General features: G+C 35.9%; 1 protein-coding gene and 1 long non-coding RNA gene across 2 annotated transcripts; one reads left to right on the plus strand and one right to left on the minus strand.

Annotated features, from left to right (window-relative positions):
• Window positions 1–28980: 28980 nt before the first annotated feature.
• Window positions 28981–51802, plus strand: LOC144578072 (uncharacterized). Its single transcript, XR_013523148.1, has 4 exons — window positions 28981–29067; window positions 46938–46954; window positions 48544–48658; window positions 49326–51802. It is a non-coding gene; the product is annotated as an uncharacterized LOC144578072 (long non-coding RNA).
• LOC100401661 (tubulin alpha chain) lies at window positions 43228–43902 on the minus strand. Its single transcript, XM_035265199.3, has one exon. The coding sequence runs from the start codon at window positions 43804–43806 to the stop codon at window positions 43360–43362; it is 447 nt and encodes a 148-aa protein (XP_035121090.2). The 5' UTR covers window positions 43807–43902; the 3' UTR covers window positions 43228–43359.
• Window positions 51803–72089: the final 20287 nt, after the last annotated feature.

The following is a 72089-nucleotide window of genomic DNA, read 5'->3' on the forward strand; positions in this document are numbered from 1 at the left end:
AATAGTGGGAGACTTTAACACTCCACTGTCAATATTAGACAGATCAACCAGACAGAAAATTAACAAGGATATCCAGGACTTGAACTCAGACCTGGAACAAGCAAACCTGATAGATATTTACAGAACTCTCCACCCCAAATCCACAGAATATACATTCTTCTCAGCACCACATCACACCTACTCTAAAACTGACCACATAATTGGAAGTAAATCACTACTCAGCAAATGCAAAACAACGGAAATCATAACAAACAGTCTCTCAGACCACAGTGCAATGAAGTTAGAACTCAGAATTCAGAAACTAACTCAGAACTGCACAGCTTCATGGAAACTGTACAACTGGCTCTTGAATGTTGACTGGATAAACAATGAAATGAATGCAGAAATAAAGAAGTTCTTCAAAACCAACAAGAATGAAGACACAACATACCAGAATCTCTGGGACACATATAAAGCAGTCTCCAGAGGAAAATATATAGCAATAAGTGCCCACATAAGAAAAGTGGAGAGATCCAAAATTGACACCCTATCATCAAAATTGAAAGAGTGAGAGAAGCAAGATCAAAAAAAACTCAAAACCTATCAGAAGACAAGAAATAACTAAGATCAGAGAAGAACTGAAGGAGATAGAGACACAAAAAAACCTTCAAAAATCAATAAATCCAGGAGCTAGTTTTTTGAAAAGATCAACAAAATAGACAGACCACTAGCCAGATTTTTAAAAAAGAAAAGAGAATAACCAAATAGATGCAATAAAAAACGATATAGGGGAAATCATCACAGATCCCAAAGAAATTCAAACCATCATAAGAGAATATTACAAACAACTCTATGCACATAAACTAGTAAACCTGGAAGAAATGGATAAATTCCTGGAAACTTGCATCCTCCCAAGCCTAAACCAGAAAGAAGTCGAAACCATGAATAGTCCAATAACAAGATCTGAAGTCGAGATAGCAATTAAGAGCCTACCACACACAAAAAAAGCCCATGTCCAGATGGGTTCACAGCCGAATTCTACCAAACACACAAATAGGAATAGTTACCATACCTCCTGAAACTATTGCAAATAATCCAAATAGAGGGAATCCTTTCCAAATCATTTTATGAAACCAACATCATCCTGATACCAAAACCCGGCAGAGACCCAACAAGAATAGAAAACTTCTGGCCAATATCCCTGATGAACATAGACGCAAAAATCTTCAATAAAATACTGGCAAGCCAATTGCAACAGCACATCAAAAACTTACCCATCATGATCAAGTAGGATTTATCCCGGGGATGCAAGGCTGGTTCAACATATGCAAGTCTATAAACGTAATTCACCACAGAAACAGAACCAAAAACATAAACCACATGATTATATCAATTGATGCAGAGAAAGCCTTTGATAAAATTCAACAGCGTTCATGCTAAAAAACCTTCAATAAACTCGGTATTGACGGAACGTATCTCAAAATAATAAAAGCTATTTATGACAATCCAACAGCTAATATCATACTGAATGGGCAATAACTGGAAGCATTCCCTTTGAAATCTGGCACTAGACAAGGATGCCCTCTCTCACCAATTCTATTCAATATAGTACTGAAAGTTCTAGCCAGAGCAATCAGGCAAGAAAAAGAAATAAAAGATATTGAAATAGGAAAGGGGAAGCCAAATTGTCTCTATTTGCAGATGATATGATAGTATATCTAGAAGACCCCATCATCTCAGCCCAAAATCTCCTGAAACTGATAAGCAACTTCAGCAAAGTCTCAGGATATAAAATCAATGTGCAAAAATCACAAGCATTCCTCTACACCAATAACAGACTTAAAAAGAGCCAAATCAAGGACGAACTGCCATTTACAATTGCTACAAAGAGAATAAAATACCTAGGAATACAACTAACAAGGAATATAAAGGACCTCTTCAAGGAGAACTACAAACCACTTCTCACCAAAATAAGAGAGGACACAAACAGATGAAGCAACATCCCATGTTCATGGTTAGGAAGAATCAATATCGTGAAAATGGCTATACTGCCCAAAGTAATTTACAGATTCAACACAAGCCCATCAAACTACCAATGACCTTCTTCACAGAACTGGAAAAAACCACCTTAAACTTCATATGGAACCAAAAGAATGCCCACATAGCCAAGTCAATTCTAAGCAAAAAGAACCCAGTAGGGGGCATCACATTACCAGTCTTCAAACTATACTAAAATGCTACAGTAACCAAAACAGCATGGTACTGGTACCAAAACAGAGATATAGACCAATGAAACAGAACAGAGGCATCAGAGGAAACATAACATATCTATAACAATACAATCTTTGATAAACCTGACAAAAATAAGCAACGAGAAAAGGATTCCCTGTTTAATAAATGGTGTTGGGAAAACTGGCTAGCCATGTGCAGAAAGCAGAAACTGAACCCCTTCCTGACACCTTACACTAAATTTAACTCCAGATAAATTTAAAACTTAAACACAAGACCTAACACCATAAGAACCCTAAAAAAAAATCTAGGCAAAACCATTAAGGACATAGGAGTAGGCAAGGTCTTCATGAACAAAACACCAAAAGCATTGGCAACAAAAGCCAAAATAGACAAGTGGGACCTAATCAAACTCCACAGCTTCTGCACGGCAAAAGAAACAGTCACTAGAGTGAATCAGCAACCAACAGAATGGGAAAAATTTTTGCAGTTTACCCATCTGACAAAGGGCTGATATCCAGAATTCACAAAAAAACTCAAATAGATTTACAAGAACAAAACAAGACCATTCAAAAATGGGCAAAGGATATGAACAGACACTTTACGAAAGAAGACATATATGAGGCCAAGAAACATATGAAAAAATGCTCATCATCACTGGTCATTAGAGAAATGCAAATCAAAACTACATTGAGATACCACCTCACACCTGTTAGAATGGTGATCATTAAAAAATCTGGAGACAACAGATGCTGGAGAGGATGTAAAGAAATAGGAACACTTTTACACTGCTGGTGGGAGTGTAAATTAGTTCAACCATTGTGGAAGACAGAGTGGCGAGTCCTCAAGGACCTAGAAATAGAAATTCCATTTGACCCAGCAATCCCATTACTGGGTATATATCCAAAGGACTATAAATCGTTCTACCGTAAGGACACATGCACAAGAATGTTCATTGCAGCACTGTTTACAATAGCAAAAACCTGGAATCAACCCAAATGCCCATCAATGATAGACCAGACAGGGAAAATGTGGCACATATACACCATGGAATATTATGTAGCAATCAAAAACGATGAGTTCATGTCCTTTGTAGGAATATGGATGCACCTGGAGAACATCATTCTCAGTAAACTGACACAAGAACAGAAAATGAAATACCATATGTTCTCACTCATAGGTGGGTGTTGAACAATGAGAACACATGGACACGGAGGGGAGCACTACACACTGGGTTCTGTTGGGGGGAATAGTGGAGGGACAGCAGGGGGTGGGGAATTGGGGAGAGATAGCATGCGGAGAAATGCCAGATATAGGTGAAGGGGAGGAAGGCAGCAAATCACACTGCCATGTGTGTACCTATGCAACTATCTTGCATGTTCTTCACATGTACCCAAAAATGTAAAATGTCACAAAAAAAAGGAAAAAAAAAATAGCTATTAAATAAAAGAAAAGAAAAAAAAAAAACGCACAAAGGATTACAAGTGTTGGTGAGGATGTGGAGAAACGGAAATACTTGTTAGTGTGGGTAGAAATGTAAATTAGTATAGTCATTAGGAAAAACAATATGGAAGTTATTCAAAATATTCAAAATAGAACTACCATATTATTTAGCAATTCCACTTCAGATAATATACACAAAAAATGAAACCAGCATGGTAAAGGAACAACAGTACCCCAGTGTTCATTGCAGAACTATTTACAATCACCAAGATGTGTAACAAATCTAAATCTCCCTCAATGAATGCATTAATTAAAAAAATGTTTGTGTGAGAGAGAGACACACAGACCCACAAGTGAATACTATTCATCCATTAAAAAATGAAATCCTGTCATTTGAAGCAACATGGATGAATCTGGATAACATTATATAGGAGTATGTAGGTAAAATAAGAAAGACAAATACCACATAATCTCACTTAAGAGGAATCTAAAATAGTGGAATGCACAGAGGTGAAGAGTATAATGATAGTTATCAGAAACTAGGGCTGAGAGAGATCTTGGGGAGATATTGGTCAAAGCATACAAAATTAAAATTAGATGGGAGGAATAAGTTTGAAATATTTATAATACAACAAGGTGACTAAAAACAATGTATTGTATTCTTTAAAATTGCTGAGTATATGACTTTTAAATGCTTTTAACACAAAAATGCTAAGTACATATAATATGTCAGTGAGCTTGATTTAATCATTCCACAGTGTATACATATGTCAGCAAATCACACTATAAATCATAAATACACACAAATTTAATCTGTTAATAAATGTAAGACCTATTATAAAATAATAAAAACAGGTTTAATTTAATATGTTAATAAATGTAAGACCTATGATAAAAAAATAAAAACCTGAGGCAATGGCAGCAGCGGCCACGGGCTAGCAGGGCCCCAGGTGCCAGGGGTCAGCAACAGCCTATGAATTGGAGAGAGATCCAAGATGGCTGATCACTAACAGCTCAGGATTGTAGCTCCCAGTGAAAGCTCAGAGAACGAGAGGACGCCACACTTTCAGGTGAATTTTCATCGCTCACGGACCAGCAGATTTCTAGTGGAGGAGCCCCACAGGTCGCTAGCGTGACTCTTGTGGCCAGAGCAGCATTTTTGCCTGCACCTTGGCGCGGCAGCTCTTCATGCAGAGTAAACGGGACTGGTTCCCTTACTGACCGGTGTTTGGAGCTCTGGGAAGGCAGAGAAGCTTGTTGCGGACTCAAGAAAAATGCCAGACCAAATATTCATGGGCAGAAGAGCACCATCAGTCTTATCGCTGCTATTTTGGCCAGCGCAGTGGGTTGCTTGAATCCCAGCACTGGGAATCAATAAATTGGATGTCTACTCAGAAACCTAATTAGAAAGGGGGTAATTGTAAAGATGACAGACGGATAAATTTATAATAAAGGAAAAAAACCACCCTAAGAAGGCTGAGCATACCCAAAATCACAACCCCTCTCCCTCTACAGGGGATTGCAGTTCCTCATCAGCAACGGAACAAGCTCTGATGGAAAAGGACTGTGTTCCATTATCTGAAGTAGGCTTCAGAAGGTGGATGATAAGAAACTTCTGGGAATTAAAAGAACTTGTTCTAACCCAATGTAAAGTAACTAAGAACTTTGAAAAAAGGTTTGACAAAATGCTGAAAAGAATAGACAATATAGAGAGGAATATAAATGAACTAATGGAGTTGAAAAATACAACATGATAACTTAGTGAAATATGCACAAGTTTAAATAGCAGAATGGATCAAGCAGAAGAAAGGATATCAGAGGTCGAAGACCTACTTAATGAAATAAAATGACAAGACAAGAATAGAGAAAAAAGGATGAAAAGGAATGAGCAAAGTCTCCAAGAAATATGGGACTATGTGAAAAGACCCAATCTACGTTTGATTGGTGTACCTGAATGTGATGGAGAGAATGAATCCAAGCTGGAAAATACTTTTCAGGATATTATCCAGGAAAATTTTCCCAATCTAGCAAAGCAGGACACTATTCAACCCCAGGTAATACAGAGAACACCACAAAGATATTCCTCAAGAAGAGCAACCCCAAGGCACATAATCGTTAGATTCATCAGGATCGAAACAAAGGAGAAAATACTAAGGGCAGCCAGAGAGAAAGGCCAGGTTACTTATAAAGGGAAGCCTATTAGACTTACAGCAGATCTATCAGCGGAAACCCTACAAGCCAGAAGAGAGTGGGGGCCAATATTCAACATACTTAAAGAACAGAACTTTCAGCCCAGAATTTCATATGCTGCCAAACTAAGCTTCACAATTGAAGGAGAAATAAAATCTTTTATGAACAAGCAAGTACTCAGAGATTTTATTACCACCAGGCCTGCTTTACAAGAACTTCTGAAAGAAGCATTATACATAGAAAGGAACAACCAGTATGAGGCTTTCTAAAAATATACCAAAAAGTAAAAAGCATCAACATAATGAAGAATTTACATCAATGAATGGATAAAATAGCCAGTTAACATCAAATGGCAGTAACCCTAAATTTAAAACAACTAAATCCCCCAATCAAAAGATACAGCCAAAACCTAACGGTATATCCCAAGATACACAAAGACTCAAAACAAAGGGTTGGAGAAAAATTTACCAACCAAATGGAGAGCAAAAATAAACAAATAAACAAAAAGCAGAAGTTGCAATTCTCACATTTGATAAAATAGATTTCAAAGCAACAAAGATACAGTGGTAAAAGGATCAATGCAACAATAAGAGATCTTAATACCCAGATACATAAGACCCATAATGAGATTTAGACTCAATGAGACAGAAAATTAATAAGGATATCCAGGACTTCAACTCAGATCCGGAACAAGTAAACTCAATAAATATTTATAGAGTTCTCCATTTTAAATACACAAAATATTGATTGGCCATTATTAATACCCAATTTTAGAATGAAGCAATATTCCTGTTCTCTCTCCCTCTATTTCTTCCTCTTTGTTCCTCTCCTTCTCTCCTTTTTTTACTTTTCAACATCCTAGTTCCTCACCTCTACTCAATACATTCCTCTGAATACCTGATTCCTTGTGATTCTCCCATCCCACTGAAACCTCCAAAATAAATAAAAACAATTTTAAACAAGTAAGCAAACGAAAAGCAGTTCTGGGTTGTTGTGCAAACTGCTCTGCTGCTAGACCATGTGACCCAGTATTAGTCAATGGTACTTGAATTTTCAGTGGCAGATGCGGTTTGGAGCTTTTGGCAGGCCCCTGTTGGTAATTCACAGTATAGGCCCCTAGAATTTTGAAGCAAAACATTGCCATCCTCCCCATAAAGCACTTCTCCTTCTGAGAAACAACTCTTGGCATTTTTCAGGGTCTTCATAGAAATTTAAAGCCTAAATATGGGCCAAAAAATTGCATTGTCATGAGTATCCCTCCTTATTTGTTATGAATATGTTTGTATCTATATCTATATAGACGAAGTGATTAATCAAATATAGTTTTTCTTCTCATTATCATCTTTTTATGCAACAAAGATATACGGACATTATAATAGCATTTAAGTATTATTAATTTTACAGCACTTTGGGAGGCCAAGGCAGGTGGATCACCAGGTCAAGAGATCAAGACCATCCCGGTCAACATGGTGAAACCCATCTCTACTAAAAATACAAAAAATTAGCTGGGCGTGGTGGCGTGTGCCTGTAATCCTGGCTACTCGGGAGGCTGAGGCAGGAGAATTGCCTGAACCCAGGAGGCGGAGGTTGCAGTGAGCCGAGATCGCGCCATTGCACTCCAGCCTGGGTAACAAGAGCGAAACGTCTCAAAAAAAAAAAAAGTATTATTAATTTTATATCACAGTATTTAAATTAGAGGATATAAACAAGAAGAGAAAACACAACTCAAGGACTTTACCTCCACTTCTGGGGAAGAGATTAGCCTGCTTTGGGTTGTATTCAGGTTAACTGTAGCATGTTTGGTGGAATTATGAACTTGTTATTGCTTCATTGGGAATTATACATTGTTTAAGGATATCGATAAGAAGTTGACAAGGGGTAGACTTGTAATGGTTAATTTTATGTGTCAATTTAAATGGACCATGTGGAGCACAGGTATTTGTTTAAACATTATTCTCAATGCCTTTGTGATCCTTTTTCTGGATGAGATTAACACTTTTATTGGTAGTCTGAGGAAAGCAGATTGCCTTCTTTAAAGTGGTTGGGCCACATCCAATCTGTTGGAGGTCTGAATAGAAAAAACGTATAAATAAAAGTGGAGTAAAGGTATATGTACTCTCTCTGCCTGACAGTCATCCAGCTGGGACATCAATCTCCTCTTATCTTTGCACTTAGATTCAGACTGAAGTATACGCTATAGGCTCTCCTGGTTCTTACGTCGTCAGACTATGCTTGAAACCTACGTCATCAGTTTTTCCTGCGTCTTAGGCCTTTGGATTGAGACTGGATGTATACATTTCCTCTCCACGTCTTTAACTTGTTGACTGCAGGTCATAGGACTTCTCAGTCTCCACAACTATGAAAGCCAATTCCTTCCTGTATATATACATGCAAACACTCACACACAAATGCATGTATCTACATATGTGTGACCCTAGAGAACAAAATGTATATATATCTAGATAGATAGATAGATATAGATATATATCTACACACACACACACACAAACACACACATTCACATACAAATTTCAAAAGATGTTGAAAACGCACTTGTCAAAATTAAACACATCTCTTGATAATAAAAAACTTTAGGCAACTTTACACAAAGGAACATTCTTCAATGCAATTAAGTATATCTATCAACAACAGTTAACATTACATTTTGTGTGAAATACTAAACTTAACATAATTTGACCAGAAATAAGACAAATATATCTTTCCCACAACTTTATTCAAGGCACTGCATGGAATTCAGTAGAATAAAAAGAAATAAACATCAAATTATAGAGAGATCTGGAAAACAAAACTAAAACTGTTCATTTAAAAACAACATGGTTATTCAGAAAATTCTAATTACTCTAAAAATAACTACTAAAACTAAACAGCAAATTTAGCAAGCTCACAGAAGACAGTCTTTATACAAAACTCTAATGCATTTCCCTGTATTTAGATTGAAAAACTAGAAAATAAAAAAATGTATTTTAAATAGTAACAACAAAATAAGATACCAAAGAGTATATACACCAATAGTTATGTGAGATCTATATATCAAAGTCTTAAATAAATGGAGAATTATGTCATAGATTAGTAGAGAAATATGCATAGATTGTTAGGAGCTAATTTTCTATAAATTGATACACAAATTTAATGCAATCACAATCACAATCTGAAGAGTTATTTTGATAAAAATTGACATCTGTTTGTAAAATGCAAATATATGTGCAAAGGGCTCAAAAAAATAATTTTGAAAGAGAACAAGGATGGAAGATAACTCTACATGAGTTCATGACTTAACAAGAGTGTTAGTAATAAAGAGAATGTACTTCAATTATTAGCAGAAATAATTCAATTAATGGGACAGAAAAGAGATAAGAAATGTAACAACACTAATGCAAGGCCACTTAATAGGTCAAGCAAAGGCTTTGCAGCAAAATATACTGAATATTAGTACACATAAATATGCATCTCAGTCTCTAATACATACTAATTACAAAAACTTTTAAAGTTATACAGCCTGTAGTGTAAAGACAATATTTGCACATATTTGAAGTAGAAAAACCTACTTAGACAGCTCACATAAAACTTCGAAGATAAAAAATTTAAAAATTGATATATTTCCTTAAAATGATAATATTCTCATAAAATTTATCATTTAGAAACAGAAAATAAAATTCACAGACTGGGAGAAAATATTTGTGATTTATGGTTTTGTTTTAGATGGAGTCTCGCTCTGTTGCCCAGGCTGGAGTACAGTGGCACAATCATGGCTCACTGCAACCACAGCCTTCTGGATTCAAACAATATCCCTGCCTCAGCCTCCCAAGTTGTTGAGATTACAGGCATTGCACCACAGCACCCAGTTAATTTGTTATATTTTTAGTAGAGATGAGGTTTCACCATCTTGGTCAGGCTGGTGTCAAGCTGCTGACCTCAAATGATCTGCCCGTCTCAGCCTCCAGAAGTTCTAGGATTACAGGCGTAAGCACTACACTTGGCCGTTTGTGATGTATCTCTAACTCAGGATTTTATTTAGAATAAAAGAACAACTCCTCCACACAAATTATTAAAGGAAAGAATCCATATAAATTTGCAAATCACCTGAATAGATATATCACTAAGAAAGATGCACTATGCCTCATTAGTTATTAGATTTGCTCTTCATCATTAGTCATTTTGGAAATTCAAATTAAAACTACTACAATGAGATGCTGCTATACACACTCTGGCTAAAATTGAAAAGCCTGACTACAGTAAATATTAATGAGGATGTGGAAAAGTTAAAATTCTCATAAAATTTTGTTGAAAATGAAAGATGATGCAATAACTCAACAAATCTGTTTGGTAACTATTTTTTAAAGTTAAGCATACACCTAACCTATGATCCAGCAATTTCACTTTGTCCAACAGAAACAAAAATACCAAAAATGGGTTTTTGTAAGAATATTTATAGTAGCTTTATTTATAAGAGCCTGAAATGGAAATAACCCACAGATTTATGAACATGACAATAGTAAATTATACTATCATATATTCATGTAATGAGAAACTACTCATCAACAAAATGGAATGAGATGCTGAGTCATCCATGAACCATATGAACTATTTGAACAGTGTTACACTGGGGGAAAGAAACCAGGCACTAATAGGGAACTGCAAGATGACTTGTATGAAGTTTATATTTAGGTAAGAACAGGCATATCTAGTCTACATAGATGGAAATCAAAACCCGATTTCCTACAATGAAAAAAAAATTTATTCTAAGAGAAAATTTATTCCAAAATTGCAAAACAGACCACTCTGGGATGATGGAAATGTTCTATTTATTGGTTTAAGTGATGAATACATGGTGTATACACTCACAAAAACTAACATAAGAATCAAGCATTTCATTGCATTTAGTATTTGCTTGAAAGAAACAAAACTAGTAAAACAATAAATTAGATACAATAATTACACAATTTTAGTAATGAGGAGACTGAGACAATGAGAAGTTAAACAACTTGTTCGAGATTATTCAACTTTATATGGTAGAGCCAGTGTCAAAGCCAAGTAATTCTTCATAGAAGTATTAAACTCACAGAATTTAATAGAATTCCTGAGGCAGAGATCATTAGAGTTTTTGCACACTTCTTTTTTAGCCATTTTTGTGTAAAGAAGTACTCAGCTCAATTTCTACCAAAATATAGTTTGGTTGTCTATAAATTTGGATGGTTTATAATTTAATATCTGAATCAAGATATATTTGAAAGTGAAAAGGCATTCTATTAATCATTTCCAGGTCAACAGTTATAAATGTGGATTGTCCTCTGCAAAACAGAATATATGGCCATTCTACAAATGAAGAATGTTTTTATTTTAAAAATATGTGCATGAGTGCACATGGATGTGCACACAGTATGCCATCCTCAGAGATACAAGGGATTAAAGTTCTAGAAACACAACAGTTCGATTCATCATCCTTGAAACAAAGTGAGGCGACTGATTTCTTATATAGCTTACAAATGTTAGATTCTCAAGAAAGTCTGGTGCTGCTCTTAAAGACAAAATATTAGGTTTTTGGGGTGACACCTTGTCCCAACTATTAAAAAACCAAAAAACTTACTGACTCACCACTACATAAGAAGACTTGAGCTCATCTCTGAAATTCCAAAGAAACAATAATTTCCATTCTCTTTCATTTTGTGATAACTATTTCTAAAGTCATTAAGTTATAACAAGCACAAATATGACAAATAAAACATTTAGCATTTAGCATACTCTATGGCTGAATTGTGCCTCCTGTATTTGTACATTAAATTGCTTACGCCAAGATTTCAGAATGTGTTGACATTTGGAGTTAAAGCCTTTACAGAAGTAATTAAATTTAAATGAGTTAATTAAGGTGAGCACTATTCCAGTGTAACTGATGTCCTTAAGAAAAGAGAAAATTTGGTCACAAACATGTACAGAGAGAAGACAATGTGAAGACAAAGGATGAAGATGAACTTCTACAATTTAAGGAGGGGATCCTGAAACATGCACATTTCACATAGTCCTCAGAAGGAATCAATCGCGTTGACACCTTGATCTCTGACTTCCAGTCTCAGAAATGTGAGAAAATTAATTTTTGTTGCATAAGCATTTTAGTGTGTGGTACTTTTTATAGCAGCCCTAAAAGACTAATATACAATACAAAGTGTATTCTAACAGTAATTTAATTTCCTTGTTTGTATTTTGTTTTCAGATATTTATCATTTAATATTTTAATTCTTAACCCAGTGAACCTATACATGAATATATACATACATTTTCCAAAGTATATAGACAAAAATAAAATTAAAAATATTATATTTCCTTTTATCAGAGTCTCATAGAAAAACATGTTTTCATGCAAATATTCTTCTAGAGAAAGGTTCTTCTAGCATAAATACATGTGCCAAAATGATAATTACAATAAAAATTATGAAGCTGGTGATATTAATGATAGCCGATTCTTAACTGTTTTTGGTAATATAGGCAGTATTTTAAATGTACACATGCACTATCTCATTTAATCTTCAAAAAGTACAATTATTTTAATTTTTCTATGCATTAAATTTCATATTTAATATTATAAATGAAGATTTAAGACACGGAAAGATAAAGAAACTTTCCCGATGTTACAAAGATAGTATTTGAGTTGAGGAAGTCAAGATTCACATAGTATCTCTTCTAGCTCTTTGGAAGTGCTATGCATATGTATTTATGTGTGTATATACATAAAATTTAAAGTATATATGTGTATACCTCTTAAAATATATATAAATGTAATTATCTTACAGAGAATTATTTTATATCATGCTTTGATTTTACCTCATAAAAAATTTCCATATCAGCACATTTAGTTTTACCTTACTTAAAAATATAACTGCATAATGTTTCATAATTTACATGTATCACATGTCATTTAAACTTTCTACAAATAGTGGTCATTCAGCTTTATTTAAGCTTTTTGTTCACGAGTGTTACAATCAATGCTGTAAAAAACAACAAACAATTTATCTCTTTTTTCATTCTTTATTGACTTCCTTTGCAGAATGTATGAATACCGTAAAATTTCTGGGTTAAGAGTATGCTCATAGAAGATTTGGATAGGTACTGCCAGATCTCATTTCAAAATCTTAAGGCAATTTAAAATCCCTTCCCAGCACATGATAGTGTCTTTTCCCAAGGTGAAGACTTTTACACATTGCACTTGGATCATGTATTTTTTTCTACACAGAATGGATTTAAATGGTTATTGGGATTTCATAAGTGTCAATTTTTTAGAAGTACTGTACATTAAATTACACAGAACACCAGGGGTCTTGTTGATTACTTATAGTAACCCTATTATCAGAAGCTTGTGCTGTAATTATTGTAATGTTAATTGCATGTCTTCCTTTCTTGATTATCTTAAGAGAATTCTAGCCCACATCCCCTTTCATCATAAGGCAAGTCAGCTCCAATATAACCTATAATTAAATCAAATTTATAATTGTGTCTCTTTTCAAGTAATATTATATTCTTTTGTGTGGATTATTTTAATATGGATATGGTCTTCATTTTCTCCAGGAATTAGATTTTGGCAGCATGTTCTAATATCTTGACCCATTGTGCATTTATTCTTTGATTTAATCTTCTCTGTATTCATAACCTTGATCCCAATTACTTCTTTCAGGATTCTTTCTTATTTCCAAGGCACACTTTGAATTCTGTTGGCCTCATTACCATAATATCCCTTTGAAATTCAAAGTATTATTTTGTTTGGACGTGCATATTTGAATACACGTATGTGATTTTTTTCTCAAGCGCTATAGAATTTTCATGAAAATAAGGCAAATTTAACTATAAATGCAAATCTAAAGAATTTTCAATTTATATTATTTTAATTGAAAAATCATAATTTTATCACATGTAGTACAGTATGATGATTTGATATATCATCACATACATGAATTGATTAAATCAAGCTAAATAACATAATCAGCACCTCACTTCTTGGCATTTTTTGTGTTAATGCATTTGAAATTTATCTCTCAGTTATTGTGAAACATACAATACATTGTTATTGACTATAGACACTGTGTTGTGCATTTAGTTTCAACACTTCTTCTTAGAGCTGAAACATCATACCCTTTGACCATTCTGTCATTACTCACCCATCTTCATTTTTGGTCAACATCATTTCATGCTTTTCTTCTGTGGATTCAACTTTTTAAGATTCCATGTACAAGAGAGATCATGCAGTACTTGCTATTCTGTGCTTAGGCAATTTTACTTAGCAGAATGTTTTCTAGATTTATCTATGTTATCCCAAATGACAGATATTTCTTCTTTCTTAAGACTGAATAGTATTCCATTGTATATATACATTATATTTTCTTTATCCATTTATCTGCTGATGGACCTTGACTAAGATGGACAAACTGCATTTAAATTGTATTCAAGTTAATGTACAAAAATACAGATAACAATACTTTTGGAACAGGTCTCCACATTAACAATTATTGTTTTACATTCTAAGTGATAAAACTAGGCATATCCATTGCTCTGTGTAATCATTTTGTATTATTTCCAACAGATTGAAGATCAAGGATAGTAGGGTTGTGATTAATGGGATACTGCAGTCCCTATTTATTTAAGTGAAGATTTAATGACTACCTATTATGTGGAAAGCCCTGTGCAAAGTTTGTGAGTACATCTGTAATCTATGGCTTTCTTATATTTCTTTGAGTAAGACTCTTACCACCAGATTATGTGCACAGTGAATAAATCTAATTCTGAATGATAAATATAAAATGCACCAGTAAAATTAAAGAAGAAATTTTCATACAGTAAAGATATATCAAAAAATCAAAAGTAATGACTTTAATATTATGGACTGTTCATCAGAACACTATTCTCTTTCAAAAATAACCTTATTTTAATACAATTCATTTCCTATTCAGGAGAACAACCCAATAATTCATGTCATACTCATTTATTGGAATATTCTATAAATGCACAACAGATACTGTTCTTCACATTAAGAATTCAATGATAATAATTTCGTGGACTCATGATAATGTGGGAGAGATAAACAACAAAATTTTAAATAAATATAATGCCAAGTGGTGACATATTTTATGGAGAGAAAGTATTTAAGGGATAGGGATGAAGAAATATGAGGCTTGCAACTTTTCAAAAAATAATCAGGGATGTTCTTCTTGACAAGCTTACATTTGAAGACAGATTTAAAGGTTGTATAGCTGCCCATCTTGCGGATTTCTTTCCCAAGAAAGAGGGTTACTACCTGTGAGAAGGATTAATATAAAGACTCTGAGGCACAAATTCCCTTTGTGAATCAATGAACAAGGAAGCCAATCTATCCAGGGCAAAATGAGCCAGATGGAGAGTGGCAGAAGATAAATTCAGAGAAGTGGTGAGTAGGAAGATCATGTAGAAGTTTGCTGCTGGACAGAGTCTGCTGACTTCCATATTTGTGCCCTGTATAATACCCTCATTTTGAGTTTGGGTAGAACCTGTAATTTAATTTTCACTCTTAGAAGATGGCAAAATAGAGATGACACTCTGATGTTTACAGTTCCATTGTGTGTGTGTGTGTGTGTGCGTGTGTGTGTGTGTGTGCATGTGTATAATTTTGCTAGCATACACTAAAAATTCACCATCTTCACTCTTGGCTTTAAACAGATAAACATGTTCATAGAAACCCTATGGAGAGAGTCATGTGTCAAGGAACTGCAAGTGACCTCCAGGAGCACAGTGATAGGTTTATGACAGACAGAAAAAAAAAAGAGACTTCTTTTCTACACTCAAAAACAAAGCAGAGATGCATTCTGTCAAGAGCTTGGGGGAGCTTGGAAGCAGAGTTTTCCCCAGTCAAGCCTCTGATCAGACTACAGCCCTGGTCAGCACTAGGGTTTCAGCCTGACAAATCCTGAAGTGAAGAACCCAGATAATTTGTGTCTAAATGGTCTGAACACATGGTTCATGGGAATTTTGAGATAATAAACGTGTCATTTTAAACCTACTAAATTTATGCAGATATAGGTAACTAATGAAAGATTTGGGGTAGTTGTAAGGAATTTGTCCGTGCTTTACTCAGAGTATAATGGGAAGCATTAGAGGCTTTTGAGCACAGAAGTATTAAGATGTGACTTAAGTTTTGAAAGGATTACCTAGCTGGTGTGTTGCAAACAGACAGTGGAAGTGTGGTTAAGGGTGGGGATAGGGGTAGGTGGTTAAAGATATAATAATAATCTAAGCAAGAGCTTTTGATGATCTATGCTTGTGTGGTAGCAAAGGAGGCGATTATGGGAAGTGACAGGGTTATCAACTGTATTTTGAAAATACAGTCTTAGATGAGTTTTTTGGTATTTTTTTGTTTTTTTCTGTTTGTTTTGTTTTTTTTTGAGACAAGTCTCACTGTCATCCAGACAGAGTGCAGGGGCACAATCATAGCTCACTGTAGACTCAACCTCCTGGGTTCAAGTGATTTTCCCACCTCAGCCTACTAGGTAGCTGGGATTACAGGCATGCACCACTACGCCCAACTAATTTTTGTATTTTTTGTAGAGTTGGAGTTTCTTTGTGTTGCCTAGGCTAGTCTCAAACTCCTGGGCTCAAGTGATCCACTTCCCAAAGTGCTGTGATTGTAGGCATTAGCCACCATGCCCAGCCAGATGAATAATTTTGAGAAGAGTCAGAAATGCCTCCATGGTGTTTAACCTGAGCAACTGAATAATTAAAGTTTCCACTGGAAAAGATAATCCTGAAAGATTATTTCATTGTTAACTACCTGAAAGTGGATAGCATGAAGTTCATGAATAAACAACTTCATTCATGTCACAGTCATTTTATAATTGATAATGCTGAGTGCCTTAGTGTGCAAATGCTCCATGGTATGATTGAACTGTTCAGGTGCAGTTAGCCCCTTTTGTTACTGCTTTCCTAACACCCGACCTCTGTAACCTAAATACCCAGGATTCTTTATCTAGTGCTTTCTAGTCATGTACCTAGTGCTAAATAAATCTGCTTCCAAGCCCCTCAAGCTGTCTACAGAAAGCATCTCTAGTGTAGCACACATTGATAAAGTGTGCCAAAAAGGTAAGTAACATCATAACTGTTACTCAATATCTACCAAGATGCTATTTGATTAAAATAATCTCCCAGATCTCTTAACACCTGTTGGCTTAAGACACCTGTTTTTCAGACTGTCCAAAAACAAACAAAAAAAAAACAATTTATGTTAGAGTTAATATGCATTTTTATATTTTATGGAAATAATACAGTGATAATTTACTAGAGGTTTAATACCAAAAGAATAAGGTAAATTTCCTTTATATATGAGTGCCTTGTGATTGCTTACATCTTTCTGAAAACTTTTAAAATTATACTTATATTAAAACATTTCATTTATTTATCTTAAAGATGTTATCATTGTGGGAGATATTTTATTTAATTTTTACTTTTTATGTTTAAATTTTGGGGCTATATTACAGGTATATATACTTAAGAATTACATGATATATTTCGATAAAGGCATGCAATGCATAATAATCACAACACGGTAAATGGGGCGTCCATCAGCTCAAGCACTTTTCCTTTGTGTTACAAACAATCCAATTATAGTCTTTATATATTTTTAAATGTACCATTAAATTATTTTTGACTATAACCTTGTTGTGATAGTACATACAAGGTCTTATTCATTCTTTCTAACTATTGTTTTTGTACCCATTAACCATCCTAACCTCCTCTCACCCCCGACATACCATCTCAGTATCTGGTAGTCATCTTTTAACTCACTACTTCTATGAGTTAAGTAATTTTAACTTTTACCTCCCACAAATAAGTGAGAACATGTGAAGTTTTTCTTTCTGTGCCTGCTTCTTTAGCTTAACATAATGTTCCCCAGTTTCATCCACATTGCTGCAAATGACAGGATCTCATTCTTTTCATGGCTATACAGTACACCATTCTATATATGCAGCACATTTTCTTTATCTATTTATCTGTTGATGGACATTTAGGTTGCTTCCACATCTTGGCTATGGTGAACAGTGCTGCAGTAAACATGGGAGTGCAGATATCTCTTTGATAGACCAATTCCTTTCTTTGGGGTATATCCCTATGAATGGGATTGCTGAATATTACAGAAGTTCTATTTTTCCTTTTTTAAGGAACCTCCAAGCTGTTCTCCATGGTGTTTGTATTATACATTCCCACCAACAATGAATAAGGATTTCTTTTCTCCATAACTTTGAAGCATTTGTTATTGTCTGATTTTTAAATAAAACCCCGTTTTAACTGGGATGAGATGGTATTTCACTGTGGTTATGATTTGCACATTTCTCTAATAATCAATAATGGTAAGCATTTTTACATATAAATCTTGCAATCTGTATGTCTTCTTTTGAGAAATTTCTACCAAGATTTTTTGCCCACTTTTAGTTGAATTATTAAATTGTTTCCTCATGAGTTGTTTGAGCTTCCTGTATATTTTGGTTATTAACACATGGTCAGATAGGGAATTTGCAAATATTTTTTTGTATTCTATGGTTGTCTCTTCAATTTGTTGATTTTTTTCCTTAGCTATGCAGAAATATTATAACTTGATAGGATCTCATTTGTTCATCTTTGCTTCGGTTGCCTGTGTTTGTGGAATATTACTCAAGAAATCTTCGCCCAGTCTAATGTCCTGGAGATTTCACCAAAGTTTTCTGTTACTAGTTTCATAATTTGAAGTGTTAGACTTATGTCTTCAATAAATCTTGATTTAATTTTTCTATATATAAGTCCTAACTTCATTCTTCATTCATGAATATACATTCATGAATATTCAGTTTTCCTGCACCATTTATTAAAGATACTTTCCTTTCCCCAATCATATTATAGGCAACTTTTTAAAACATAAGTTTACTATTGATGTATGGATTTACCTCTGAATTTTCTATTCTGCTCCACTGATGTGAGTCTGTCTTTATGCCAGTATCATGCCTTTTTGGTTATTATTACTATTGCTCTGTATTATAATTTATTACTATTTTTTTAAATTTTTTATTGCATTTTAGGTTTGGGGGTACATGTGCAGAACATGCAAGACAGTTGCATAGGTACACACATGGCAGTGTGTTTTGCTTCCTTTCTCCCCTTCACCCACATTTGGCATTTTTCCCCAGGCTATCTTTCCCCAGCTCCCCCCCACCTCTGGCCCTCCCCTTTTCCCCCCAATAGACCCCAGTGATTAGTACTCCCCTCCCTGTGTCCATGTGTTCTCATTTTCATCACCCTCCTATAAGTGAGAATATGCGGTATTTCATTTTCTGTTCTTGTGTCAGTTTGCTGAGAATGATGTTCTCCAGATTCATCCACGTCCCTACAAATGACACAAACTCATCATTTCTGATTGCTTCATAATATTCCATGGTGTATATGTGCCACATTTTCTCAATCCAGTCTATCACCAATGGGCATTTGGGTTGGATCCAGGTCTTTGCTATTGTAAACAGTGCTGCAGTGAACATTCGTGTGCATGTGTCCTTATAGTAGAACCATTTATAGTCCTTTGGATATATACCCAGTAATGGGATTGCTGGAACAAATGGAATTTCTATTTCTAAGACCTTGAGGAATCGCCACACTGTCTTCCACAATGGTTGAACTAATTTACACTCCCATCAACAGTGTAAAAGTGTTCCTTTTTCTCCACATCCTCTCCAGCATCTGTTGTCTCCAGATTTTTTTTTTTAATTTTTTATTGGATTATAGGTTTTGGGGTACATGAGAAGAGCATGCAAGACAGTTGCGTAGGTACACACATGGCAGTGTGCTTTGCTTTTCTTCTCCCCTTCACCCACATTTGGCATTTCTCCCCAGGCTATCCCTCCCCACCTCTCCCTCCCACTGGCCCTCCCCGTTTCCCCCCAATAGACCCCACTGTTTAGTACTCCCCTTTCTGTGTCCATGTGTTCTCATTTTTCATCACCCACCTATGAGTGAGAATATGCAGTGTTTCATTTTCTGTTCTTGTGTCAGTTTGCTGAGGATGATGTTTTCCAGATTCATCCATGTCCCTAAAAACGACACAAACTCATCATTTCTGATTGCTGCATAATATTCCATGGTGTATATGTGCCACATTTTTCCAATCCAGTCTATTATCAATGGGCATTTGGGTTGATTCCAGGTCTTTGCTATTGTAAACAGTGCTGCAATGAGCGCCATTCTAACTGGCGTGAGAGTGTATCTCAATGTGGTTTTGATTTGGATCTCTCTAATGACCGGTGATGATGAGCATTTTTTCATATGATTGTTGGCCTTATATATGTCTTCTTTTGTAAAGTGTCTCTTCATATTCTTTGCCCATTTTTGAATGGGCTTGTCTGTTTTTTTTCTGCAAATCTGTTTGAGTTCTTGGTAAATTCTGGATATCAGCCCTTTGACAGAGGGTAAACTGCAAAAATTTTTTCCCATTCTGTTGGTTGTCGATTCACTCTAGTGACTGTTTCTTTTGCCGTGCAGAAGCTGTGGAGTTTGATTAGGTCCCATTTGGCTATTTAGGCCTTTGTTGCCAATGTTTTGGTGTTTTCTTCATGAAATCCTTGACTCCTATGACCTGGATGGTTTTGCCTAGATTTTCTTCTAGGGTTTTTATAGTGCCAGGTCTTATGTTTAAGTCTTTAATCCATCTGTAGTTAATTTTAGTGTAAGGTGTCAGGAAGGGGTCCAGTTTCTGCTTTCTGCACATGGCTAGCCAGTTTTCCCAACACCATTTATTAAACAGGGAATCCTTTCCCTATTGCTTGTTTTTGTCAGGTTTATCAAAGATTGTATGGTTGTAGATATGTTGTGTTGCCCCCGATGCCTCTGTTCTATTCCATTGGTCTATATCTCTGTTTTGGTACCAGTACCATGCTGTTTTCATTACTGTAGCCTTGTAGTATAGTTTGAAATCCGGTTGTGTGATGCCCCCCTCTGTGTTCTTTTTGCTTAGAATTGACTTGGCTATGCAGGCTCTCTTTTGGTTCCATATGAAGTTCATGGTGGTTTTTTCCAGTTCTGTGAAGAAAGTCAGGGGTAGCTTGATGGGAATAGCATTGATTCTGTAAATTACTTTGGGCAGTATAGCCATTTTCACAATATTAATTCTTCCTAACCATGAACATGAAATATTTCTCCATCTGTTTGTGTCCTCTCTTATTTTGTTGAGCAGTGGTTTGTAGTTTTCCTTGAAGAGGTCCCTTACGTTCCTTGTGAGTTGTATACCTAGGTATTTTATTCTTTTTGTAGCAATTGTGAATGGCAGTTTGTTCTTGATTTGGCTTTCTTTAAGTCTGTTATTGGTGTAGAGGAATGCTTGTGATTTTTGCACATTGATTTTATATCCTGAGATTTTGCTGAAGTTGCTTATCAGTTTCAGGAGTTTTTGGGCTGAGGCAATGGGGTCTTCTAGGTATACTATCATGTCGTCTGCAAATAGAGACAATTTGGCTTCCACCTTTCCTATTTGAATACCCTTTATTTCTTTTTCTTGCCTGATTGCTCTGGCTAGAACTTCCAGTACTATATTGAATAGGAGTGGTGAAAGAGGGCATCCTTGTCTAGTGCCTGATTTCAAAGGGAATGCTTCCAGTTTTTGCCCATTCAGTATGATATTGGCTGTTGGTTTGTCATAAATAGCTTTTATTACTTTGAGATACATTCCATCGATACCGAGTTTATTGAGGGTTTTTAGCATAAATGGCTGTTGAATTTTGTCAAATGCCTTCTCTGCGTCAATTGAGATCATCATGTGGTTTTTGGTTTTGGTTCTGTTTATGTGGTGAATTACATTTATAGACTTGTGTATGTTGAACCAGCCTTGCATCCCCGGTATGAATCCTACTTGATCATGATGGATAAGTTTTTTGATTTGCTGTTGCAATCTGCTTGCCAATATTTTATTGAAGATTTTTGCATCTATGTTCATCATGGATATTGGCCTTAAGTTTTCTTTTCTTGTTGGGTCTTTGCCAGGTTTTGGTAACAGGATTATGTTGGTCTCATAAAATGATTTGGGAAGGATTCCCTCTTTTTGGATTATTTGGAATAGTTTCAGAAGGAATGGTACCAGCTCCTCTTTGTGTGTCTGGTAGAATTCGGCTGTGAACCCATCTGGACCTGGGCTTTTTTGTGTGGTAGGCTCTTAATTGCTGCCTCGACTTCAGCCCTTGTTATTGGTCTAATCATAGTTTCAGCTTCCTCCTGGTTTAGGCTTGGGAGGACACAGGAATCCAGGAATTTATCCATTTCTTCCAGGTGTACTAGTTTATGTGCATAGAGTTGTTTGTAATATTCTCCGATGATGGTTTGAATTTCTGTGGAATCTGTGGTGATTTCCCCTTTATCATTTTTTATTGCATCTATTTGGTTGTTTTCTCTTTTCTTTTTTATCAATCTGGCTATTGGTCTGTCTATTTTGTTGATCTTTTTAAATAACCAGCTCTTAGATTTATTTATTTTCTGAAGGGTTTTCGTGTCTCTATCTCCTTCAGTTCTGCTCTGATCTTAGTTATTTCTTGTCTTCTGCTAGGTTTTGAGTTTTTTTGATCTTGCTCCTCTAGCTCTTTCCATTTTGACGATAGTGTGTCAATTTTGAATCTCTCCATTCTCCTCATATGGGCACTTATTGCTATATATTTTCCTCTAGAGACTGTTTTAAATGTGTCCCAGAGATTCTGGCATGTTGTGTCTTCATTCTCATTGGTTTCAAAGAACTTCTTTATTTCTGTCTTCATTTCATCCAGTCAATATTCAAGAGCCAGTTGTTCAGATTCCATGAAGCTGTGTGGTTCTGAGTTGGTTTCTAAATTCTGAGTTCTAACTTGATTGCACTATGGTCTGAGAGACTGTTTGTTATGATTTCAGCTGTTTTGCATTTGCTAAGGACTGCTTTACTTCCAATTTTGTGGTCAATTTTAGAGTAGGTCTGATGTGGTGCTGAGAAGAATGTATATTCTGTGGATTTGGGGTGGAGAGTTCTGTAAATGTCTATCAGGTTTGCTTGTTCCCGGTCTGAGTTCAAACCCTGGATATCCTTGTTGATTTTCTGTCTGGTTGATCTGTCTAATATTGACAGTGGAGTGTTAAAGTCTCCCACTATTATTGTGTGGGAGTCTAAGTCTCTTTGTAAGTCATTAAGAACTTGCCTTATGTATCTGAGTGCTCCTGTATTGGGTCCATATATGTTTAGGATTGTTAGCTCTTCTTGCTGTATCGATCCTTTTACCATTATGTAATGACCTTCTTTGTCTCTTTTGGTCTTTGTTGCTTTAAAGTCTATTTTATCAGAGATGAGAATTGCAACTCCTGCTTTTTTTTTGCTCTCCATTTGCTTGGTAAATCTTCCTCCATCCTTTTACTTTGAGCCTTTGTGTATCCTTGCATGTGAGATGGGTTTCCTGGGTACAGCACACTGATGGGTTTTGTTTTTTTATCCAGTTTGCCAGTCTGTGTCTTTTGATTGGTGCATTTAGTCCACTTATATTAATGGTTAATATTGTTATGTGTGAATTTGATACTGCCAATTTGATGCTAGCTGGCTGTTTTGCCTGTTAGTTGATGTATATTCTTCATTATGTTGATACTCTTTAGCATTTAGTGTGATTTTGGAATGGCTGGTACTGGTTGTTCCTTTCTATGTGTAGTGCCTCTTTCAGGAGCTGTTGTAAAGCAGGCCTGGTGGTGACAGAATCTCTGAGTACTTGCTTCTTCACAAAGGATTTTATTATTCCTTCACTTACAAAGCTCACTTTGGCTGGATATGAAATTCTTGGTTGAAAGTTCTTTTCTTTAAAAATGTTGAATATTGGCCCCCACTCTCTTCTAGCTTGTAGAGTTTCTGCCGAGAGATCTGCTGTGAGTCTGATGGGCTTCCTTTTGTGGGTGACCCGACCTTTTTCTCTGGCTGCCCTTAGTATTTTCTCCTTTATTTCAACCCTGTTAAATTTGACGATTATGCGCCTTTGGGTTGCTCTTCTTGCGGAATATCTTTGTGGTGTTCTCTGTATTTCCTGTATTTGAGAGTTGGCCTGCCTTGCTAGGTGGGGGAAATTTTCCTGGATAATATCCTGAAGAGTATTTTCCAGCTTGGATTCATTCTCTTCGTCCCCTTCTGGTACACCTATCAAACGTATGTTAAGTCCCTTCACATAGTCCCACATTTCTTCTTTGTTCATTCCTTCTTGCTTTTTTTTCTCTCATCTTGGTTTCTTGTTTTATTTCATTGAGTTGATCTTTGACTTCTGATATTCTTTCTTCTGCTTGGTCAATTCGGCTCTTGAAACTTGTGCATGCTTTGTGAAGCTCTCATATTGTGTTTTTCAGCTCCTTCAATTCATTCATATTCCTCTCTAAGTTATCCAGTCTTGTTATTATTTCCTCGAATCTTTTTTCAAATCTTTTTTCAAGGTTCTTAGTCTTTGCATTGATTTAGAACAGGTTCTTTTAGCTCACAGAAGTTTCTCATTACGCACCTTCTGAAGTCTAATTCCATCATTTCGTCACAGTCATTCTCCGTCCAGCTTTGTTCCATTGCTGGTGAGAAGGTTTGGTCCTTTGTAGGAGGTGAGGTGTTCTGGTTTCGGGTGTTTTCCTCCTTTTTGCGCTGCTTTCTTCCCATCTTTGTGGATTTATCCACCTGTCGTCTGAGTAGTTGCTGACTTTTTGATTGGGTCTCTGAGTGGACACCCAGATTGTTGATGATGAGGTATTTCTGTTACTTGGTTTTCCTTCTACCAGTCTAGCCCCTCTGCTGTATGATGGCTGAGGTCCACTCCAGGCCCTGCTTGTCTGGGGTGCACCTGTAGCAGCTGCACAACAGTGAGGGATGCTACCAGTTTCTTCTTCTGCTATCTTTGTCCCAGAATGATGCCTGCCTAATATCAGTCTGATCAATCCTTTTTGAGGTGACTCTGGATATACAGGGGTCACGGAGCTGCTTGACGAGACAGTCTGTAATTTATAGGAGCTCAAGTGCTGAGCTGTGTGCTCCGTTGTTCATTCAGGGCTGTTAGGCAGGTGCGTTTAATTCTGCTACAGCACAACTCTTAGAACCCCTTTTTTTTCCTCAGATGCTCTGTCTCGGGGTGGGGGGCTTTCTTTATGAGTGTTCGTGGCACTATCCTGCCCAGCTAGGAGGCAGTCTAGTCACTATTTGCCTGCCGAGGCTCTGCCCTGCTTATGTGGTGTGGGCCTTGTTGCTGCGGCTCTGCCCTGCAGCCGCAGGCTCCGAGGCAGGCCCCGCCCTGCTGCCACCAGCTCCGCCCTGCAGCAGATTCTCTCTGTTTTGGTGTGTTGCCTCGGCAACAGCAAGCTGCGTCAGCAATGGGACTGTACCTCTATAGGGGCGGATATCCTCGGTAATGGCAAACGCTCCTTTCCCATCGAGCTGCATTGTCCTGGGTTCAACTGTGCTGGCAGTAAAATTCTTCACCCAGAGCATTTCGAGTTGCTGTTTTGTTTGTCCCTGTTGGGGTGAAACCCGCCTAGCCCGCTCGCCTGGCTCCCTGCCTCAGAGCGCCTTTTTTTTTTTTTTTTAGGTTGAACAGATGGCTCTCTCTTAGGTGTTTCAGTCGCCCGCTGTTAGAGCACCAGGATCTGTGTGATTTCTCATGCAGCTAGCCACTGCGCTGGCTCAAATGCCACTTCCCAGGAATCTCCTGGTCTGGCTCACTGTCCAAGTCCCATTTAATCAGATGGATATGCTAATCTGCCCTCCCAAATCTCAGATTGCCAGTTTAGCAGGGCACCCGGGCCTGTGTGTTTTGTGCGGAATGTTGGGGAGTGCCTGTGCTGTGGCACCAGCCGAAACGGCCGCAACGGCCGAACCGGCTGCGCTTGCGTCCCGTGTCTTTCCTACACCTGGGACCTTCCCTGTTCTGTGGGCAACAAAGGTCCGTCTGGAAATGCGGCTTTGACTCACCCTCTGAGCATTCACTGAGAGCTGCAATCCTGAGTTGTTCTTACTGCGCCATCTTGAAAAACCCTTTTACCTTCGTATTATAATTTAAAGTCAGGCAACATGATTCCTACAGTTTTGTTCTTTTTGCTCAGGATAGCTTTGGCTATTCTATTTACGGTTTCATATAAATTTTGGAATTTTTTTCTCTTTCTGTGAATAATGCCATTGGTACTGTATTCAGGATTGCATTAAATCTGTATATTGCTTTAGGAAGCATGGACGTTTTAACAATATTGATTCTTCCAATCAATGAACATAGAATAACTTTCCTTTTTGTGTGTCTTGTCTTTGGTTTTGCTAGTAGGGTAATACTGGATTAGCAGAATGCATTTCAAAGTATTCCTCCGTCCCCGTTTTTTAGAGTAGTTTGAGTAAGATTTGTATTATATCTTCCTTAAATATTTGGTAAAATTCAGCAGTGGAGTCACTGAGTCCTGGGCTTTTCTTTGCCTGGAGGCTCTGTGTTAGAACTACAATAATGTTACTTTTTATTTGTCAATCAATTGTGTGATTTCATCATGGTTCAATCTTGGCAGGCTGTGTGTGCCTGGGACTTTATAGATTTTTTTTCTAGACTTTTCAATGTATTGGCATACAGTTGCTTTTAGAAACCACTAGTACTTCTTGAGATTTCAATAATAACAATTGTAATATCTTTTCTTTAACCTCTCATTTTATTTGTTCTCTCTTTTTTGTTCCCTAGTTTGGCTAAAGCTTTGTCAGTTTTGTTTATCATTTTTTAAAAACAGCTTTTTGTTTCATTTATCTTTTATATTGTTTTCCTTATTTCAAATCTATTTCTGCTTTCATCTTATTTCTTTTTATTTACTAATTGTAGATTTAGTTCGCTCTTGCTTTTCTTGTTCTTTAAAATGTTTCGTAAGGTTGTTCATTTGAAGTTTTTTCGTTGTTGGCACTTACAAGCTTCTTTCTTGGTAGCTTTCTGTAGAGCAGCTCATATGTTTTGCTATATTGTTTCCATTATTATTAGTGCCAAGAAAATGTTTCCATTTTTTTCTTAATTTCTGTATTCTCCCACCAGTCATTCAGAAGCATATTGTTTACTTTTCATGAGTTTTTACAGTTTGCAAAATGCCCCTTATTTTTTATTTTGTAGTTTTATTCCATTGTGGTCAGAGATGTTTAATATTGTTTCAATTTTTAAATTTTTTAAGATTCCTCTTGTGATTTAACATAAGATCTATACTTGAGAATGATCCATGTGCTGACAAAAAGAATGTGTATTCTGTAGCCATTGAATAAAATGTTATGTGATTATCTATGAGATCCACTTGGTCTATATTGCAAATTTAATTTAATGGTTTTGTTGTTGATTTCTTTGTGGGAGATCTGTCTAATGCTGAAAGTGGGGTGTTGAACTCTCCAGCTAATATTGTATTTAAGTTAATCTCTTTAATTCTAATAATATCTGCTTTATATATGTAGGTGGTCCAGTTTGGGGTACATATGCACTTATAATTGTCATATCCTCTTGCTGAGTTGACCCCTTTATCATTATATAGTGACCTTCTTTGTCTCTTTTTATACGTATTGTCTTGAAATCTATTTGTCTAATATAAGCAGACCTATTCCTGCTCTTCTTTGGTTTTCAATTGCATGGAACCTCTTTTTCCATCTCTTTATTTTCAGTCTGTTTGTGTCTCTATAGGTGATGTGTGTTTTTTGTAAGTAACAAGACATTGGGTCTTGTTTCCTAAATTCATTCAGCCACTCCATGTCTTTTGACTGGAAAGTTTAATTCATTTACATTCAGTGCTATTATTGATAAATAAGGACTTACTCCTGCCATTCTGTTATTTTGTTTTTGTTTGCTTTGTGTACTTCTCTTTCTTTTTCTCTTCCTTTCCATCTTCCTTTTAGTAAAGAAAATTTTCTCTGGTGTAGTCTTTAATTTCTTGCTTTTTATTTTTTGTTTATTCAATATATGTTTTGATTTGACATTACCATGAGGCTTGCCTATACTCATCACTAATTATTTTATGCTGACAACAACTTAACGCTGTTTGCATAAACAAACAAATGAAAATAAAGCTAATATAATCTATGACATACTTTTATTTCTCTGCCTTTAAACCTGGTGTTGATTCAATTTATTTGACCATGTTTTGAAAAGTTGCTGTAATTACTGTTTTTGATTGGTTTATTTTTTAGGCTTTCTACTTTAGATAAGAATAATTTACACCCTACAGTTACAGTGTTATAATATTCTGTGTTTGTGTACTTACCATTATCAGTGAGTTTTCTACCTTTAGATACATATCATCTGCTGTGGGCATCAGATGTAAAATCTTATAAAATTCTGAATTTCTTCACAACAGCTGTTTGAATTCTCTGTCTCAATGGTCACACATCTTTTTCTGCAGAATTGATATCTGGTTCCTTATTTAGCTCATTTGGTGAGTTCATGTTTTCTGGATAGTCTTGATACTTAGGAATTTTCATCTGTGTCTGGGTGATGGAGAGTTAGCTATTTATTACAGTTTTCACCATCTGGACTTATTTGTAACTGCCGACATTGAAAGGCTACTTTCAAAGTATTAGAAATGACTCAGGTATTGTGATTTAAGCCATATCTGCTGTAGGTGTCACCGCAAGCCCAGCAACATTGTGGTTTTTTCAGATTGCTAGAGGTGCCATCTTGATGGTTTTGGATAAGATCTGAAAAACTCTGGTTTACCAGGCAGAGACTCCTGTTCTCAACCTCTACTTTTGCCCAAAGAAACACTTTCTTTTCCTCTGTGCTGAGCCACCTTGAGCTGGGAGTGGGGTAACACAAGTTAACTTGTCACCACCACTGTGACTGCACTGGGTCAGACCTAAAGCCAGCAGAGCTCTGGGTCTTGCTCAACGCCCACTGCCACCACTACTTAGCAAATTCTTATGTTTTCTAAGGCTTTGGACCCTGACAGAAAAGCCAGCCAGACTTGTATACTTTCTTAAAGGGTGGCAAGTTTCACCAGGCCCCAGCTGGGTCCAGAGGTACAGTTTGCAAGAGAGGGTCTGGGGTCAAAAACCTTACAATTCAGCCTGGTATTCTAGTAGTGCAAAAGAATGATGATAGAATTGATATTCATACCACGAGATGTAGTCCTTCTTACTCTCCTCTTTCCACAGGCAGAAGAGCCTCATTCCATGGTCATCACCACCATAGGCCACAGAAAACACTGCAAGGCTACCACCCATGTTCCCTTAAGCCAAAGGTCAGCATGTGGTAAATATCTGCCTAGCCTGAGACTCCCGATTCAGAGCAGTGGGCTCCTCTGTAGCCCAGGGAAGGCCCAGATTTTCCATCCATGAGCCAAGATCTGGAATCAAGGATTCCAAGAGCCCAGCTGGTGCTAAACCCCTTTGTCACCACAGCTGATGTCTCATGCCCCTCAGGTCCACTGACTCTGAGCCTACTTCAACACCAGGACTCACCTGGAAGTTGTAATCCTTGTTTCCTAGACTGCCTTTCAAGTTTATTTGGAGGTCTAGAGCACTTAAGCCTGCAGTACCAAGGCTTGTCTAAACTCAAGTTCCAGCTACTGGAATTGTTGACCTCTACCTGGCTAGCACTAGTTAAAATACTCTTTCCATGGGCAGACATCAGTTGAGTCTAGCCTGAGTTTGATTTCTGCCATGACAGAGCAGCACTGAGTTTCAATGAAATACAATTGCTGCTCTTTTCCTCTCCTAAATATGTAGGTTCTCACTGCAATGTGGTTGCTGGTAGAGAATAGTGGAGGAGTGCTGTTATTTATTCAAGGCTGTCTTTTCTACCGTCTTTAATGCCTCTTTAATTGATATGAAGTTATGAAGTTAAAACTTGGTACTGTGAGTGCTCTCCTAATTTTGGGGTTTTATAAAAGTGCTTTGTTTGGATTTGTAAATAAATTGGTGTCCTGTGGGGGACACAAACAGTGGAACTTTGTATTTGACTACCCTGGTTCACTCTTCTCTCTGGAGATATTTTTTATAAAGTTTTGTAACAAAATAGAGCAGTAAACAGCTATATGGATACTTGTTACTCTTTACTTCTAACATGAAAAATAATCATTTTAACCATTGAGAATATAAAAAATTTTGTGGGAAATTAGACATTATTACTCAGGTAGCTAATTGATATAAAAATTAGTGTAGTTGTCCCCTGTCTACCATAAATACTACCACTTAATGATGTCTAAGAAAATGATAACTTTTATATATATCAGATTTAAATTTTACAGAAAATTTACACCTTAAAGGAGTAAAAGTTGTCATAATTATGTTAATGTTATTGTTACTTTAGTATACTTACCAAGATATTAAATTCATCACCAAAAGTAATATATTTAAAAATTTTTTTAAATTTTATTTTGTTTTTGCAAAAAAGATAATTTGCTTTTTCAGCATAATATATTTTGTAGAAGATCCTACTACCAAAAGTAAATATACCTGATATGGTTTGGCTGTGTCTCCACCCAAATCTCATCTTGAATTGTGGTTCCTATAATCTCCACATATCAGGGGCAACACCAAGTAGAAATAACTGAAACATGGGGACAGTTTTGCCTATACTGTTCTAGTGAAAGTGAGTTCCCACAAGATCTGATGGTTTTACTAGGGGTTCACCCTTCACTTTTTCTCATTCTCTCTCCTGCCACTCTGTGAAAAGGTGCCTTCCACCATGATTGTAAGTTTCCTGGGGCCTCACCGGCCACATGAGTCCATTAAACCTCTTTTTTATTTTTATTTTTGGTAAATTACCAAGTCTTACATATTTCTTCATAGCAGCATGAGAACGAACTAATAAAGTAAATTGGTACCCGGTAGGTGGACACTGTTGTAAAGGTACCCGAAAATGTGGAAGCAACTTTGGAACTCTGTAACAGGCAGAGGTTGGAACAATTTGAAGAATTCAGAGGAGGACAAGAATATGCAAGAAAGTTTGAAACTTCCTAGAGACAAGTTCAATGGCTTTGACCAAAATGCTGACAGTGATATGGATAATAAAGTCAAGAATGAGGCAGTCTCAGATGAAAATGAGGAACTTGTTGGGAAGTGGAATAAAGGTGACTCTCGATATGTTTTAGCAAAGAGACTCATGGCATTTGATTCCTGCCCTAAATGTCTGCGGAACTTTGAACTTGAAAGAGATGATTTAGGGTATCTGATGGTGAAAATTTCTAAGAAGCAAAACATTCAAGTGCTAAACTGAGTGCTCAGTTTTATGTATTCACAAAGAAACGGTTTGAAATTGGAACTTATGCTTAAAAGGGAAGCAGAACATAAACATCTGGAAAATTTGCAGTCTGACAATGCAATAGAAAAACCATTTTCTGAGAGGAAATTCAAGCCTGCTTCAAAAATTTGCATAAGTAATGAGAAGACAAATGTTAATTGCCAAGACAATGTGGCAAGTGTCCCCAGGACATGTTAGAGATTTTCACAGAAGCCCCTCCCCTCATAGGCTCAGAGGCCTAGGAGGAAAAAATGGTATCATGGGCTGGGTCCAGGGCTTTGCTACTTTGTCCAGTCTTGAAACTTAGTGCCCTGCATTCCAGCTGTGGCTAAAATGGGCCAAACTACAGCTCAGGCCACTGCTTCAGAAAGGTCAAGCCTGAAGTCTTAGTGATTTTCATGTGGTGAGGGTGCTGTGGGTGAAGAGAAGTCAAGAATTGAGGTTTGGCAACCTCCACCTAGATTTCAGAGGATGTATGGAAATGCCTGGATGTCCAAGCAGAAGTGTGCTGTAAGGGTGCAGCCCTCATGAAGAACCCATGGTAGGAAAGTGTGGAAGAGAAATGTATGGTGGAGCCCCACACAGAGTCTCCACTGGGGCACTGCCTACTGGAGCTGTGAGAAGAGGGCCATTGTCCTCCAGACCCCAGAATGGCAGATCCACTGACAGCTAGTGCTGTGTGCCTAGAAAAGCCACAGACACTGAAAACTAGCCTGTGAAAGCAGCTGGGTTGTGATTGTAACCTGCAAAGACATAGGGGCAGAGCAGCCCAAGGCCATAGGAGTCCACCTCTTGCTTCAATGTGACCTGAATGTGAGACATGGAGTCAAAGGAAATCATTTTGGAACTTGAACGTTTAATGCTGCCCTACTGGATTTCAGACTTGCATAAGGCCTGTAGCCCCTGTGTTTTGGCCAATTTGTCCCAATTAAAACAGATGTATTTTCCCAATACCTGTACCCCAACTATATCTAGAAAGTAACCTGCTTTTAGTTACTTTCATAGGCTCATATGAAGAAGGGACTTGCCTTGTCTCAGATGACATTTTTGACTTGGACATTTTGGCAAATACTGGAATGAGGTACAACTTTGTGGGAATGCTGCATAATTATGGTTGTGTTTTGACTGTGAGGACATGAGATTTTGGAATGTGTAGGGATGAAATGATGTGGTTTGGCTGTGTCCCTACCCAAATCTCATCTTGAATAATAATTCACATAATCCCTTTGTGTCATGGGAGGGACCAGGTGGAAATAGTTGAATCATGGTGATAATTTTCCCCATACTGTTCTTGTGATAGTGAGTGAGTTCTCACAAGACCTGATGGTTTTATAAGAGGTTTCCCCTTTGCTTGGTTCTCATTCTCCCTCTTGTCACCCCATGAAGAGGCACCTTCTGTCATGATCATAAATTTCCTGAGGCCTCCACAGTCATGTGGAACTGTGAGTCAATTAAACCTCTTTTCTTTACATATTGCCCAATCTCAAGTATTTCTTCACAGCAGCATGAGAACAGACTAAAATACTACCTATTTTCCACTGGGAAATTTATTGTGGATATGACCAAAATCTAAATTCTGGGCTCACAGAAAACTTTTTAAAAAGGTATTTTTTTACTGTCTTACATTTTATAAAATTCTAAGCTTATGTTTGACATAATCATCCACTAGAATTCCTGTATGAATGAAACATATAAGTACTAGATTTCAGTGAAACAACTGTTCAATTTGAAACATAATCAAAGGTTTCTGAAAGAAATGAAATAATTTGGAAAAAGTTTTTATTTTGATTTTATTTTTTGTTTTTGTTTTTGTTTTTTGAGACGGAGTTTCACTCTTGTTACCCAGGCTGGAGTGCAATGGCGCAATCTCGGCTCACTGCAACTTCTGCCTCCTGGGTTCAGGCAATTCTCCTGCCTCAGCCTCCTGAGCAGCTGGGATTACAGGCATGCGCCACCATGCCCAGCTAATTTTTTTGTATCTTTAGTAGAGACGGGGTTTCACCATGTTGACCAGGATGGTCTCGATCTCTTGACCTTGTGATCAACCTGTCTCAGCCTCCCAAAGTGCTGGGATTACAGGCATGAGCCACTAAAAAAAAGTTTTTAATAGTAGAGATTTTTCATGTTCCTCATAATTTTTAATAAGAAAATTTACATTTTATTATATAACTGTTTCTGCTGAAGCTGCTTCCACTCTTGAAAATATTTTGAAAACAACGTCTAAGCTTGTAAGCAGTATCGAATACCATCTATTTTTTACCCTCAAAAGTAATTTGTGTTGTTTGTTACCTTATATTTGTCATCGTGACTTCTTTTTTCTGCTTTTTTTATTTACTTAGTCTGATCTGAAATACTTTCTGGTTCCTGTATTAACTTACTGACAATGAGAATGTTGTTGAAGTGTGGTTTGTGCCACTAGTAGTTACTCGCCATCTTGAGTGGTAGCTTATCTTCTGGCCCTAATAATTTTTCCCCCAGAAGCACAGAATGATGGTTCACAGAAAAGACAAAAGGTTAAAAATAAAGACAAAATTTATGTGAATAAGAATCTTAATTATTATTATTTTTGCTTTGAGCCCTGCTCCTCAAATATTTTCCTGTAATTAAACAGAATAAACAATGAGCACTTTTCTTTTCAGAAACATTTTAAATTGGCAAACAGCCATTTTGAACAACAGGCACATTCTAGGCCTTCTACATTGACATGAGGCTGCAACATGTCCAGCAAAGAAGCAATACTGCACATTTTCTCCCAACCACAGAAACTTCACTCTTTTCCAAGAAAATCTATCTTGTAGGCAAATAGTTAACTCTGAAATCTCTGGCTTGAGTCAAAAACTCCCTGATTTATAAAAATAAAATACTACTAATGCTTGGCATATGTTTAAGCCTTGTCCTTTTAAATGAGATTAGAAAGATAAGTAGACACACACACACACACACACACACACACACTAGTGTTGAGTTTTATAAGACTATTTTAAACATCTCCTATATGCCTATTATATATCTTAAGCTCTTGGCCTTCAGTTCCCTTTGTACAAGCTTAATAACAATGTCATATAAGCATGTACATAGATTTATTGTAATTAATCAAGAAGATAGGCAGCCTAACAGCTCTAATTTCTTAACCTCAAGTATCTCAATTTATATTTTAATAGGTATTCATTTCTCTACAGATTAGATAAAGGCAATATAATTTCTCATCAAAGTTGTGATATATGTAGACAGATATAGATATGTATATATAATTATTATCAAATGAATTCAAAATGCATAATATTTCTCTTTTTGTAAAGACTTTTTTTAAAGCAAAATTCCAGGATGACTGTAAAATTGAGATAAAGTTATGAAAATTATACATATACATATATCTGTGATATTACTAACATCCATTATTTACACACTGTGATATTTCATCTTTTTTTTTTTTTTGAGATACAGTTTCCCTCTTGTGGCCCATGCTGAAGTGCAATGATGTGATCTTGGCTCACTGCAACCTCTACTTGCTGGGTTCAAGCGATTCTCCTGCCTCAGGCTCTTGAGTAGCTGGATTACAGGTGCTGCCACCACACCTGGCTAATTTTGTATTTTTAGTAGAAACAGGGTTTCTCCATGTTGGTCAAGCTGGTTTCAGACTCCTGACCTCAGGTGATCTGCCTGTCTTGGCCTCCCAAAGTCCGTGCTCAGCTGTGATATTTCTAATAAAAGTGTTTACATACTGTGATATTAATGAAATATCACTGTGATATTTCTAATATCCAGTGATTATACACAGTGTTTACACACCATGATATTAATGAAATGTCACTGTGATATTTCTAATATCCAGGGTTACACACAGTGCTTACACACTGTGATATTCACAAACTATCACTGTGATATCTCTAATATCTAGAATTTACACACAGTGCTTACACACTGTAATACTCATGAAATATTACTGCTGTATTTCTAATATCCAGTATTTACACTGTGATATCAATGAAATATCATTGCGGTATCTCATGTGTGCAACTCTTATAACAATAAAATATCGCTGTGATATTTCATTAATATCAAGTGTGTCAACACCGGATATTAGAAATATCACAATGATTTTTTAATATCCAATGTTGACACACTGTGATATTAATAAAATATCAATGCAATATTTCACTGGTAATGAAGTATCGCTGTGATATTTCTAATATCAAGTCTTTACAAGCTATGATTCTCCTAAAATATCACTTTGATATTTCTAATATCCAGTGTTTACACACTGTAATAGCAATAAAATATTGCTGAGATATTTCTAATATCCAGTATTTACACATTGTGATATTAATAAATATCAGTGATATTTCCAATATTCAGTGTTAACACACTATGGTATGAATGAAATATCACTGTGACAACTCCAAAATCCAATGTTTATGCACAGTGATACTAATAAAATATCACTGTGATATTTGTAATATCCACTATTTACATCCTGTGATATGAATGAAATCTTGCTGTGATACTTAGAGTATCCAGTGTTTACACCCTGTGATATCAATGAAATCGTGTTGTGATATCTACAGTATACAGTGTTTACACTCTGTGATATTAATGAAATATTGCTGTAATATTTACAATATCCAGTGTTTACAGTCTGTGATATCAATAAAGTGTCACCATTATATTTATAGTATCCAGTTTATACCCTGTGATATCAATGAAATATTGCTGTTATTTATAACATCCAGTGTTTACACAATTTGATATCAATAAAATATTACTCTGATATTTATAATATCCAGTGTTTAAACCCTATGATATCAATGAAATATTGCTGTGTTGCATAGCCACTCCGACTAGCAATATCCTCAACTGGAGTGCTACATTTGTTACAATCAGTAAACCTACTTTGTTACTTCATAATCACCCAAAGTCCATAGTTCATGTTCATATAGGGGTTTCTCTAGGTGGTGTACTTACTGTTTAATGAAGTATATCTGCCATTATAGTATCCTACAGAATAGTGCCCTGCCTTAAAACTCCCGTGTGCTTTGCACATTATTTCCTTTCTCCCTCTGAATGCCTGATAACCACTCACCTATTGACTGTCTCTAAAGTTTTGGTTTTTCCAGAAATATCATACATTTGCTATACTATAAAGATGCAGCTTTTCAAAATGGCTCCTGTCACTTAGTAATATTCATTTATGTTTCTTCCATGTCTCTTTATGGTTTGTTAGATAAAATTCTTTTAAAACTCAATGATATTTCATTGTCTGGATGTGCCACTGTTTATTAAACTATTCACCTACTGAAGGATATCCTAGTTGCTTAAAAATTTTGCAATTTTTTAAGGCTGCTAAAAACATTCCTGTTGCAGGATTTTATGTGGATAAAATATTTCAAAGTATTTATATATATATAAAAAGTGCTATTGATGCATAATACAGTAAGAGTATGTATAGTTTTAGGCCAGGTGCCATGGCTCCATGCCTGTAATCCCGGCACTTTTGGAGACCAAAGTGGAAGGATTGCTTGAGCTTAGGAATTTGCAACCAGCCTGGGCAACATGGTGAAACCTTGTCTCTACAAAAAAAATACAAAAGTTTGTCAGGTGTGGTGCTGCATGCCTATAGTCCCAGTTAGTTAGGAGGCTGAGGTGGGAGGCTCACATAAGCCAAGGGAGGTTAAAGCTTCAATGAGCTGTGATTGCACCACTGTACGACAGCCTGGATAACAGATTGAGATCCTGTGCCTCCCTGCAAAAAAATGAGTACGGGTAGTTTCGTAAGACACTGCCGAACCTTCTTCCAAAGTGAAACCATTTTACTATTTTCCATTCCCATAATAAATGAGAATTCCTGAAGCTACATATCCTCACCAGTATTTGGCATTGTCAACACTCTATATTTTTGTCATTTTAATAGATACGAAATGGGATCTCATTGTTCTGATTTGCAATTTTCTAATTATATATATTCTGAGACATATTTATATATGATTTCTCATTTACATCTTACTTGGTAAAGTTTCTGGGTGTCCATTTAGTTGTTTTGCTCATAGTGTACCTGGGTTGCTTATTTCTTATTTTGGAATTTCAAAAGTACTTTGTACATTTTGAATAACAATATTTTATCAGCTGTATCTTTAACTAATATTTTTGCTGAGTCTGTGGCTGTTTTCATTTGCTTCACATTGCAGAGCAGGAGTTTTTCATTTTAACAAAATGCAACTTATCAATTATTTATTTCATGGATTGTGCCTTTGGTGTTCATGTAAAAAGGCACTGTTATCCCAAAGATTATGTAGGCTTTCTCCAAAGTTATCTTCTAGGAGTTTTACAGATTTTTGTTTTACACTTAGGTCCATGACCCATTTTGAGTTAATTATTATTGCTGTGAAGAGTATAAGATCTGTGTTTAGATTCATTATTTTTTATGATAATGTCAAGTATTCTAGCACCTGTATTTGAAAAGACATTTTTATCTATGCATTACCTTTGATCCATTATAAAAGATAAACTGACTATACTTATGTAGGTCTATTTCTGACATCTCTATTCTGTCTAACTGATCTATCTGACTATTCATTAATCAACACCACACTGCCTTGATTATTTCATCTTTATAGTAAGTCTTGAAGTCAGGGTGTGTCAATCATGCAACTCTGTTCATTTCCTTCGGTATTCAGTTGGCTGTTAATGGTCTTTTTCTTTTCTATACAAAGTTAAAATTAGTTGATATTGACAAAATAATTTGCTGTTATTTTGATTGGTATTACATTCAATTTATAGACCAAATGGTAATGATATCTTGACAATATTATTAATATTAAATAATATTCTTATCTCTGTCTTTATTTATTTTGCTTTGATAGCTTTCATCCAAGTTTTACTTTCCTCATATGAATCTTGTACATATTTTGTTATATTTACATCTATTTCATTTTGAGGGTGCTTATGTCACCGGTATTGTGTCTTTAGTTTCAAATTCCCATTATTCACTGTGAGTTTATTGAAAAGGGATTTAACTTTGTTTATTCACCAAGACTCTGTAACTTAACCATAATTGTTTATTTCTTCTGAGAATTATTTTTGTTCATTTAGTTTTAATTCTTTCAGATTTTCTACATCGATGGTGATGTCGTTGGCAAAGGCACTTTTGTTTCTTCCTTCTCAGTCTGTATGTAGTTTTTACTTTACTTTCTTGTCCTAGTGCATTAGCTAAGAAATCTATGATGCTGAAAAGAAATGGTGGAAAGAGGAAAATTTGTTTTGTTCTTAACTTTGTGGGAAAGACTGTAGTTTCTTAGCATAAGGTGTGATGTCAACTGCAGAGGCTTTTTAGAAGTATTATTTATCAAATTGAGTAAGTTCCCCTCTCTTCCTGGTTTCCTTAGGGTTTTTATTAATAGTGATTATTGGATTTTCTCAAATGCTTTTTCTGCATGTTTATTTTTAACCTGTTAATGTAAAGATTAATTGATTTTTTAAATGTTGAACCAGCTTTGTGGCCTAGGAGATCCTATTTGGTCATGTTGCATACTTATTTTTATACATTGTGGAATCCTATGTTTGCTTGAGAACTTTTGCATCTATATTCATGAGAGATATTAATCTCTAGTTTTCTTTTCTTCTAACTTATTTTTTAGTTTTGGTATTGTAATAACACTGTCCTCATATTATGAGTTAGATAGGATTCTGTCTGCATCTACTTCCTGGAAGAGATTGTAGAGTTTTGGCATTATTTCTTTCATAAATGTTTAGTATATTATGTATATTGTTTACTCTTCATGTATTTTGCGATTTTCATGCTTATTTTCTGTTATTGATCTCCACTTTAATTTTTGTATGGTCTGAAAGCAAAATCAGATGTTTTTCATTCTTTCAAATTTGTGTTTTTATGGTCCAGAAGTGATCTATCTTGGTGAACATTCCATGTGCACTTGAGAATTTATTGTGATTGCTGGATAAAGCTGTTGACACATGTGCAGTACATTAATGTGATTGATAATATTTCTTAGTTCAACTCTTTCCTGAATGATTTTCTGCCGGCAGGATATCTTAATTTCTGATAGAGTCTTGTTGAACTGTTCAATGTTAATAATAAATCTAGTGATTTTTCTCTGCATTTCTACCACTTTTTGCTTCAGACATCTTGACACTCTGATTTTTAGTATTATATATGCTCTTGAAGAATTGACTCACTTACGGTTATAGAGTGTCCTTCTTTGTTACTGATACATTTCCTTTCTTTAAAGTGTACATCATCTCAAACTGCTATAGCTTCTACTGCTTTATCATAATAATTATGAAGCTATATTATAATAATATAATGTTTATTAGTAGTAGTACATTATATTTCTCTTCATTCATTTACATTTAATTATATGTCCCTCTATATTTAAAGTGAGATTTTATAGAAAACATATACTTCAGTGTATACAATATATATTTTGATTAACTCTAAAAACTCTTATCTTTTAACTGGTGCATTTAGTCTGGGTACAGTGGCTCATGCCTTCTAATCCCAGCATTTCGGGAGGCTGAGACCATAGGATCATTGAGGCCAGGAGTTAACAAGCACCCTACAAAATAATAATAATAAAAAAACCTGGCCACGGTGGCTTGTGCTTGTGTCCCAGCTACTAGAAAGGCTGAGGCAGGAGGATCCCTTGAGTCCAGGAGTTTGAGATTGCCAGTGAGCACTCCAGCACTCCAGCCTGGGCAATGAAGTGAAATCCTGTTTCTAAAAAATAGATTTAATAAAACTCCCCAAAATGAGTAAATCTAGACCACTGACAATCAAAGAGATTACTGATATATCTGGATTATCTTCTACCATATTCTATATTGCTTTTAACTTGCTGCCCTTGTTCTTTGCTTCTATTTTTGTCTTCTACATTTTTTCTGCTTTTTGTGATTTTAATTGAGAATTTCATGTTTTGTTTTTCTTCTTTCTTGGCATATTAGATGTACTTCATTTACTTTTTTAGTATTTTTCTTTACGTTTGCAATATATATTTACAAGTAATTCATGTATACTTTCAAATACAGTGTTTTTTCATAGGTAGTCTTAGTGCCTTATAATAGGAAAATAATCCTAATTCCTCCCTCCTTTTCCTTGTAACATGGCCGTTATTCTTTTCACTTATATATACACACATGTAAGCATATATAATGGAATATAGAGTTGCTATTATTTTTAATAAATTGTTATATGTTAGATTAATGGAGAATAAAGAAAATAAGAGTTTTTATTTTACATTCACTTGTTTCTTTTGGAGCTTTCTTTCTTTATATAGATCTGAATATCTAAATCATATTATTTGTCTTCTTCTCTAAAGATCTTCTTTTAACACGTCTTCCAAAGCAGATCTAGTAGCAAAAAATTTTATCATTGTTTGTTTACAAAAGTTTTTATTTCTTCTTCACAATTGGTGGGCAGTTTTACAGGGTAAAGAACTCTAGGTTGATTTTTTTTCTGTTAACATTAAAATGTCAGTCTACTCTCTTCTCGCCTGCAAAATTTCTAAGGAGAATTTGAATATAATTCTTATTTTTGTTACTTCACAGGTAAAATAGTTCTTATTTTTGTTTGTCCCCTCTGGATTCTTTTGGGATATTTTCTTAATTTTTATGTAATTGATAACAATATGCTTAAGTACAAAGTTTTTGGGGGTTTTTGTTGTTGTTTTTTATTAATCACAGTTGATGTTTTCTGAACTTCTTGATTTGGTGTCTGGCATTAATTTGGAAAAATTCACAGTTAATATGCTTTCATTACTTCTATCCATCTTTCTTCTCTTTCTGGTATAGGTACTAAATATACATTATACTTTTTCTGATTGCCTCACAGTCCTTGGATATTCTGTTCTTTTTTTTGTCAGTCTTTCAGAAAAGATTATTTAACTTTTTGGTTTACAATATGAATGACTTCTATTTCTTTTGCTTACCTATTTTTTTCTGACTAGAACTTTCTGTATTACGTTGAATAGAGTGGCTAAAGCAGGTATCTGTCTGTGTCTTTTTCTCTGATGTTAGAGGAATGGCTTTTAGTTTTCCACTGAGTATAATATTTGCTGTGGATTATATATATAAATATATATAGAGAGAGCCAAATTTATATATCTTTTATTGTGTCTAGGTTTTTTTAAGTTTTATTTTTTAAGTGTTTTGATCATGAAAGCATGCTATATTTTGTCAAGTGGTTTTCTACACAATTTCAGATAATTACGAGTTTCTTTTTTTTCTTTTATTCTGTTAATGTGGTGAAATACATTGATTATTTGCTGTATGTTAAATCATTATTGGGTTCAAAAAAATAAATGCTACTTGATAGTGCTAGGTAATACTTTTGATAAGCTGCTAAATTTTGTTTCCTAATTTTTTTGAGAATGTTTACAAAGATATTCATAAGAGTTATTGATCTTCAGTATTTTCTTCTTATGGTGTCTGTTTTGACCTTGGTTGTTGTAGTGTTGCTGGCCTCATAGAATATGATAAGAAGCATTCTGTCCTCTTTAACTTTTTGGAAACATTAGAGAAGGATAGGTGCTAGTTATTCTTCAAATGTGTGGCAGAATTTATCTGTTATGCCACCAAATCCAAGACTTTTCTTTGTTAGGAGACTTTTTATTACTGAAACTATCTTATTACTAATTATGTCCATTCATATTTGCTATTTCCTCATTAATTATTTTTGGTAAGTTTTGTGTTTCTAGGAAATCGTTGGTTTCATCTAGATTATCTAATTTTTGTCATATAATTGTTCATAGTACACTTTCATAATTATTTTATTTCTGTAGAAACAGTAGTAATGTCCCCACTTTTATTTCTGATTTTAGCAATTTGAGTATTCTCTCATATTCTCATTTAGCTAAGGATTTGTCAACTTTGTTAATCTTGTCAAAAAATCAGACCTTAGCTGGCATGATGGTTTTATGACCTGCAGTCAAACCAGGTAGGTCAGATTATTCTTTTATGACCATTTTTTACATAGCAGTGCAAGCAAAGGGAAAGTAATCTTTGTAGGTTTTATAGCCAGCTTTGGGGAAAAAAATGTTCTGGTTTCTATGACCTGCATTAGGGAAAGGGATTCTAGTTTCTATGGCTAGCCTTGGGAGAGAATGTGACTGAGAGACAGGAGGGCAGAGGAATGTCAGAGAAAAATTCTTGCTTTTGAGGCTGCTTCTGAGGCCCTCATTTTAGGGTATTTTTTTGTTTTCTGAGTCCCAACACTATCTTTTGATTGGGAATTCTAATCCATTTGCATTTGAATATTTACTGACAAGAAGGGACTTACTTGTATCATTTTATTCTTTATTTTCTATATACATTAAAGGTCTTTTGCCCTTTTTCTGATTATTTTTCTACTGAAATATTTAAATTACTTTCTCATTTACCTTTGGTGTATATTCTATAGTTATTTTCCTTGTGGTTACTATGGAGATTACATTTAGCATTCTAAAGTTTTAACACTGATTTTGAATTTGTAGCAGTTTAACTTCAGAAACATACAAAATCTCTCTTCCTTTATTGGTTCTCTCCTCACCCCTTTTGGCTGTTGATGTCAAAATTACATTTTTATACATTGTATGCTCCAAAATTATAATTGATTTGAAATCATTAGTCTTTTAAACTATGTGTAAATAAAATTTGAAGTCCAAAATCAAAATTAAAATAATGTTAGCTTTTAGGCTAATAATTGTTGCTTTCTAACGTGTTAATTTCTTAAGATATGTAGCAAATAAGGTGTACATTTTGAAATCTTTGTTAGAATAAAACTAGTTTTTATAATTGCCCATATATAGGCCCTACTGGGGTGCATCCCTTGTCATGCAGCTTTAAGTTGTTGTGTAGTGTCCTTTCATTTCACCCTGCAGGAATTCACTGACCATTTCTTGGCGAACAATTCTAGTAGTCACAAACACTCAAAATTTTAACTACAAATATCATAGTTTCTTCCTCACTTTTTTTGGAAAGTTTTGCCAGATATAAAATCCTAGTTTGAAAGTTTCTTTGGGATTTGAAATATATCTGCACATTACCTTCTTGTCTGCCAAGTTTCTGATGGGAAATTTACTCATAAACTTATCAGGAACACTTGTATGTGATAAGTTGCTTTCCTCTTGCTGCTTTCAAAATGATCTCTGTCTTTGGATTTTCTGCTGGTGTGTTGTTTTTTTTTTTTTTTTTTTTTTTTTTGAAAACATCACTTTTATTAACAATTAAGGGCCATAATGGACAGGTCCACAGAACAAAAATAAAACGATTCTAAGACAACGGAGTACAAAATACAGCATACAAGTTAATACTCTTCACCCTCATCCTCTCCCTCAGCACTATCTGCTCCAACCTCCTCATAATCCTTCTCAAGGGCAGCCATGTCCTCACGGGCCTCTGAAAACTCTCCTTCCTCCATCCCCTCACCCACGTACCAGTGAACAAAGGCACGCTTGGCATACATCAGGTCAAACTTGTGGTCCAGGCGAGCCCAGGCCTCGGCAACAGCTGTGGTGTTGCTCAGCATGCACACAGCTCTCTGTACCTTGGCCAGGTCTCCACCAGGCACCACAGTGGGAGGCTGGTAGTTGATGCCAACCTTGAAGCCAGTGGGGCACCAATCCACAAACTGGATGGTACGCTTGGTCTTGATGGTGGCGATGGCAGCATTGACATCTTTGGGAACCACATCACCACAGTACAACAGGCAGCAAGCCATGTATTTACCATGGCGAGGATCACATTTCACCATCTGGTTGGCTGGCTCAAAGCAAGCATTGGTGATCTCTGCTACAGTAAGCTGTTCATGGTAGGCTTTCTCAGCAGAGATGACAGGGGCATATGTGGCCAGAGGGAAGTTTGATTATAATGTATCTTTGCACGGATCTCTTTTAACTTCATGATATTTGGAGTTTCTTCAGCTTTTCGGAAGTATATATGCCTGTTTTCATCAAATTTGTAAAGGTTTTCACCATTATTTCTTTACATTTTCTCTTTTCTCTTTTTCTGTTCTTCTAGGATTCCCACAATGAGTATGTTTGCCTACTTGATGGTGTCCCACAGGTCTTTTTGACTCTGTTTCTATTCAATCATTTTTCCTTCTGCTCTTCAGACATTGATTTTTCTTATACTATCTTCAATTTTGTGGATTCTTGCTTCTGAAAGTTCGTATCTGCCATTAAATCCCTGCAATGCATTTTTTTTTCAGTTGCTGTACTTTTCAGCTCCAGGTTTTTTTTTTATTGGTTTGTTTTCTTGTTAATTGTTGTATGCTGTCTCTGTGCCTGAGTTGCAAACTTCCCATCTTCTAAGGTTTTTGTTTTCGTGCCTGTGTCTTTCCCTGGGCATGCAGATACATACTCTAATGTTCCCTATATATAGCATTCCTTTTGAATGCCCTGTTTCTTACACTCTTGCTGCCCAAACAGAAAAAAAATCTAATGAGGGAAAATAAAGTATGCTAGACCTTTAAATTCCCTCGAAGTCACTTGTAAAAAATAGAGGAAGGTGAAGTAAGAATGACTGCCCACTTTTTGTTCGTGTCTCTAATCAGAATCAGCAATCAGTTATCACAGCACAGATCACTAATATTTGAAGGGCAAAGTTCTTTTTGCCCTATCTGTCCTCCACAAGCTATGTTCAGGTTGCTCTAGAAACAAACTCACAACTTCCTGCTACAAGGCTGGACATGGAGCATCAGTGCCTTCTGCTGTGCTAAGATTAAAATTGATGGAAATTAACAATTAGCCTTCCAAGCCTTCCCCTGAAAGTTATAAGAACTCAGTAGATTCCATAATTCCAAAGTGGATACATCAGACAAACTCTATTTGTGCAGTTTTTGTCTAGACAAGGAGACAGATTTCTGTTGCTCCTATTCTTTATTATTTCCAGCATTCTTCTTAACTAGGCTTTGAAGGTAAGCTGTGCTTTTACCTTGTCACGCTGTGCTTTATTCTTTTCTGCAATATGGGAAGGTGCAGGGCAGAGACTTATGTTATTTCAGTTAGCCTCTAGATTAAGGTATTATTTACATGTCCTTTTGGCATATGTCTTACTCCATAATACTGATGCAGGCTTTTTTGTTCCTTAGTTCACCTAAAATCCATGTTCTTGTCTCATGACCAGGAAAAATTAGGCATGTGGACACACTGAAGGCTGAGGAGGGAGGATTTATTAGGCAAAAATAAATCTCTCCGAAAAATAGAGGTGGGTTCTACCAACAGGCTCCCACCTCACTGATTGGATACCAGGCCACCACACATGAACTGAAGAGGCCAGGCTCCTCCCACTTCATAAGGTGTGATATCCTGGTGGCCCCACCCATTCCCCCAGTGCATGTGGGCCTCCAGTCTGCAGCGAGCATGCCCCTGCAAGACTTTTTGCAGCTTCCCTTATCTGGAAAAAAAAAAAAGTGGTGTAAACACTTGTCAGGCAGGTTAGAGATTTTCCAGGAACCCTTCTTTATCTACTTAGGCATTGGTGTGCCTTCTGCATCTATCAATACTATAAAAATAAAATTTAATAATTTATAGAAATATCAGTCTTAAAATAATCCTCCAAAAACTTTTTTTGTTACTGTTGAGACAGTGCCTCGAGTGCTGCGGTGCAATCTTAGCACACTGCAACCTCCACCTCCCAGGTTCAAGTGATTCTCTTGTCTCAGCTTTTCCCAAGTAGCTAGGATTACAATCATGTACCACCACACCCAGATAATTTTTGTATTTTTACCAGAGATGGGGTTTCGCCTTGTTGGCTGACTGCTTTTGAACTCTTGGCCTCATGCTTCAGCAAACTTCAGCACCCCAAAGTGCTGTGATTACAGGCAGGAGCCACCATACCCGGCAAAAACCTTTAATATAACTATATTACTAACTAGATTACAGTCAGAAAATACCAAATAGCAGACTGCTTATTCAAATTAAGAAACAGGCAAGTTATTGTTAAAATGAAATTTGATTTGGATTGCTTTTTTCTATATACTTAACACTTGCTTCACACAGTTAAAGGTTTTAGTCAATTGAAATAAACAGATGAGTAAAATTATAGAAATGCAATTAACATTAGAAATCACCCAGGTTAGGCTTCTCGATTTGTCAATGAAAAACAAATGAGGACAGGTGTTAAAATACTTCTATAGTGTGTGCACACGTGCACAGAGACACACACTGTAAAGGTATATGGTTATTTCCTAGAAATTCTGTCTCTGGCATCTATTCCAGAGGTCTTTTTTATCACACACCATTAATTATAGTTTTAGATAATAACTGGAAAATTACGTGTGTCAAATACAGGGCTTGGTTTAAATAGAAAAAAAGAGAAATAACATCAAACATAGAAGAAAATAAAAATCTGTCACTAACATACATAAAAACATCTGATTATTTTGAGTAGGTAGCCTACCATATGGCAGACTCTTAATAAATGTTTAATCATAGTAACAATTGCAATAATAGGAGCAACAAATAACAATAATTAAAGCAATCTACCACTGACTGATTTATCTTTCCTAAAATTAGAATAAATGTGAGCCCACTACCAGAAGGGCTGTTGAAGGTTGTGATAAAACATTGAAATTTCTGAAAGACACATTCTGGTAAATAGTTATTAAAATATTTTTATTATATGTTGTTACTGTTATATATGTGTGTATGTATATATACATACATACAATATATATATACACACACACATATATACAAACACACACATACACACACACACACTCTCTTATTTTATTTGTAAAAAAACTCCTATAGAATGACAAATATTTATACCACTTTGTTTTTGGTTTTATCTTGTTTTGTTTGTTTTTATTTTTCTCATATGTTCTTCATGGGGTGAATGGATTTAACACTGCTGAAACAATTATGACGGGTGTTCAAGTTGGAGCCAATTTGGAGGTAGGTATAGAGCTTAATACAGTACAACTGGCAGAAGAAAATTAATCTCACCAGGCAAATTAGACTACCATAACTCTGAAATGAAACGGAACCTAGAAAACTAAAGCCATAGAAAAGCAGGGATGTGGGGTTGGTGGGGTGGGTTAGGTGCAGTGGGAGGAATGTAGATTCTTGGATGCTGCCAAATGTTGAAAAAATGAGTACTTTAAGTATTATAGAGATTCTATCCTTAACGTTTTTACTAACATTGTTTTTCTCACATGCATTAATCTATTTAACACTCTATCCTCCTATTAATCTGTCTCATTTTTTAAATGTCCAAAACAACTTGCATACATCAGTATACTTCTTCTTAAACACTGAGCTGCATGCCTCTTTTGAAAGATCAGGTTCACTTTTCAGTAGTCAAATATTTTCTCAATTAAATTTTTAATAGTTATTGGACTATTTTTTGTTCTGATATTATAGGTAGATATGGGGTAAAGTACTTGGCTGCAGGAAATCATATTTTTCTTGAAGAATTTAATAGGCACATTTCAAGATTAAATTTTAGTTACAGTTAACTTGACAACCTAACAATTAACGATTTTCATGGCCACGTGTGGTGGCTCATGTCTGTAATCCCAGCACTTTAGGAGGCTGAGGTTGGCAGATCACTTGAGAGCAGGAATTTGAAAACACGCTGGGAAACATGGCAAAACCCATCTCTACCAAAAATACAAAGAGCCCAGTGGGTGCTGAGCACCTGTAGACTCAGCTACCTAGGAGGCTGGAGTGGGAAGATTACTTGGGTCCAGAAGGTCAAGGCTTCACTGAGCCATGGTCCAGCCACTGCGCTCCAGCCCTGGTGACAGAGTGAGATCTCCTGTCACACAAACAAAAAAGAAAAAAATCCCAGATATTTATGTTACTATAATGTAAATAAGAATTACTTTATTAACACCAACTATAACATATGAATAGTTCCACCAATCTATTGAATTTTCTTAATATTTTATAATTTACTTATTTCCTCAAAATCTCTGTGAATAAAATTTGGCAGAAATCAATTAAATTTTACTTATGTGACAAATAAGGCAGAGAAAGAAAATATAGAGTTTGTAGTTCAGTGGTTGGAGAATTTCAGACTTTGGACTAGAACCTAAAATCTGCATCATGGAAGCCCAGAAATAATTCACTTCATGTAAGGTAATGTGCGTGTCCATAAACAATGTATAGTATATAAAAGCACATAGCCTAACAACGGTCTAACAAATAAAGAAATGCTCTATAGTTGTATAAACCAGATAATTTTCAGGATAAGCTTAGTTTCAAAACATTAAACAAAACTTTTCTTACAGCATTATGCACATTCTATTTTGTATATTTATAATTTGAATACAAGTTGTATTTTCCTTATTGGACTATACATTCCCTGAAAGTCAGGGAAGTAAAAGGAACTAATTGTTGTTGGTCACTTGGTTTTAATAGATGTTTAGTATAGATTACGCTAATTTCAACTTACTTGAAACAGTTGCTATTATGTTCTTTTTCAAGTAAGAAGTCTGTTGGTCAGAGCTTAAATAACACAGTCAAAATTATATTTGTAGGAGGTGGAGCCAAATGGCCAAATAGAAGACCCCACACTGATCATCCCCACTGAAAGGGCACCAATTTAACAACCATCTACACAGAAAAAGCACCTTCATAAGAACCAAAAATCAGGTGAGCACTCACACTACCTGGTTTTAACTTAATATTGCTAAAAGATGCACTGAGGAGTGTAGAAGACAGTCTTGAATCACCAATACCATCCCTCTCCTATCCCCTGAAGCAGCCACGTGATATAGGAAAAAAACCTCTGCTTGGCAGATGGAGAGGACAGGGATTGTGAGATGTTGCACTGAATTGAGTGCTCCCCTGTCACAGCAGAAAGCAAAAGCAGGCTGACCTCAGCTGATGCCCACCCAAAAAGGCAGTATTTAAACCTTCCCTAACCAGACGGGAATCACTAATCCCATGGTTCTGAACTTGAGTTCCAGCATCACTTGCCACCATGAGTTAAAGTACTCTGGGGCTCCAAATACACATGAAAGACAGTCAAGGCTACAAGACTACAACTCCTAGGTGAGCACAAGTGCAGAAATATGCTCAAAGCCAGAGGACTGAGACACCAGCTAGCGTGGCTAAGGAATTGCTTGTGCTCCACCATTCTCACAACCCCATGCTGCATACCTTGTGGCTTCAAAAGAGACGCTTTCCTTTCTGTTGAGGAATGGAGAGAAAATAAGACGTTATCATTTGGATACCAGCTCAGCCACAAAAGGACAGAGCATCAGTCAGAGTCATGAGGCTTATTTTCCAGGCCCTAACTCCAATATGACATTTCTAGATACACCCTGGGCCAGAGGAGATGCTGCTACCTTGAAGGGAAGGACACATCACCTGCAACTAAACAACCCTTGGTCCCTGAATAACAAGCAGCAATACCCAGGTAGGCATGTGGCAGATTGGGTGAGATTTTGAGACTGGCTGTCTTCAAAACCTAAGACTTGGCACACTCCCAGCTGTTGTAGCTATAGGAAAAATTCCTTCTGCTTAAGAAAAGTGGAGGGAAGAGTAAAGAGTATTTTGTCTTGCACCTTAAGAACTAGCTCATCTACAGAGGTGCGGAGCACTAAGCCAGCTCTTGAGGTTCCTGATTCCAGGTCTTGGCTCTTAGTTCTTGGATGGTATTTCTGGACTTGCCTTGTGCCTGATGGGAGCCCACTTCCCTGAAGAGTGAGTTTCATGCCAGGCAGCATTCACCACAGCTGACTTAAGGGTGCTTGGGACTTAAATAAATATCAGCAGCAACCTGGCAATACCCTCCATGGGCCAGTGGTGGCAGTGACAATGGGTAAAGCTCTTCTACCTGTGGAAAGGGGAGGGGTGAGTGGGAAGGACTGTGTCTTGTGATTCGAGTGTCTGCTTAGCCAGAGTAAAACAGAATAGCAGGTAGACTTCTAAGGTGTTTGACTCCAACCTTTGCTCTTGGACAGAATCTCTGGAACTACAAAAGACCTGGGGAAGTTTCCTTTCTTTAAGGGAAGGACATAAGCCTTGCTGGCTTCAGTGCCTGCTGATTGTAGATCACCAGGGTGTCGAGCAAACATAGGCAGTAGCCAGATATTGATTACAGTAGGCCTTGCAGGAAACCCAGTGCTCTTCTGGCTTCAAGTCTAACTCAGCTCAGTGACCCATTGAGGGTGGCCATGGGGGTGCTTGTGTTACTTCACTTCCAGCTCTGAACAGAGAGAGAGAATCCATTTGTTTGGGAAAAAGTAAGAGAACAAGAGCCTCTGCCTGGTATTGCAGAGAATTCTTCCAAATCTTACTTAAAGCTATCAAGATGGTACCTCTAGAAGTTTGCTAGAACCACAGCATTACTGAGGTTGGTATGACCCCTAATACAGATACAACTTAGAATACAAAATCCAAGTCATTTATAATACTAGGAAAGCCTTCCCAAGAAGTATGAGTAGAAACAAACTCAGACTCTGAAGACTACAATAAGTATCTAACTCTTTAATGGCTAGACACAGATGAAAATCCATAAGCATCAAGACCATTTAGAAAAACACAACCTCCGCAAATGAACAAAACTTGGGAACCAGGGACAAATCCTGGAGAAATACAGCTATGTGAGCTTTTAGACAGAAAACTCAAAATAGCTGTTTTGAAGAAACTCAAAGAAATTCAGGATAACACAGAGAAGGAATTCCATATTTTATCAGATAAATTTTAAAAAAGAGATTGAAATAATCATAAAGAATCGAGCAGAAGTTCTGGAGTTGAGAAATGGAGTTGATATAGGGATGAATACATCAGTCTTTTACTAGCAGAATTCATCAAAAAGAAATAGTGAGTTTGGAGACATGCTATTTGAAAATATATAGTCTGACTAGAACAAAGAATAAAAACAATGAAGCATGCCTACAGGATCTAGAAAATAGCCTCGAAATGGCAAATCTAAGAGTTAGTGAGAATAAAGAGAAGCTAGAGAAAGAGATAGGAATAGAACATTTATTCAAAGGCATAAAAGAGAACTTTTAAATCTAGAGAAATATATCAATATCCAAGTATGGAAAGATTTTAGAACATCAGGCAGATTTAACCCAAAGATTACTACCTCAAGGAATTTAATAATAAAACTCTCAATGACCAAGGATTAAAAATAATCCTAAAAGCATCAAGAGAAAAAAAATAACATACAGTGGAGCTCCAATACGTATAGCAGCAGATGTTTCAATGGAAACCTTATAGGACAAGAGAGAGTGGCATGACATATTTAAAGTGGTGAAGAAAAAACCTTTACCCTAGACTAGTATATCTGGTGATATTATCCTTCAGACATGAAATCTTTATTTATAAAGGATTTTCCACCAAAGAAAAGCTGACTTCTTATCCAACAGGAAATACCAAAGGGAATGCTTCATTCAGTAAGGAAAATATGTTAACAAACAATAAGAAATCACCTGAAGGTGCAAATCAAACTGGCAATAGGAAGTACAGGGTAAAACACAGAATATTATAACATTGTAAATGTTGTTTGTAAACTACTAAGTAGAAAAACTAAATGATAAATCAATAAAAATAAGTCCAACCATATTTCAAGACAGAGAGTAGAATAAGATATAAATAGAAACAACAAAAATTTAAAAAGTGAGGCAATAAAGAATTTTGATTAGGTTTTTATTTGCTTGCTTGTTTGTTTATGCAAACAGTGTTAATATTAGCTTAAACTAATAGATTATAAGATAGTATTTCCAAGCCACATGACAACCTCAAATCAAAAGCATACAACAGCTATACAAAAAATAAAAGAAATTAAACAATGCCACTAGAAAAAATTACCTGTGTGAAGGAAGGAAACAATGAAGAGAAGACCTGACAATAACCAGAAAACAAATAACAAAATGGTCACAGTAAGTCAAATAACATTAAATGTAAATAGACTAGACTCTCCAATCAAAAGACATAGAGTGGCTGAATGGAATAAAAATGAGAAACAATAATCTGTCCCCTTTCAGAAACACACTTCACCTAAAAAGACACACACAGATTGAAAGCAAAGTCATGGAAAAAGATATTCCATGCCAATTGAAGCCAAAAAAAAGCAGGAATAGTTATATCACACAAAATAGGTGTCAAGATAAAAACTATGATATGAGAAAAAGATGACACTACATAGCAATAAAAGGGTTAATTTAGCAAGAAAATGTAACAATTTCAAATATATGTGGACCCAACAGTGGAGCACACAGTTATATAAAGCATATAGTACTGGAGCTAAAGAAAGAAAGAGACACCAGACCAATAACATCTGGAGACTTCAACACTCTGCTCTCAGCACTGGACTGATCTTCAGACAGAAAATCAACAAAAAAGTATCATATTTAACCTACACTGTAGACTAAATGGATCTAAAATATATTTATAGAAAATTTCATCTAATGGCTGCAAAATACACATTATTTTCCTCAGCATGTGGATTTGTCTCAAGGATCAATTCTATGTCAGGTTACAAAACAAGTCTTAAAACATTCAAAAGATTGAAATAATATCAAGCATCCTCTCTGACCACAAAGGAATAAAACTAAAAATTAACAATAAGAGGAATGTTAGAAATTATACAAACACATGGAAAATAAACACAATGTTCCTAAACGACCTGTGGGTTAATTAAGCAATCAAGAAGAAAATTGAGAAATTCATTAAAACAAATGATAATGGAAACATCACATGGAAAACTTATGAGAAACAGTAAAAGCAGTACTAAAAGGAAGTTCATAACTACAAGTGCCTACATCAAAAAAGAGGAAAACTTCAATAAACAACCTAACAAGTGCATTTTAAATAACTAGAAAAGGAAGAGCAAACCAATATCCAAAATTAGTAGAAGAAAAGCAATAATCAAGATCAGAGCAGAAAAAATTAATTTGAAAACACAAAAATCAATGAAACCAAAAGCTGTGGTTTTTTTTCTAATAATAAAGAAAACTGACAAATCTTTAGGAAGACTAAGAAAAACAGAAGCCAGGCATGGTGACTCATGCCTGTAATCTCAACACTTTTGGAGGTTGAGGTAGGTAGATTGCCTGAGGCCAGGAGTTCAAGACCAGGCACAATGGTAAAACCTTGTCTTTACTAAAATTACAAAAATATTAGCTGGGCATGGTCATGTACGTCTGTAATCCTAGCTACTCAGGAGGCTGAATCACAAGAATCGCTTGAACACAAAAGGCATAGGTTGCAGAGAGCTGAGGTGATGCCACTGCACTCCAGCCTGGGTGACAGAGCAAGACTCTGTCTCAAAATAAAAAAAAATGATAGCAAGGGAAGACTAAAATAAAAAAAATATATCAGAGATGATAAAGGATACATTACAATGGATATTACAGAAATTCAAAAGATTATTAGTGGCTACTATGAGCAACTATATGCCAATAAATTGGAACATATAGAAGAAATAAATTCCTAGATTTATATAACCTACTGAGATTAAACCACAGAGAAATTGAAAACCTAAACAGACCAATAAAAAGTAATGAAATTGAAGCTGTAATACAATGTCTCCCAGTGAAGAAACCGTGGGACCCTATGGCTTTACTGTTAAATTACTCTGAACATTTATAAAGAAGTAATACCAATCCTACTGAAAGTATTCCAAGAAATAGAAGATGAGAGAATACTTCCACAGTCTTTCTACTAGACAAGTATTACCCTGGCACCAAAACCAAACAAAGACACATCAAAAATGAAAAGTGTATATCAATTTCTCTGATGAATATTGATGCAAAAATCCTCAAAAAATACTAGCAAATCCAATTCCACAATACATCAAAAATATCATTCATTATGACCAAGTGGGATTTATCCCAGAGATGCAAGGATGTTTCAACAGATGTAACTCAATCAATATGATACCTCATATCAACAGAATTAAGGACAAAAATCATATGACCATTTCAATTGTTGCTTTAAAATATGATAAAATTCAACATCCTTCATAATTAAAACCACCAAAAACTGGGTACAGAAGGAACATACCTCAACATAATAAAAGCCATATACAACAGATATTTAGCTAGTGTACTTAAGAGGAAGAACTGAAAGCCTCTAAGATTGGGAACAGGGCAAGGATGCCCACTTTTACCACTATTATTCAGTATAGTACCAGAAATCCTAGCTAAAGCAATCACACAGAAAAAAAAAAAAAGGATACACAAATTGGAAAGAAAGAAATCAAATTATCCTTGTTTACAGATAACATAATCTTATATTTGTAAAAACCTAAAGACTCATAAAAAACTATTAGAAATAAGAAACAAATGCAGTAAATTTGCAGAATATAGTATCGACATACAAATATTAGTAGTGTCTCTGCATGCCAACAGGGAACAATTTGAAAAATAAATCAAGAAAGTAATCCCACTGACAATAGCAAATAAAATAAAATGAAATAAATACAAATGTACTAAAATAAATGCAAATAAAATAAACTACAAATGAAATGGAAAACATAAGCATTAAACAAAAAAGTAAAATACCTCTATAATAAAAACTATAAAATCTTGATGTAAGAAATTGAAGAGAACACAATAAAATGGATAGATATTTCATCTTCACATATTGCAATAATGAATATTGTTAAACTGTACATACTTCTCAAAGCAATCTACAGATTTAATTCAATCCCTAAATATCACTGATATTCATTATATAAACAGAAAAAATCTAAAACATATATGTAACTATTAAGGACTCAGGATAGCCAAAGCAACCGTAGGCAAAATATAAAAAATAAAAAACTGGAGGGGTTCACCCTACCTTTGAATTATGCTGCAGAGGTATAGTAACCAATATGGCATGGTACTGAAATACAAACAAACACATAAATCAATGCAACGTAATAAAGAACTCAGAGATAAATCCCAAAATCTACATTGAACTCAATTTTGCCAATGTCTCCAAGAACATACATTGGTGAAAGTACACTCTCCTCAATAAATGGTGCAGTAAAAATTTGATATCCATATGCAAAACAATAAATGGAGGCCCCTATGTCTTGCCATATACAAAAACAAAATCAAAATGGATTAAAGACTTACATCTAAAACAGCAAACAATGAAAAGTACTAAAAAGAAAACATAGGAGAAACTCTCCAGGACAGTGGGCAAAGATTTCTTGAGTGGTACCCCCCAAGCACAGGCAAATGAAGCAAAAAATGAATTAATGGGATCCCGACAAGTTAAAAAGCTTCTGCACAACAAAGGAAACAATGAACGAAGTGAAAAGACAACCCACAGAATTGGAGAAAATATTCTCAAACTACCCATCTGATGAGGGGTAATAACCAGGATATATAAGGAGTTCAATCAACTCAAGAGAGAACAATCTAATAATCGGATTTTAAAATGTGCAAAAGATCTAATAGAAAGCTCTTAAGAAATGACATAAAAATTGACAAACAGGCATATGGAAAGGTGCTCAACAGAACTGATTGTCAGATAAATGCAAATCTAAACTACATGAAATACTATCTCATCCCAATTAGAATGTCTTTTATTGAAAAGTCACGCAGTAAATGCTGGGGAGGATGTGGAGATAAGGGAACTCTTGTACAATGTTGGTGGGAATGTAATTAGTACAACAACCATAGAGAACAGTTCGGAGGCTGCTCAAAAAAGTGAAAACAGAGCTTCTAATAACATTCAGCAATTCCACTCTTAGGTCTGTACTCAAAAGAAAGGAAATTGCAATATCTAAGTACACTTCCATATTTATTGGAGCACTATTCCTTATAGTCAATCTGGAAGCAATCTAATTATCCATCGACAGATAACTGGATAATAAAAATGTGCTGGCTGGGTACAGTGGCTCAAGCCTGTAATCCCAAGGCAGGTGGATTACAAGTTCAGGGGTTCGAGACCTGCCTGACCAACATGCTGAAACCCCGTCTCTACTAAAGACACAAATATTAGCTGGGTGTGGTGGTGCTCACCTGTAATCCCAGCTACTCAGGAGGCTGAGGCAGGAGAATCGCTTGAAGCCAGGAGGCAGAGGTTGCAGTGAGCCAAGATCCTGCCACTGCACTCCAGCCTGGGCAACAGAGTGAGACTCCATCTCAAAAAGAAAAAAAATGTGCTACATATACACAATGCAGTACTATTCAATTATAAAAAAGAATGAGATCCTGCCATTTGCAGCAACAAGGATATAACTGGAAATCATTATGTTAAGTGAAATAAGCTAGGCAGGCAAATATATACTTCATATGCTCTCACTTATTTACCAGAGCTAAAAATTAATATAATTGAACTCATGGAGACAGAGTTGAAGGGTGGTTATCAGAAGCTGAGAAGAGTAGTGGGGGGACAGGAGTAAATGGAGATAATTAATGGGTACCTAGGAATAGTTAGAAAGAATAAATAAGACCTAGAATTTGCTAGCACAATGGCTGACTATAGCCAAATGTAATCTAACCGTACATTTGTAAATAAAAAAAGTGTGTAATTAGATTGTTATAAAAATGATAAATGCTTGAGGTGATAACCCATTTACCCTGTTGAGATTATTATGCATCGCATGCCTGTGACTAAATATCTCGTGCAACCCATAGATCTATATACATACTATGTATCCACACAAAAATTTTAAAAATTATAAATTAAAAATTAAAAATAGGTATGTCAGAGGATATGGGGTCAGAATGTGAAAGAATTCCTGTTTAATTCCACATCCCTAAAATTTGTACCATTTCTTAGTATTTATCTGTAGTCTCATTATCTAAGGACTATACATTTTTAAAAATCTCTATATGCCATAGAACTTCTCATTGTAAAATGAGAACTTACGCATGCACATGTGTGTTTACTGCAGCAGTATTCACAACAGACATGGAATCAACCTAAATATCCATCAATGAAAGACTGGATAAAGAATATGTGGTACTCATAATTGGAAGTAAAACACTCTTCAGCAAATGCAAAAAAATGAAAATTATAACAAACAGTCTCTCAGACCACAGTGCAATCAAATCAGAACTCAGGATTAAGAAACCCACTCAAAACCACACAACTACATGGAAACTGAACAACCTGCTCCCGAATGACTACTGGATAAATAATGAAATGAAGGCAGAAATAAAGACGTTCTTTGAAATCAATGAGAACAATATACAACCTACCAGAATCTCTAGTACACATTTAAAGCAGTGTGTAGAGGGATATTTATAGCATTAAATGCCCAAAAGAGAAAGCAGGAAAGATATAAAATCAAAATCATAAGAACTAGAGAAACACGAACAAACAAATTCAAAGCAAGAAGTAAGATCAGAGCAGAATTGATGGAGATAGAGACACAAAAAATGCTTCAAAAAAGTCAATGAATCTAGGAGCTGGTTTTTTGAAAAGCTCAACAAAATCGCTAGCCAGACTAATAAGAAAAGAGAGAACGATCAAATAGATGCAATAAAAAATGATAAAGGCAATTTCACCACTGATCCCATAGAAATACAAACTACTATCAAAGAATAATAAACACTTCCACATGAATAAAACAGAAAATCTAAAATAAATGGATAAATTCCTGGACACTTACACCCTCCCAAGACTAAACCAAGAATAAGTCAAATCCCTGAAGAGACAAATAACAAGGTCTGAAATTGAGGCCGCAATTAATACCCTACCAACCAAAAAAATCCAGGACCAGACAGGTTCAAAGCCAAATTCTACCAAAGGTACAAAGTGGGGCTGGTATGATTCCTTCTGAAACTGTTCCAAACAATAGAAAAAAGAAGAAATCCTCCCTAACTCGTTTTATGAGGTTAACACTATCCTGATACCAAAACCTGGCAGAGATACAACTATAAAAGAAAATTTCAGGCCAATATCCCCAATGAACATTGATGTGAAAATCCTCAATAAAATACTGGCAACCCAAATCCAACAGCACCTCAAGAAGCTTATCCATCATGATTAAGTCAGCTTTATTCCTGGGATGCAAGGCTGATTCAACATATGAAAGTCTATAAACTTAATCCACCACATAAACAGAACCAAAGACAAAAACCACATTATTTATCTTCATAGATGCAGAGAAGGCCTTTGACAAAATTCAACAACACTTCATGCTAAGAACTCTCAATAAACTAGGTATTGATGGGGCATATCTCAAAATAAGAAGAGCTATTTATGAGAAATCCATAGTCAATATCATACTGAATGGGCAAAAACTGGAAGCATTCCCTTTGAAAACCGGCACAAGACAAGGATGCCCTCTCTCACCACTCCTATTCAACATAGTATTAGAAGATCTAGCCAAGGCAATCAGGCAAGAGAAAGAAATAAAGGGTGTTCAAATAGGTAAACAGGAAGTCAAATTGTTTCTCCATGCAGACAACATGACTGTGTATTTAGAAGACCCCATCATCTCAGCCCAAAATCTCCTTATGCTGATAAGCAACTTCAGCAAAGTCTCAGGATACAAAATCGATGTACAAAAATCACAAACATTCCTATACACCAGTAACAAACAAACAACATAAGTGAACTCACATACATAACTGCTACAAAGAGAATAAAATACCTTGGAATACAAGTTACAAGCCATGTGAAGGATCTCTTCAAGAACTATAAACCACTGCTCAAGGAAATAAGTAAGGACAGAAACAAATGCAAAAATATTCCATGCTCATGGTTAGGAAGAATCAATATCATGAAAATGGCCATACTGCCCAAAGTAGTCTATAGATTAAATGCTATCCCCATCAAGCTACCATTGACTTTCTCCACAGAATTGGAAAAAAAAAACCTTAAATTTCATATGAAACTAAAAAAGAGCCTACACAGCCAAGACAATTCTAAGGAAAAATAAAAGGCTGGAGGCATCACGCTACCATACTACAAGGCTACAGTACCAAAAACAGCAAGGTACTGGTATCAAAACAGAGAGATAGACCAATGGAACAGAACAGAGGCCTCAGAAATAATGCCACACACCTACAACCATCTAATCTTTGACAAACCTGACAAAAACAAGCAATTGGGAAAGGATTCCCCATTTAATAAATGGTGTTGGGAAAACTGGTTAGCCATATACAGAAAGTTGAAACTGGACCCTTCCTTATACCTTAGACAAAAATTAACTCCAAATGAATTAAAGATTTAAATTTAAGACCTAAAACCATCAAAACCCTAGAAGAAAATCTAGGCAATACCATTCAAGACATTGGAATTGGCAAAGACTTCATGACTAAAAGAAAAGCAATGGCAACAAAAGTCAATATAGACAAATGGGATATAATTAACCTAAAGAGCTTCTGCACAGCAAAATAACTATCCTCAGAGTGAACAGGCAACCCACAGAATGAAAGAAAAATTCTGCAGTCTATCCATGTGACAAAGGGCTAATATCCAGAATCTACAAAGAACTGAAACAAATTTACAGGAAAAAAAAAATCAAAAAGTTGGCAAAGGATACAAACAAACACTTCTTAAGAGGAGACATTTATACAGCCAACAAACATGAAAAAAAGCTCACCATCACTGGTTATTAGAGAAATGCAAATAAAAAACCACATTGAGATACCATCTCATGCCAGTTAGAATGGCAGTCATTAAAAAGTCAGAAAACAACAGATGCTGGAGAGGATGTGAAGAAACAGGAATGCTTTTACACTGTTTGTGTGAGTGTAAATTAGTTCAACCATTGTGGAAGACAGTGTGGCGATTCCTCAAGGATCTAGAACCAGAAATACCATTTGACCCAGCAATCTCATTACTGGGTATATACTCAAATAATTATAAATCATTCTATTACAAAAAGATATGCACACATATGATTTTTGTGGCACTCTTCACAATAGCACAGACTTGGAACCAAACCAAATGCCCATCAGTGATAAACTAGATAGAAAAAATATGGTACATATACACCATGGAATACTAGGCAGCCGTAAAAGAGAATGAGTTCATGTTCTTTGCAGAGACATGGGTGAAGCTGGAAACTATCATTCTCAGCAAACTAACACAAGAACAGAAAACCAAACACAGAATTTTCTCACTCAGAAGTGGGAATTGAATAATGAGAACATATGAACGTAGGGACGGAAACATCATGCACCAGGGCCTGTTGAGGGGTTGGGGGTTAGGGGAGGGATAGCATTAGCAGAAACACCAAATGTAGATAGCAGGGTGATGGATGAAGCCAACAACCATAGCATATGTATGCCTATGTAACAAATCTGCATGCTCTGCATATGTACCCAAGAACTTAAAGTACAATAAAAAAATATGTGGTACCTATATATCATGGAATACTACACAGCCATAAAAAATGAGATCATGTCCTTTGCAGGAACATGAATCATCCTTAGGAAACTAACACAGCAACAAAAAAACAAATACTGCATATTCTCTCACTTACAGGTGGGAGCTGAAAGATGAGAACACATGCACCCACTGAGAACAATAGACACTGGGGCCTATCGGAAGGTGTGGAGGGTGGAAGGAAGGAAAGGATCAGGAAAAATAACTAATGGATGCTAGGCTTAACACCTGGGGGACCAAATCATCTATACAACAAATCCCTGTGACAGGAGTCTACCTATATTACAAACCTGCACATGTATACCCCTGAACTTAAAATTTAAAAAGAAACACAGACACTTTCTTTTTTTTAAATGTAGAAAAGCAATTTATTCCATTTTAAGTACTTACACAGTTAGTCATGGAGAGTAACAGGCCTGCTGGTGAAACAGGTCACCCAAAATGGAGACTGCATCAAGCTTTCTATAGATATGTCAGTTTTATCATCTACTTTGCCTCTTATCAATACTCTAAAGTATTGATAAGAGGCAAAGTAGATGATAAAAATGTAATATTTGCATTCCAATATACTTGATGCATTGCTTCATTTTGCCTTTCACCATTTTGTATAAAGAAAATATTTGAGTATATGTGTATATTTAAATGATTAAATGAAAAGTTAATTACAGGGTTCATGGGCTGATTATTTTTGAAGTCCAGTGCCCAGCATTTGTTTTAGAAATAATATATCCTTAGCATATTCTAATTATTGAAATGAACATAACTTAGAGTGTGGTAAGCAAATTAGGTTGATCCCTTATATTGAAGTCAGAGACCAAGGTCAACCTTAAATAGGGTAAGATTGCCTCAAGATAGGCAATCTTGTGTAAGCATTAAGGAATATGTAGTTTGAACTAAAGTATGGTAATTTATTTTTGCCTTTACACATACATCGCAGAATTTATGAATTCAAAAAGAGATGATTCATCCTGTCATCTCCTTAAACACCATTGTACCTTTAGTGAACAAAGCTGTCAACAGTTTTAACAGCCTGTAAATTCAGGCAAAAGTCATTCAATACCATTTCAGCCTGATTCTAATCATTTGTAAAAAGCTTACTGTTCATAATAAACGCCTATAAAATGAAAGCTGGTGTTTTCAGAGGAGATTTTAGTTTTCAATGTGTTTGTTTATCTCCATTTCCCCATGATGTAAACACAACCTGTTTTTAAGATGTCAAAAACCTGTAATGATCAACAGTGCTATGTGCATTAGGACACTTAGTTTCCACAGACCTTAAATAATATATTGCTACAAGGCAAAGAGTGTTCATGCCATTGAATTTCATTAGATGTATTACATTTTCCCAATATATGGCTTTACAAATACATCTTAACATTGATTTAACCATGTAATAAATTCTCCTTTGCTTTAAATGCAAGAATGTTTTATAGGAAGCAATTTTAAGTAAATATGTTATTTTTGTGAGTGTGGTTGTGTATATAAATGTAATTCCAGTGTTACATTTTTACTTTTCTGTCTTAGAGTACTGCATAATAGTAAATATTTTTGTAGATATTATTAAATTCATAAGACCATAAAATTGAGTTGAATCTAGGAAGAGATATTATTTTAAGGAAAAATACTTGCGGCAGAGAGTCTTATATTCCCTTGCAAACTGTTTTTGGTACTTAATTTTTATCTTAAATATACTTTTAGTAAACCTTGGGAGCAACTTGTTTTGTATCACTGGAGCATTAGAGAGGAGACTTTAAAACTCTTAACTGCCTGCAAACCTCCTTCACTAGGAGCAGCTACATTAGGAAAGGAGAAAAGAATCATTAAGAAATAAATGCATCAGGGCAGCAAAAGTGCCTCAGTCTCCCCCACAAAAGCTGACTTTGCAGCAAGGTCAATGGGATTAGTTAATGCAGAATGTCTTTGTTCAGTAATATAATAGCACACTAGCATTATACAAGCAGGAGGAGGTAAAATATTTTTATACTATAAGTACATACATTACATGTATATGTATAATAAATAATTCATTAACTGTAAGTTCATGATCAAACATACCCTGAAATGAGATTTTTAAAATCTACTTCAAAGACCTGAGTTTCAGTTTTTAATAATTATATAAAGAATTGAGTTGTTCATCTGAAAATCATTAAGAGTATGTATATTTCTAAACTAAGAAAAAGTAACTTATTAAAAGTAAAAATTCAAGTATTTTTATTTGAAAGCAACAGATAATATCTAACTTATATGTGAAAAACAGTTAACTGAAACTGTATAAGAGTAATTCGTAAAGTGAAATAAAAAACAGCAATATCCTCAAACTTGTTCCCCACAACTACAGTTCAGTCACCACACTGCAATAACATCAAGACTGATATTTTTGCTGTATGTCTCAATTATTTTCCCTTTTGCTTAAAACCATTATGAATGTGTTTTCCTATTAAAAGTAGAAGAAAATCTACCTGTTCTACACAGCTCATGCCTCCCTACTTGACCTGTTCTTCCTTTTTGCCTCCCTGACTACATTGCTTCTCCACAACCATAGCACATCATCAACACTGACATGCTTTCACCTGCTGGAAAATCTCTGTCTTTTTTTTTTGAAAGAAAGAAAGAAGAAAAGGAGTGAAGGAAAGGAAGAAAAAGAGGGAGAGAAAACGGGAATGTAGCTTTATTCTAAAAATGGGTATTGATAATGGCCGATTAATATTTTGTGTATTTAAGGTGGAGAATGTATATTTTGTGTATTTAAAATAGAGAGCTCTATAAATATTTATTGAGTTTACTTGTTCCGGATCTGAGTTCAAGTCCTGGATATCCTTATTATCTCTGTCTTATTCTCATATTAGGCTTTTGCACACTTTATTCCAGTTTTCTGGAATACTCTGCTCATAGATCTCCATAAAGCTGACTCTTTCTCATTATCTAGGTATCAGCCCAAGCACAGTATCCTAGAGAGACCTTTTCTACCCACTCAAGTAGATGATATCCTATCCTTTCTCACTCAAGATCTTATTACTTATTTTAATCTCTGGCTAACACTCATTGCTTTCTCATTTTTATTTTGCTTTTAGGTTTACTGTTGCTTCTGGCTGATAGACTATAAGTTACGCGGATGCAGGTTCTTTCTTTGGCTCTTTCATGGTTTAATTACTGAGACTTAAACTAATGTATCTATTGATTATTTAATAAATACCTCTTCATCGTTCAACACATTTTTCCTAAATACCTACTATGTGGCATGTCCTATTTTAAGTGCTGTAGGTATGGTAGCTTAAAAACAGGAATAAAATTCTGCTCTCATAAACTTGCATTATATGGTGGTGACAGATAATAAATTTGTTGAATCAGGAACTCTACAAAGCATCACTGAGAAGAGGATCCAACAGTTTCTCTGTATACTTGAAATATTAAAAAAAAGAAACAAAGAAACAATCTGATTGGCTTAGCTTTAGGTAGGTGTCTCAAAATTAGGATGAAATAGCCAAAACCCAGCCACAGATTTGGGAGACATCATAATTTGTGTTTACTTTGTGGATATATATATATATATACCCTTCTCCTACCCAGGCAAAAATACTCCTGCCTAACAAAATGTAGCTATTCTAAATGCAACAGAAAACACAATTGTCATATCTCTGATGAAAGGCCCACCAAATTGTCTCAAGTTGTCATATTCAGATATGAGGTAGTTGTTCTCCTAATCGAATCCAGAAATTTTGTCCATTATCCCCTGAGTGGCTCTCATAACACTGCATTTCTTCAAATTACAATCAGCCATGTGTTTAACACTATTATTTCATAGAATATATAATCTTAAAAAACTAGGTCATAGTTAATGGTAAACAGGAGGCCAGGTTTAGTGGCTCATTTATGTAATTTCAGTTCTTTCAGAGGCTGAGGCTGGAGGATCACGTGAGACTGGAGCTGAGCCCAACCTGGCAACATAAGGTGACCTTGTCTCTACTAAAAATAAAAAAGTAGCCAGGCCTGATAGGATGTACCTGTTGTTCCAGCTACTCAGGAGGACCAGGATGTAGAATCACTTCAGCCTGAATAACAAAGGCTACAGTGAATGGCAATCTTGCCACTACACTCCAGCCTGGGTGACAGAGCTAGGGCTTGTCTCAAGAGAAAAAAAAAAGTAAAGAGGAGGGAAACATTTTGTACGATCGAATGTCTTGAAGTTCAAACATGTATTAGGTTTATTATAAGATGACAGGGTAATGGTCTAAAAGTACAGATGCCGAGTGAGGGGAAAATCAGTATCTTCTACTAGGCAGTTTCACAACACCTATATTGTGTCTCTGCTGGCAAAATGGCTGGATCTCTCTTTTAAATAATTACTTTATGCAATAAATCATCTCAAACTTACAGGAAAAAATGTATAAAATAATATAAAAGACAACTGTGTATCCTCCATAGAGTTCAAACATATGTGCATTTTTTTAACCATCCTTATTTCAGAAGACTTTTTTCTTTAAGAAATATATCTTAAATATATCACTAAATAGTTAACAGCAATACAAAGTGCCATTTTGTATATATTAATTTATAGCAATTTTATCACCTGATATATGTGATTTTGCTATCTCCTTTGTCACCTCCAGTATTGGCTGAAATTTATCTATGTTGATGCACATAGATTTACTGTATTCAATTTAATTGCTGATGACATTCCTGGGAGGGTATTCTGATGATAATATGAGGAACTTTTTGGTTATTTTTCCATCACTGCTCTTAGAAACAATTCTGCTGCAATAAAACATCTCTGAGTTTGTGTTTAATTTCAAGTACTTCTTTCGAGTAAATGTCTGGAGGTAGAATTTCTGAGTTGAAAGTAATTAGTTTCCTCTAGCTTAGCATCCTTGATTCTCCAGACACTGCTCAAATATTTACTCTCACCAGTAATCTATAAATTGGTACTATCAGTTTTATATGTTTTTGTACTTTGATGAGGGTCTTATGAGTTCAAATTGCATTCACCTAATGAGTATCAATAAAAATATCAGGTGTGTTGGTTTGCTAGAACTGCCATTAAAATTCCACAGACTGGGTAGCTTAAAAAATTGAAATTCATTTGTTCACAGTTCTGAAGGCTGGAAGACTAAGGTCAACATTTTGCAAGACAAGGAAGTACACTTTCCATGTCTTGCAAAAGTTTGATTTCTCATTGTGTTCTCACATAATTGCTTCTTAGTCTGTGTGTTCACATGTCTGGTGTATGTCTCTGTGTATTCTAGTCTCTTCTTCATCCAAGAATACACATGATTTTAGGTTAAGGCTCAACGCAACAACCCATAGTAACTGAATTACCTCTTTAAAGTCCCTATGTCCAAATATAGTCATTTTGGGGGATCTGGGAGCTTTGGCTTCAACGTGTGAATTTTTCTTTCTCTGAGAGAAGAAGGATAGAATTCAGAACTGAATTCAGTTCATGACAAACAGGAATCAGAAGCACATATCATGAGAATGTATGAGAGCTTGAGTGGAGCCAAATCTATAATTTCTGACTGAACAGACAAAATACACAAACACACACACATGCAAACTAAAACTCACAATTATATAAATGTACTCACACAGAAATATCTTCAAACTCCCCAGGTACATTTAACCTTAACTTTGGATACTGGCAAGCTACATATTAAGTACAAACATAAATGAAATACTATAGATCTGAGGAGTCAAATAACAGTACAAGTGTGTTTGAATTTGAGGCATCCTCTCACATGACATGTCCAGAATATAAAGCTACAATTTTAGAAATGAGGAGTGGAAAAGAAATTCTAAAAATTTAACATTTAAACTAAAGAATTGTAGCTATTATTGTTTAAAAATAAAAATAAAGTAAAACAGACTATTTCAAATAAAGTTATATTAATTATTTATGTACCCTAAATCTAATAGTAGGGTTTTTAGACATTAAAATAAGTGTTTGGAAAATATTTAGAAATAACCAGAGTATTTACTTAAAATCATTTTTCAAATTTTACGAGATTTTAAAAATGTTTCTGTTAAATAACATGTTTTACTAAAGATGCTAAATATCTTAAAGGTGTCAATAAACAGGCAACTTTTGTTTCTAATTAAATAAATTGATCCAAAATTGATCAGTTAATTTCTTAATTGTTTACGGTTTAAAGTTTCTGGAGACTTTTCTTAATTGGCTGCTTTGTTTTTAATGTGTGCTGTTCACTGGATGACAGAGCTCTCACTGTTATCACCAGAAGAGAAAAGACAGGAGTAGCATATATATCCACTTGATTCTCATTTCATGATACAGTCTTCTCTTCTTCAACTATGTGGTAAAGCTTTCTTTGAACACAATGAGTGTTCTTTGTGATGCAGTGATGTAAGAGAGTACAGGAGCAATGAGAGTTCAGCACATGGAGTGAACACTAGAAGTCTTTTGCCTTCCAAAGAACTCAGTCTTCAAAGTCTCTCCCTTCAATGGTGGACTTAAGTTCAAAGCATAGAATATCAAAGAAAAGACCAAGGAAGTAATTGAGTAAAATTCTCACATTAGAAATTGGGGCAGGGAGGAAGGGAGTTTTTACATTTAAGCAGAAGAAATCTCAGTATTATTTACTGTCAAAACAATACAGTTAGATTCAGTCACAGAAATCATGAAAATAGCTTTCGGATTGTCATGGGGTTAACAAACTCTCAGACCTTTCTACCCTGAGATTCATAATATAGACCCTAATATCAAAATGCATTATACAAATAGGTATGTAGGTAGTAAGGTTCAATTCTTCTGGGATCTCTTGAATATATAAAGAAGGCCTCTTAGAATTGTTTGACTAAATAATAAGAGGTAGGAACATTTATCCATTATTAATCATCTCCCATTGGTTGATTCTTGACACTTGGGAAGTTAATACCTCTGCAAGTTTTATCTATAAGTTCTACTATTCTCTGAAGTGTCTGGAGAGCCCTAATGCAAGAAGCAGAGAGGCAGTTCACAAACTAGAGACAAGATGCTGTCAAGCCAAGGTGAGTTCAAGCCTCCAAGGAATGGTCTATTCCAAAATGCCTGAAATCAGAGGTGGGAATGAGAGGATATGATTCTAGGTAGCAAATAGCAAATGTATCTGAAGCAGTCTACCATGCAAAATGTTTATATGCTTGTGTTTTACATATAAAGATTCCTATGCCAATGAGACTTTAAGGGGGTGAAATCTCTGCAGAAGAATTAGTACACAAGACTTAGAAAGACATGCTATAGACCCTACTGCAGCAACTGCTATTGATAGTCATCACCTGCCATTTCTACTACCTCTTCTGGATTGCCAGCACTTTTAATAAGGACTACAGCTGGCAATAATGTGTTTTCCCAGTTTTGTTTTGTATATCTTCATGCTTGTAGGATTTGAGTTCTTACTTCACTTGCCTTTATTACACTATGTTTCCTGCAATTATGCACTCACCATTTTCACTGGATATGGAAGCAATAAGGAATTCCACATGAAATGCCTCAAGTTCACAAACACATGAATATACACTACAAATCCTAATTCATCACGGGACTCACAGTTTATTTCTTCTGCCTGTGGAGCACTTTCTTTCTTTGTTTTTGGTCCAGTGGCCTGAAACTACTGGAGTAACCAGGTAGTAGTTTTAGCTTCAGATTTAGGTTTATCACAGATGTTCTGCTTTCCACTCAGATCCCTGTTTATGAGTAAAGGATTTATATTAGCAGCTCAAGGAAATTGATTTGCTAACAGCCAATCTCCTTAGGGACTTGGTGCTTGGCTGAAAAGAGAGCTGTCTTCTAAAGGTTAGTCTTGCTTTCTGAGAAAGCCTGTATTCCAGGTGGGTCAATGAAGGGGTAAAAAGTTCAGCCACCTCACCTCAAATTGTGACAACTCTGAAGAAACTCCTAGCTTCACAGTCCTCCATGGAACATGCTAAGGCATTATTATGACAGCACTGTAGTCTGATTTCTCTATCTGTCATGTTTCATTCTGAACAAAGTTTTCATTACTTTCTCTTGAGACACTACTGATCTTAAGAACACAATTTAGGCCTGGCGCGGTGGCTCACGCCTGTAATCCCAGCACTTTGGGAGGCCGAGGCGGTGGATCATGAGGTCAAGAGATCGAGACCATCTTGGTCAACATGGTGAGACCCCGTCTCTACTAAAGATACAAAAAATTAGCTGGGCATGGTGGCGCGTGCCTGTAATCCCAGCTACTCGGGAGGCTGAGGCAGGAGAATTGCCTGAACCCAGGAGATGGAGGTTGCGGTGAGCCGAGATTGCGCCATTGCACTCCAGCCTGGGTAACAAGAGCGAAACTCTGTCTCAAAAAAAAAAAAAAAAGAACACACTTTAATAAACCTGCTCCACACTAACCTCCAACTCAGCGTGTTTCCTTGGGAACCAGTCTGTGGTAATGGATACGAGGTTATCCAAAAACAACAGCAGTAGAATGGGATTTGGGAGCTGAATCGGATGTTGTGCAGCTGGCATTAGGAGCCATATTACTGGTTGTAGAAGGAACTCATATAGTACCTGGGACAAGCTATCAGTAGAATCCCCAAACCTCTATTGTAGTAAACTGGATTGTATTCTATCCCCAAACCTCTATTGTAGTAAACTGGATTGTATTCTGTTGGAAGGAACTACCCTATTGAGTAGGAGAAATAGTAATTAAAAGGACAATGGAATTAATGGCAATGAATAGCTGTTGCTAGGGTCAATTGATGTTTTGAGGAGAGCTAATGAAATGCTGATGATGATTAGCCTTCAAAGGTAAAAGTCATAGAAACTTGATGGCAGTATATACAGATGTTCTCTAATGCAGCTGTATCTCAGAGAATGCTAATATTTAGCCCCATAACTAAATAATTAATATAGCAGATCTCCAGATAAACTTGTAGGATGCATATGTCTGATATGCCAAGGTGAAGGCACTGATTGAGAAAGAGTGAAACCCTAAAATATGGGTGAAGAAACTGACACAATGAAACATCTTCAATCCCTAGAATTTTTTTTAACTGAAAGTATCATTTTGGTGCAATCTTCCAAGTCAGAGGCTAGCATTTTATTATAACTTCAATGTAATATATTTAGAATCTTCTACTCTTCAAAAATGATCCCACAAACCAAACACCAAAACAAAAAATGTATGCATCCACTCAGTGTAATCTGTCATTCTGACAACCCCTCAGGCCACTTTTCTTTATAAATAAGGCGGAGTCACAACATAACCACACTGAAGAAGTGCTGGAATTGCTAGGGGACCATGGATGTATACTCTGAAGGAGCTGCAGGACCCAACACATCTGCTGGTGGGAGCCCTAGGAGAATATATAAGACCATAATGAGAGAGTGCACAATCAAAGGGTATAGAATGTAAACTTGTGGCCTGGCGTGGAGTGGTTCATTCCTGTAATCCCAACACTTTGGGAGGCCAAGGCAGGCTGATCACGAGGTCAGGAGATGGACACTATCCTGGCCAACATGGTGCAACACTGTCTCTTCTACAAATATAAAAATTAGCTGGGTGTAGTGGTACACGCTTGTGGTCCCAGCTACTCGGGAGGCAGAAGTAGGAGAACAGCTTGAACCCAGGAGGCAGAGATTGCAATGAGCCAAGATCACACCATCACACTCCAGCCTGGTTACAGCATACGACTCCCTCTTAAAAAAAAAAAAAAAAAAAAAAAAAAAAAAAAGAATGTAAACTTGTATAAGAAAAACTTTCTAATATGAGAGTTCTCTCCTGGTATATGGAACCTCACGTTCTGGCATGAATTCCAGGAGACAGTGATAAAAGAAGATTAAGATATCTCTTAGAGACATGAAACAAGTGATGACAGACAAAGTGAAGCTAAAATGCCAAAATTACAAGAAGCGAACAAGCTTAGAGAATTAAACATGCTGGAGTGTATTTGAGATGTAAAACCAACTACCCCTTTCCCCATCCAGTACTATGTTTCACAGAAGAGTTTAGAGACATCACATTTACCAAACATCAAGAGGGACACAAGCATCACTGTGAAGTGAAGGGAAGTAGTGGCTCTACTCAATAGATAAAGGCTCATGGCAAATATGCTGTAATAGAACTTGGCTCACTGATAATAATGGAGATAATAAAATCTGAAAATAGAGGACAGGTAGCAGTACTGGACTATCAGTAGTTATTTGGATGCTATTATAATAATAAGTAGCAAGGTTCGATTGGCAGCCAGGATACATCACCCACTGAAAGCTATGGCTATGGCTGATGAAACACGGCACCCCAAAGAATGACCTAGATGGACAGTCCATCTGTTTATGATATTTATTGGTACATACATAATATTTATTGTTCAGTGTATTTAACCAAATGGAATAAATAACACAGGATTAGGAGACTGAGTGTGGTAATACCAGCAATAGGTCATTCTCTCTTTTGCATATTCCAGCCCTGAGCCAGTTTTCAAAATAGGAACCATTGAAAGCAGACACAATGTCTCCAATGCCACAACTATACATGTTAATTATCCTAATTACCAAAGAGAACTATGGCCATATACTCTTGTAATTCTTTATCAAATCAATGGGAATCCCCAAACATTTCAAGGACTACTGAACACTGTGTACAAATTGACTAAGAACTAATTGCCTCCTTTGTTTTGAGAGAGGTATAATATAATGTTCGCTGTTAACTAGCTAGTTTGTCTCCTTGAGGGTTGGAATCATACAAAGCAATTGAATTCTATCGGGCTGAGCATTGAGCAACATGTGTTTCCATAACTGAGAAAGAAAATCTTATGCTTTTGTGATGACCATCCCTGCCACCATGGGCACTCCATCATGGGCTCATTAAGCCAGCACTGGAAAGGCTGAGGACACAGGATGTTCTATATCCACAGATTAAGTTATCCTGCCTACCTGCTTCTCAGATATCTCCTTTGTGAAAGATGCTTTCTGATGCTAATCAATGTGAGGTATAATTGTCTCCACGTTTCATATTGTTTTGTCATAGATTCATTGACTTGCCTCTTCCCCATATGTTCTCATCTTTGATCTTTCAATCTTCCTTCATCCAGACTACTGATCCACCAGCCCATTTTCCCTGAAAATATTTACACACACACACACAAACACACACACCCCTCAGGCTATTCTCTCTCCATATATAATAAACGGCTAACTGAAGTACTTAAAGCTCTACTTACATGGGGAATATTTCCTCAACTCTGTCCTTTACGGCCACCCCTGAATGGGAGGATCATATTTTGAGTGGAGCGGTAGTCTATCACACCAATATATTAACACAAGCCATTATCAACAAGGTTTAAATGTTTCTTATCCTCCAGAAACTGGTCATGGAGAACATCTAATAAGGCAAGTGATGTACATTGAAGGAGGATTGTTTCTATAACGAAGATTGGTGATATGAATCTGGCCCAACTGCTCAGAAAAATTTTTGATGTTCATTAAAATAACTATATCAAATTTACTATTTCCATCATAAAATGCACTGCTATTTCACCTACTTGATCTTATAGCTCAAAAAATTGACAATATTATGTTTATAATGTGCAGCCCTGGGCACATCATTAGTTAATGACCAATAGTCAGGTATTCAGCCTCTACAAAGGCCTATTATTATTTCAAGACCTCTTCTTCAAATGGCTGTTATTTTATAAATTCCCAAAGCATGACTTTCCTGCAGAATTTTTGGGCATCTTTGCTATTTCTTCCCTATATATTCACTCTTTAGCACACATATTTTAAAAGTCATCCAGAGTATTTGCCAATTCATATATACCATGATCACCTATCATA

The sequence above is a fragment of the Callithrix jacchus genome, chromosome 10, assembly GCF_049354715.1.
Source record: "Callithrix jacchus isolate 240 chromosome 10, calJac240_pri, whole genome shotgun sequence".
NCBI lineage: Eukaryota > Metazoa > Chordata > Mammalia > Primates > Cebidae > Callithrix > Callithrix jacchus.

Bases quoted from the DNA above. Each gene is read 5' to 3' on its own strand.
- LOC100401661 (XM_035265199.3), bottom strand. From the start codon at position 43,806: ATGGTGAAATGTGATCCTCGCCATGGTAAATACATGGCTTGCTGCCTG.